Source organism: Nuphar pumila, chromosome 2 (genome assembly GCF_984573655.1).
Source record: "Nuphar pumila chromosome 2, dmNupPumi1.hap1.1, whole genome shotgun sequence".
NCBI lineage: Eukaryota > Viridiplantae > Streptophyta > Magnoliopsida > Nymphaeales > Nymphaeaceae > Nuphar > Nuphar pumila.
In genome coordinates this window covers 86763452-86835540 of record NC_143250.1, presented here as the reverse complement: position 1 = coordinate 86835540, position 72089 = coordinate 86763452, and the positions used below count along the sequence as shown (strand labels likewise).

Genomic DNA, 72089 nt, shown 5'->3' with positions numbered 1-72089 from the left:
TAGAGTTCATTTTGAATCATAAGTATGAATATGCAAAATTTTATTTTTGAAAACTAAGCAAATGAACAATATTGCATTTATGAGCTCAAAAAGTAAAAAGAGCATACATTTAGTTATTTGATATCTTTGTATTCCCTAGTAGTTGATCTCAGACACAAGTTAAAGTGTTTGAATTCCATGTCTAAAAAGATAACAAAGGAAATCACTCCTTCGTCTAAGTTAATATCTGTGGCCTATTTTGTTCGAGCAAGTAGAGCCTAAGGGGTGTTTACACCCGGTGCCCTAAAGTCATCTGGTTTGGGAGCCACCGGCCCAAAAGCTCGTTACATGAACTTTATAGAGAGCCTAATAGATGTTGACATTGCACATGACAGAAAAATAGACTATACGTATAACTATAAAAATTGAAGGTCTAGTGACTTGAGCAATTAAGTCTGAGGGATACTTTGTATCTGGTACCCTAAGGTCGTCTAGCCTAGAAGTCACTGACCCAAAGCTCGTTACATGGGTCACGAAAACTGAAAATTTTATATAGTGCTCAACAAAAGAAAGAAAATGTGTGAAAAATTAAAAATCAAGAAAAAGAAAAAGAAAATAACGTAAAAGAGAAAAGTTCACTGCTTAGAAGTGAATATTGAAAAAACTTGTGCAGAAAGCATATGAGTGAGAATTAGTGAATAATAACATGTACTTATTTGATTTTCTGAGAATAAAGCATAAATGATTATGATTTTAGAAAAGTAAAAGAAAAGGTTTTATTCTGTGGTGTCCTATAAAAGGCTCTAATTATGTTTTGATAATGTAATGACACAAAATATTTGTGAAAACAAACTCCTTAACTGCCTAATGATTTTTGAAGTTGAATGTTTATGCATACATGACAGACATGTTTGTGGGTAGCATCACTGCAAACCCTCACGAGACCTTACTCGTCCACTGGGGTAACCTAGGGGTTGAAAGAGCTTGTTGCATATGCTAAATGCAACTGTGATTCATACGAAAGTGAGTTAGGTTTTTGCTATATATGATTAGTTTAATAATTTTGCTTTTTGCTTTTTGCTTTTTGCTTTTTGCTTTTTGCTTTTTGCTTTTTGCTTTTTGCTTTTTGCTTCAGTTTGCTCGAGGACTAGCAAACGATAAGCATGAGGGTATTTGATCATGCATACATATTTGCATTTTATTTATCTTTATTTGTGCATGATCTATGATAAAATCATTTTAAAAACTCATTTTTATCATTAGTTTTGAGAAACCGCATTGGAATTGAAATTATCAAAAAATCATGAATTTCAAGCCTTGCCCTACGTTTTTATTGTTTTTTTTAGTTTAGGAATTTTCTTAATTATATTTTAATTAAATTAGGTTTTAATTAGTTAATTTTAATTAGTTTAGAAATTCTGAATTTTGAGAAACACCTTTTTCTAAACAAGGCCTTTGTTGAAAATTATTGAAAATTCTTGGACTTGTTTTGAAAAAGTGTGTTAACCTAATTAGAGTAATATAAATAGGAGTTTTTCATTAGGAGAACATGTTTTTTCTGATTTCGAGTTCACTCCGCCTTTGCTCTCTCTCTCCTCTCTCTCTCTCTTGCTCCCTCTCTCTCAAAGTCGATTTTCTCTTCTTCTTTTTCTTCTTTTTCTTCTTTTTCTTCTTTTTCTTCCTCTTCATTTTCTTCTTGATTCTAGCCTCTTTCATCGTCGGCAATCCCATCTTCTTTGTCGGAGAGGTGCATCTGCAGCCCGAGATTAACCACTTCTTCTCTCAACCCATCCGTCGGGAACGGATCATCTGATTTGTTTCTTCTTCCTCTTTTTCACCATAGTTTAGGTTTTCATCTCATAAAGCATAGCATCGCATGTAGTTTTAGTTGATCTTCACATCATCTATAGATTTAGTTTAGTTTATTCTAGTTTTATTGCATATGAAAAATAAAAAGAACAAAAATATGTTTTATTTTGATAGTTTAGCCATTTTCTGGATTTAATCATTGAAAAGTCTCGATTTAGGTAGATTGTAGTTTTAATATAGGTTTTATATTTTGTTTTCTTATTTCTTGATTAGCTGTAGATTCGTTTATGTTAGATCTAGGTTAGTTTTAATCCAGATTGACTTCTTTTTATTCGGTAGTCAAAAGGTTGATTAATTAGAGTTTTCTTTATTAGCTGAGTAGTTTTCTTTTAATCCTTTCAATTTTGTTTTAGTTGTCATACTTAGATTCATGTCTTTCTTGATTATTTCCAACATTAGGTCAGTTTATTTAGTGTTCAATCCATGTTATTGATTGTTTCCAATTGCTTTAGTTGATTATTAGATTCAATTAGTTTTATTAACTATTGTTTGTATATAGAAATAGTTTTAGCCGATTTAGGAATACTTAGTATTTTGTTTATTTGTTAAATTCAGTCATGATAATGCTGAGATCAGTCTGATAGTTAGTTTGAGGTCATTAAGTTAATTAGATTGTTTAAAAATTAGTTTAGATGAAAACAAATTGACCGATTAAGTCATAGTGTAATTATCGTGTTCTTGAATAGTTTATGTCTTTATTTTATTTCGATGTTTTAGATTAATCATAATTTTTATAGTTCAACGTTAGTTTAATTCTATTATTCAATTTAGTTTTAATTGGATTCACGTTATTTGGATTTTGTTAAGAACTTTTTAATGCTTGTGTTGCATAGTCATAAGTAATACATAGGTGTCGGTTTCTAGTTATTTTAATTCATTACTAGTTAGATAGAGTAGATAGGTTAGTAGGTTAGCTTATGTTTTATTTTCTGATTTTGTTAGTTTATATTCATCTTTTGTACAACATCGAACTCAGGCTAAGGTAGTTTATGTTGTCATCATTAGTTAGTAGTTTTAATTTTGCATGTATTTATTATGAGTTTTAATTAATTTGGATTAGCCGATTAGTATAGATTAGTATTAGCCGATTGCCGTGCTTAGTTCTTGTTAATATTTTTTGTTTAATTAGATGTCATGTGCAGCTGAGTGTGTTCTTGATCTTTAGGTTTAGTTAATTTCTTGCTTTCTTGAATTAGTGCTGTTAGTTTGTTATGTTTGCTTTCTTGATTGTTTAGTTAGCTAGGTTGTTTTTCTATTCTGTCTTCTAGTGTTAGTCTGTTATTAGTTGTTCATAGTTAATTCTTGTTTTTAGTTTAGTTTTGTTAAAGTCAAATCTTGTTTTTACTGAATTTTTTAGTCATTAGTTAATAAATTCTTGTTTAGATCGATTGGTACTGTTTTGTTTCTTGTTTTTCTTTTTTGCGCGGGAAGTGTTTGGATGTGCGGTGAGCCCCTTTTCGTGCTTTTGAAGTACCCTCTGAGGTCCCTTCAGGCCCTCAGAAAGGTCTTTCAAGCCTCTCACGGCAGAACTCTCCCTCTGATTTATCAAACCATACAAAAGTTTACAAAGAGGTAAGGACACAAGGGAACAAAAGACTCAAGCACTGAAGACCTTTTTCTTTCATTTTTAGATTAGGATTTTATTTATTCATTTAGGTTTATAATAAGGCACTTTAATTATTTGTTTAAGCTTTCTGTAGGGGCAGCACTCTCTTATTTATTTAGTTAATTAATCTTTTATTTTTCAAGGCAATAAAACGTAGTTTAGATTGTGTGTTTGAATACAAAAAGTATTTTCCGTTCCCTGAGATTGACCCAGACTCCACCACTCGTGCGAGCCGGTTTTTATATTTTTTGTGTCTGGCTTTCACTTGATTTTCATTAAAAATATTGTTTTAAAAATCATTTTTCAAAACTCACACCAAGTACTTCACCGATTGAGGCAAAAAATTTGACATCGTAACTAGGGATGGCAGTGGAACGGGGGAGGCGCGGGGGACAAGGTCTCCACCCCCGCCCCGTTTTAAAATTCAAACCTCCATCCTCGCCTCCATCCCCGCGCGGGGATGGATTTTAACCTCCACCCCCGGTTCAAACGGGGCGGTGCGGGGCCCCATTTTCCCTTAGTTTATAGTCATTCGTTAAAGGATTGGGGGCGGGGCTAGGCGGGGATTGGGACTGGGCGGGGCGGGGAAAAGCGTAAGTCCATCCCCACCTCCATCCCTACACGGGGATAGATTTTAACCTTCATCCCCATTTCATGCCCTTCATCCCCGGTCCAAACGGGGCGAGGCGGGGTGGAGCCCTGTTGTCCCCCGGTCCACTGCCATCCCTAATCGTAACACATTAATGAAACAAGATTCCTTTTTGAGATAAAATAAAAAATGGCTATAATTATTAATAAAAATCTATTTCATGTGGAGGAATCAAACTATTTGATGCAGTCAGGGTTGGGCTACAAAAATGGATAAAAATCTATTTCATATGGAATCAGGGCTGGGTTAGGACTGGGCTTTTAAAAAAAAAATTTGTTTCGGGAGGCAGGACTGGGCTGTACGGGAACACAAATGACAAGAAAAAAAATCACCTGAAGGCCCGTCAATGTGTAGGCGGTTTGAGGGTGACGCCTTTGCATGTACATGTTAGTGTCCACGTATAACTTCATGTCCCCGTGACATAGCTTGACAAGATTGGACCCACAGAAGAAGTTGCTCGCTACGTGATCGAGACTGGGTGTGCTTTAGCAACTGAAGGCCCGTCAATGTGTAGGCGGTTTGAGGGTGATTTTTGTTTCTTTGGCTTGGCAAACAATAAAAAAAAGACGTACGGGAACACAAATGACAAGAAAAAAGTACCTAAGAAACAAACGGTGTTTTGGTAAAAACGCTGCTCCCAAACGCAGTGCATAGCTCCCAAACACAGCCTTACGGGCTTGCAACACTGATACAACTATCCTAAAGCCCCTGCTTACGTCCAGAACAGCCAACTTGGGACGGTCCAACTAACCAATTGAAAATTAGTTATTCTGGAAATAAATAACCTATTTAATCATCAGCATTCATCAAGTTGGTGACCTTCTACTGACCAGATCATTAACCCCCAACATAAAACTATAAAAAAAAAAATTTATTCACCGGTTTAATAAAAGAAAAGCTTGATTACAAGGTCTACTGACAAAAGGTGTTTAAGTTCTGCTAGTTTTTATGGCAGGCCGAACCGAGCTCAAGCTCATGATGAGCTTGACCTAAACGAGCCAAGTTAGAGCTGGCTAATTTACAAAAAAAAAAATATTGTTTTCAAAACTTTGTTAGCATTTTGAACTATAGACCTATGAGCCAAACTCGAGATGCACACTATTGTGCTTACATTACATCTTCTGTGGTTTATCGAAAACCTTGACCTTAATTAGGCCTCAAGCTGGTGCCTTAGTGATTTTGTGAAAAACCTGAAGTATGTTAGTGTTTTTCGCAAATCTGAAACCCTTCACTTAAGGGTTTCTTCGTTAAACATCATTTTGGGTGAAATGGATTATTTGAAATGCTTCAGTAATAAGAATTAGTCTTCGTATGTATATCCTATACATATACGCTATTATTGCGCAGTTATATTTATAATCAGAGCAGGTATGCTAAACACGTATAGTAATATATACTATTTTTATGCATATAGTATGCAAGTATTATATAAAAGTATGGTAATACCCAAAAATGTTTACACACCCAAATAGATGCGTACATAATCTTAAAATAAGCATGACAGTGCACGAAAAATGCTTATATACTCACATAAATGCATGTCCGAAACTCGGAACAACATGCCAGGCTAAATAAATTGCCTAAGCATGTGGCCTAGACGTGAAACAATGCGTCAGACTAAATAAATTATAGAAAAGAACATATATAGTATACATATTATATATGTGGAAACGTAGTCGCAAGGATACACAAGTGGACACCTGGCGCAAGCACACATGGTGTCTTAGATGGCGTAAACCGAAGACTAAGACCTTATATCATACACGTGAGAACGTAGTTACAAGGATACATGACTAGACACCTGGCGCAAGGACACATGGTGGCCTAGATGACATAAACCAAGGACTAAGACCCTATAACATGAATTTTAACATATTAATACCGATGTCATCGGTGTATAAACCTACCTTTTATTTGTAGATGATGCTAAGCGTAAGGTCGCTCTTGGGTCATGGTTGACACATACTTTAGTTTGGTATGGTTACGACAAGGTCGATTTGCATGATTATAAGGATAGAGAAAGAAAATAGAGTGATAGAGGTGGCGCTGACTCGCGACGTGCACCTTTACGCACTTGTCTCACGCAAAAAAAGTGCGAGAAAGGAGGGATATTGGCTAAGAATGGGTCAGACCTAGCTTAGGTCAAAGTAGGTTTGACCCACTCGGTTGAGAGGGAGACTCTAACATTAGTTCTGTCCGGTCCAACTAGGTTAGAAAAAGAGAGAAAACTAACCTGCCAAGGTCAAGTGGAGACTTGAGATCAACGGCAATACCGTGAGAGCACTGTCTGACCGGATCCCATCTAAAGAAAAATCAGGGGCGTTTTAGAGAAGGTTGATGACATACCTCGTCATAGAAGTTTCGCGGCTACCCACATTTTGCAAAGCAGGTTATATGCCCCCCCCCCCAAAACGGGCCAACGCGTCTCCAATAAACGCGCTAGTACGAACTTTCTCACGAGTATCTTCTCAAGTCCGTTGAATTCAATCCCACGTGAAATTAATTTCCCAATATGCACCTTCAAAGCCGGCGACAGCATTCCTTCCCTGAAAAGATCGAAACCGTCATCGATTTCGATTTCCTTCCAACTGCCAGCAAGTTTCCCCTTCCTTTCGCAAGGCCCCTGTCTCCTTCTATAAGAAGATCCCCGCTCTCTCCTACGAGAAGAGGAAGACGACGACAAAAGGAATGAAAAGCTTGTAGTGATATAGCGACGCTCCTCCTTCTGAAAACGCAACCCACCCCCATGAACCACGCAGGGAGTCTTGAAGTGAACGTGATCTCGGCCGAAAGCCTCAGTTTTCCCATCGGGACCATCGGAAAGAACGCGTTCGTCGTCGTCGGCACCGACTCCAGCAACCGCCAATGCACTGCGACCGATCACCATGGCGGGGCGTACCCATCTTGGAACCAGAAGCTAACTCTGCCGTTCGCACCCGGAACCCGTTCCCTCCACGTCGGCGTTCGGTGCAAAACAGCCTTAGGGGAGAAGACCGTCGGTAGGTCGACGATTCTGGTAAAGGATTTCGTAGGAGTCTACAACGTTCCGTGCGGTTACGTGCATTTTCTCAGCTACCGTTTGCTCGACAAGGATGGGAAAAGGAACGGGATCATCAATCTGTCGGTAAAGGTGATGACATGGTTGCCGGAGATATTCTCAAGATCGCTGGCGCCACCGTTGTCGATGCCGATGGTGGCTGTGCAGGAATCCGGCGGGGCTGTCGCCGGTACGCCGCTTTGGCATGCACACCATCCGTTCTACCATGTTTAGGTTGTAAGGAGATTTAAAGTTCCTCCTCAAATACTTGTCAGATTTGTTAAGATTTGCAAACAAATAAAGTTGTGCGTCGAACTTTTTTCTTTACATCTCTAGGAATTGCATGTTTTGTCACGTTTTCTTGATATTTTTGCATACCAAGACGTAGGAGCCATTTGTGAATGTCACCAAGCTGATGGGACGTCACAAGTTCGAAACACACAGGTGGCGTCCGTTGCCACTAGGCCAAAGCTGGGTGTGTACTCTCCTGTGGGTGGGGAGACCTCAAGGGTTTTAAAATCAAGAAGCCAGCCATTGAGAGGTATCCAGAAAAAGGCCTTACATACATGATTGACATAGTTTTTTTAAAGTAAAAACATGTTTTAGTAGATGTCACCCTGAAAGCACACATGAAACGGGATAAAAAAAACAAAAAAAAACAATAAATCAGATTTCATCCATTACATTCTTCATACTAAAAGCATATGCCTGCATCTTTGCCTAACATCGCCATTCAAACCCGTCTACGACCTTTTGTTTTGAAGTTTCCTAGTCAATAGCATGTCTCTATGGGATTGGTGATTGTCGAACAACCGACCAAACTCCCTCACACCACTTGCCTAAGTTCCTTCATGAACATACAATCTTTGAAAATATGCAATGTTGATTGCTAGTGCCATACATTCTATATTGACTTCCTAAATGAAACCCATGAAATTTGAACACCAAATATGTCCTGACTTTGTCTTGCAAAATAATCCATGCGAATATAGACCCTCTAGGTGCGAGACCCACACCCCCAAAGAGTCCCTTTAGGAAGATAGTAGACTGCATTGGGACATAATGCCCAGTGACATGATTTCACCGTGAGGGGATAATTTCCAAGCAATCCGGTCTCCACTCTCACCAAATCTGATATGAGAAAGAAGATTCAACAGGGATTGTTTCTCACCAAGTGTTGTTGTAGATGAATTCCTTCTAAACTCAATACTCCAACCCTCTTGGTCTGACCATATTGTGGCAATCGAACGATTAGCTCCAATCACCACGTGTAATAGATTCGAAAACCTCACTCTCAAGGCTTGATCCTCCTCCCATACATCCCACCAAAAGCTCATAGAACAACCATCTCTAAAGCCACTCTTGAGTATTCCAAGAAGATCAGTAGAACAAAAAAGTGTCCCTTCCAAAACCGAGACCCATTTTTCCATCTTGAATCTTGAATCCATTGCCAAGGACACCCTTTTATACTGTACTTTGAGGCACTTTGCTGCCATGCTCTCTTCATTACACATCACCCACCACCATTTCGTGAGCAAAGCTCGATTAGCTTTAGCAAGATCTCTAATGACAAGCCCCCTACCTCAATATGAAGTGATACTGCTAGCCAACTCACCAGGTGGTGTGAGTTTTATGAAAATGAGTTTTTAAAACAATATTTTATGTAAAAAACAAGTGAAAGCCCGACACCAAATAAATAAAAACGGGCTCGCATGAGTGGTGGAGTCAGGGTCGATCTTAGGGAACGAAAAATACTTTGTATTCAAGCACATAATTAAACTACGTTTTATTGCCAACAAGAAAAATCAATTAATTGAGTAAATAAGGAGAGAGTGCAGCCCTCCGCGGAGGACTTTAAACAATAATTAAGCGACCTTATTACAAACCCAAATTAATTGAAATAAAAGAAAACCTAAGCTAGCAATAAAAAAAGGGTCTTCAATGCTTCTAGTCTTTGGTCCCCTTGATCCTTGTGCTTCCCTCTGAATTCAAGCTACTAGTATTTTATTCCTATTTAAATGTTGTATTCCTGAGGGATCTCAGAGGGGTTTGAAAGGTCTTTTAAAGGGCCTTTTCAGGACCTCAGAGGGTACTATGATGGCTCAAAATGGGGCTCACTGCACGTTCGATCGCTTCCCTGCAATAATCAAAACACGAAACACAACAGAAAAGAAGCAAAACTAAACAAAATCTAATATTTAATTTACTAAAAATTCAGCAAATAAGAATTGAAACAAGCTAAACAAACTAACTACACTAGGGGATGAAATAGCAAAACAAACTACTAACAAACAAGAAGCTAATTCAACTACTAACAAATTAATAACAATCTAACTAAGAGATTAAGGAAATACGCTAACCGAATATCAAACATCAATTAAAACTAACATATTACTAAACTAACTTACCAGCTACATGACAAAATAAATAACAAACTGCACTAACAATCACACACATGGTGTACGGATATAACTAATCAAAGCTTAAACTTAATAAAATAAACTACCCAGCTATCTAATCTAATGAACTAAGTAAATAATTTAAATAAAAGCAAGAATTGGCTATGCTACTTTTCTATTCTATGCAAGATAAAAAAAATCAAAAAATGAACTAAACAACTAAATAAATTGGCGTGAATTATTTTAAGACTAACTACAGAATTAAACCAAAATCTACAGCAAAATATGACTAATTAAAATTAATATAAACTATTCTAAGAAACCAATACGTGAACTATTGAGTCAGCTATTGAATTAACTAACTAATCTATACAATTTACACTATTAAAAGTAATTCTAAACTAGCTAAATTATGTGAATCACATATTCTGATCTAACTGAATTAAAAATTACCTTAATCTGAAACTATTCATGATTGACTAAAATTAATATTAATTACTAATTAAACAGAAAACAAGAATTGAATAAAGGCACAAATCAGCAAATATTATTTTGAATCTAACTAATTTAAGCAAGTAATAAAAAGAAAGAACATGACTTAAACCTTGCATAAACTAACCTAATACTGAAAATAAATAAGAAAGGTTCAGATCTACTTGACACCCAAAATAAAATTTCAGAGAAACGATGTAAAAGGTTAATCGGCTAATGAAGAAAAGAAACTATTTATGTGATCTAAAAAAAACAAATATAAAAATGTGATACAGACTACTCTACCCTACATCAAACCTAAAACTAATCAAGAATCAAGAAAAGATATGAAACCCAATGTTAAAACTATTGATCTCCCTAGATTAATATTATTCTATGCATAAATCAAGAAAATGACTAAACGACTGGATTAAACAAAATAATAATTTTTTTTTCTTTCTTTTCTTTTTTTCTTTCTTTTCTTTTTTTCTTTTTTTCTTTTTTTCTTTTTTTCTTTTTTTCTTTTTTTTTTCTTTTTTTTCTTTTTTTCTTTTTTTCTTTTTTTCTTTTTTTCTTTTTTTCTTTTTATTATTTTTCAGATGCTAAATCTAAAACCAATCTAACTAAATATGCAAATGATGAAATGATATGATTTATGAGATGCAAAAGCTAAAACTACGATGAAATGAGGAAGAAGAAGAAAACCATATGATCTGCTTCTGATGGATGGGTTTAGAAGAAGAAGCGGTTGTTCTCGGGCTGCATACACACCTCTTCGACGAAGAAGATGTTGCCGACGGCGAGCAGAGCTAGTAGCAAGAAGAAGAAGAGGAAAAGGAAAAATCGGCAAGAAGAGAGAGAGAAAGGGAGATAGGGAGGAGAGAGAGAGAGAGCAAGGGGGGAATGAAATCCAATAAGGAAAAAATTTCCTTCCTTGTTGAAAAAGCCATATTTATACTTCTATTAGGTTAAAACACTAATTTTCAAAAAGAGTCTGATGATTTTTCAATCATTTCTAAAAAGGGTCTCTTCTTAAAAATGTGTTTTTCTAAAATCAAAATTCCTAAACTAACTAAAATAAATTAATAGCAGCCTAATCTATCTAAACTATAATTAAGAAAATTCTAAAACAAATAAAAACACTAAAAATGCAGGACTGGATCAAAAAATGTGATGTTTTCCCAAAAAAATTAATTTAAAACAAAACCTCAAAAACAACGACAAAGATGGGTTTTTAATGCAATTTTATCATGGATCGTGCATAAATAAAGATGAATAAAATACGAATATTATGCATGATCAAATTCTCTCATGCTTATTATTTGCTAGTCCTTGAGCAAACTGAAGCAAAAATAAAAATACTAAACTAATCAAAACAAAAACCTAACTCACTTACGTCAGAATCATGGTTGCATTTAGCGTATGCAACAAGCCCTTTCGACACCTGGGTTATCCCAGTGGACGAGTAAGGTCGTGTGAGGGTCTGCAGTGATGCTACTCACAAACATCTCTGTCATGTATGCATACAAATTTTAAAAACCATTAGCCGGTTAAGGAGTTTGTTTTGGTAAGTATTTTGTGTCAATATTACATTATCAAAACATAATTGGTCCTTTATAGGTCACCACAGAATAAAATATTTTTTTTCACTTTTCTAAATATCATAATTATTTATGCTTTATTCTCAGAAAATCAAATATGTACATGTTATTATTTACTAATCCTCACTCATATGTTTTCTGCACAGGTTTTCTCAATATTTGCTTCTAAGCAGTAAACCTTTTCTTTTACGCTCTTTTCTGTTTCTTTAATTTTTAATTTTCAATTTTTTCACTCTTTTTTCTTTATTTCTTCTTTTGTTGAGCACTATATCAAATTTTCAGTTTTCGTGACCTGTGCAAAGAGATTTGGGTTAGTGACTCACAGGCCAAACGACCTTAGGGCACCAGATATAAAGTATCCCTCAGACTTAATTACTCAAGTCACTAGACCTTCAATTTTCATAGTTTTACGTATAGTCTACTTCTCTGTCATGTGCAATGTCAACATCTATTAAGCTTTCTATAAAGTTCATGTAAGGGGCTTTCAGGTCGATGACTCCCGAGCTAGACGGCTTTAGGGCACCAGGTGTAAACACCCTTCAGGCTTTACTTGCTCGAACAAAATAGACCATAAATATTAACTTAGACAAAGAAGTGATTTTCTTTGTTATCCTTTTCAACATGGGAATCAAACACTTTAACTTGTGTCTGATCCTAGCTAGTGGGGAATACGAAGATATCAAACAACTAAACATATGCACTCTTTACTTTTTGAGCTCATAAATGCAATGTTATTCATTTGCTTAGTTTTTAAAAAATAAAACTGTGCATATTCATACTTATGATTCAAAATAAACTCTAACATACATCTATCATAATTTCTTTGAAATCCACATAAATAACTACGTTTTTCTAGAATAGTGTCAGAAAAAAAAATTGTGGGGCTTAAAAATTCTCTAAAAACATTAGATTTTGCAAAGCATTCATATAAGATCAAACTCATTCCTTAAAAGCCCATTTTTTATGAGTTTTCATCAATGTGCAAGTACAAAGACAAAAAAAGATTTGGGTATGCAAACTACGCCCTCCCCTATGCTTGAATGACATTGTCCTCAATGGCACTCCCCCATGCTTGCATGAAACTATATGAATGCACATGAAAACAGAAGAAATAGGAGGAAAGTAGTAGAAGTCACATGATCCATACAGCGGAATCTTACCTGATGTGGCATTGTTCTGGCTCTGTAGAGATTCCACCTCTCTCAATGAATATAACTTAAACAAAATTCTGAAAATATAATGCATACATGATCTAACAAGCACGCTCATGAACAAAGAAATAAACAAATGCATCATAAGAAAACTATGAAAGAACAAGAAATCTAATTCCTAAAAATACAACATACAAGCCCTGTGTACTACCTCACTCATCAACGAGGTCAATGATCTCGATGTCCTGACTAACCATGATATAAAAAATATAGGGCTTCAGTCGTTGCCCATTGACCTTGAAAATGCTCCTCGTTCGAGGGTCCGAAATATCAATAGTTTCATGTGGAAAAACTTTGTGGACTATAAACGGGCCATCCCATCTGGACTTCAACTTCCCTAGAAAAAGATGGAGCCACGAATTATAAAGCCAAACCCTCTGACCAGTCTCGAATTGTTTTCTTAAAATATGCTAATCATGAAAATGCTTCGTTCGAGCCTTGTAGATCTTGGCACTTTCGTAAGCCTCATTTTGCAACTCCTCAAGCTCACTCATTTGCAGTTTGTGCTCTGCGCCAGCTTGAGTCATATCAAAATTGAACTTTTTGATAGCCCAATATGCCCTATGCTCCAACTCAACAGGGAAATGACATGGTTTTCCAAAAAACAATCGGTAAGGGGACATGTCAATCGGGGTCTTGAAAGCAGTCTGATATGCCCATAATGCATCATCAAGGCACTGAGACTAGTCCTTGCGGTCTGACCAGACTGTCTTTTCAAGAATCTGCTTGATCTCCCTGTTAGAGACCTCAACCTGACCACTCGTCTGTGGATGGTATGGTGTAGCAATCCGATGATGCACATAATACTTTCTGAGTAAGGAAGCAACCTGCACATTCCAGAAGTGTGTACCTCCATCATGAATCATCGTTCTCGGGACACCGAACAGACTAAATATATTGTGCTTGATAAATCGAAGCACCTCTTTATGATCATTGATTCGAGTGGCCATGGCCTCGACCCACTTCGACACATAATCGACTGCCACTAAAATATAAACACAACCGAACGATGGTGGAAAAGGACCCATAAAATTGATGCCCTAAACGTCAAAAAAATTCTACGATAAGAATGGAAAGAAGGGGCATCATATCACGCTTGGAAATGCTCCCTATCTACTGACAGTGTAAGCATCTCTATCAAGTGTTGGCCACCAAAATCCAGACTGGAGGACCTTTACGGCGGTCTTTCGACTAGAAAGGTGGCCTCCATAAGCCAGGGAATGACAAAAAGAAAGGATGGAATCATACTCTTCCTCGGGGATGCACCTCTGAACCATCTGGTCAGAACATAATCGAAACAACTCTGGATCCTCTCAGAAATAATGTCTCACCTATGAGAAGAAGTGATCTCTCTCATTCTGGTTCCAATACGCAGGAAACTCTCTAGTCACCAAGAAGCTGATGATATGTGTGAACCAAGGCAGACGTAGTTTAACATCATTTTTACTTATCAAATATCGCAAAGTTGCATGATCAGAGTAAATGATGACTTTGGAGCCCAACAAATATGAACGAAACCTCTCAAGCACAAATACTACAACTAACAGTTCCTTCTCCGTGGTCGTATAATTTATCTACGCATCGGAGAGGGTCCTGCTGGCGTAATAAATGACATGAGATCGTCGATCGATCTTCTAGCCAAGAATGGCTCCAACCACATAATCAAAAGCACCGCACATGATCTCGAAAGGCACTGACCAATCGGGAGAACAAAGGATGGGAGTTGTGGTCAGGGCCTTCTTTAGAGACACAAATGCCTTCAGAGAGGCATTATCGAAAACAAACGGTAGGTCTTTCGATAGTAGGTTATATAACGGTCGATAAATCCTACTAAAATCCTTGATGAACCATCGATAGAAACCTGCAAGCCCTAAGAATGAATGAACTTGCCACATAGAGTTCGGTGAAGATAATCTAGCAATCGACTCCACTTTGGCCTTATCGACCTCAATCCCTTTCTTGGACATAATATGTTCAAGAACAATCTTCTGCTGAACCATAAAATGGCTTTTCTCGCAGCTAAGCACAAGATTTATCTCCATACAACACTTCATCACTCTCGATAACTTCTAAAGACAATCATCGAATGAAGAGCCATAGATCAAAAAATCATCCATGAAGATCTCAAGGACGCCATCAACCATATGGGAAAAGATTGCCATCATACACAACTGAAATGTTGTCGGGGCATTGTAGAGCCCAAACAACATTCTCCTAAATGCAAATGTGCCATATAGACGGGTGAACGTCGCTTTTTTTTTTGTCCTTAGGGTGAACGACCACCTGATTGTATCCTGAATAACCATTCAAGAAATAGAAATAATGTTGGCCTGCGAGTCTCTCCAAAATCTGGTCGATGAGCGGCAATGAGAAATGATCTTTCTGCGTTATACTGTTCAACTTCCTATAATCAATGCATACTTGTCACCCTGTAGTAGTCCTCATGGGTACACTCTCTCCCTTCACATTCAACCCAATGGTGAGCCAAGACTTTTTTAGAACAACCAGAGTGGGGCTCACCCACTAACTATCGAAGATGGGATAAATGATCCTTGCATCCAACTATTTGACTACCTCCTTCACCGCCTCCTTCATGTGGGGATTCAACCTCCTTTGCATCTCTCTTGAGGGCTTGGCACCCTCATCCATGATAATATGATGCATTCAAAATGATGGATCTATCCCCTTCAGATCTGTCACTGACCATCCAATCGCCTTTGTATGCTTATGCAGGACCTGCAGAAGCTACCACTTTTGAGTGTCAGTCCGGTCTGCAAAAATAATGGCAGAGAGAGTTCGATTCTTGCCTAAAAAGGTATACTTAAGCGAGGCCGGTAAGGGCTTTAACTCAAGTTCAGACGGATTCTCAATGGAAGGTCGGACATGTTTATCTACCAACTCAGGGAGCGGTTCAAAGTGCCAAGTCCAATTCAGCTAGCCTGACCGTCTATCAATCAATCTCAAGCTCTCCCTCAAGTGATGCATTAACCTCCTTCTGAGGTGGATCACTCAACGTCCAAACATGCTTTGCCTCTACAAGGTCTTGAATGAGATCAACCTCGAAAGAAGCTTCATCACTCGCAGGCCCTATCGCAACATAAAAAATGTTTAGCATCATCTTCCTGTTATTGAATGAAACAATCATTGTGCCTATGCGGTAATTGATGCAAGCATTGGTGGTGGCCAGGAATGGGTGACTTAAAATGATGGGGGTCTACCACTTATCATCTACTTCGTTCATATCTAAGATGATGAAGTCAACAAGGAAGTAGAAATCTTCCACCTTGACCAGAACATCTTCGAGAATCCTTCATGGGACCTTGACCGATCTGTCTGTCAACTGCAGAGTCATAGGTGTCGGCTTCATCTCCTTAAGTTCGAACTTATCATAAAAGAAACCCGACAAGATAATCACACTTGCCTTAAGGTCGAGCAAGGTACGCTCAACAGTAATGTCTCCTATGACACACGAAATAATAGAAGCCCTTGGGTCCTTGAGCTTCGGTGGGGTTTGATGCCATAGCACCGCACTCACCTACTCAGTAAGATAGATCTTCTTCAACACATGGGACCTCAACTTTCTTTTCTACATACAAATCTCTTACAAAAACTTTTCGTATGCAGGGACTTGCTGGATGGCATCAAGCAAGGGAAGGTTTGTCTTAACGTGCTTGAATATCTCAAGCATCTTCTGCATATTCACTCTCTGCTTGCCGAACGACTTCGGTCTCTCTAACGCCTCAGGGAAGGGAGCTTTGAGGATATAGGACTTGGAAGGCTCAGATGAGGAGCCTTCTCACTTTCTTGAGGTATGATAGTAGGGACTGACTACTTTTCACTAGGTCTCTCACTTTCTTTTGCACCCTCCCTCGATTAGTATTGTTTCCCACTCTTAAGAGTTATACTGCTTGCGCCTGCTCTTGATGGGCATCTGTCATGTGCAGGCCATGTATCGGCTCCTTACCTGTAGGGTTAACCAACAACTGGCTAGGTAACGTCCCCTCACTTCGCCTGTTAAGCGCCTCGATGAGCTGTCCCATCTGTGTCTCAAGTTTCGCAATGGAGTGCGTGTGGGAACTCAAGTTCGTCTTGAGGTCTGAGAAGGCCTGCAGCATCTTGTCCTCGAAGGACCGGCTAGAAGCAGACTTCTGGGACGGAGGCTGACTATAGGAGGGCTAGGCTGGGGGTAGCTCGATCTCTGAAAACCAAACGCATAATCACCTTGCCTGGGTTGGTTCTGGAAAGGGATGTGGGGCGGGGGGGGTGGACCTGTGGATTTCTCCATGAGAAATTGGGATGGTTACGCCAACCTGGATTATATGTATTAGAAAATGGGTTGGATGCAGGCTTGGCGAAACCTTGCGCCATCTGAGCTTGCTTCTGGACAAACTCAGGGTACTGTGGAAACATGGGACAGTCAAAGACAGTGTGTTGGGCTAGCACACAATGCGCACACCTACATGGCTAGGGAGGGATTCGACAACAACTGATCCAATTTTTGGGTCCTTGTTATGCAACTCAAGGTTCGTCTCTAACTCGAAGATACCAGCCTTCTTGGCTCCAAGAGGGGCAGGTGTAGCCCTCTCAGCTCGTGGTGCTAAAGCGTGATGCATCGAATTCTCACTCAGGGTCTCAAATAGAGTCCACGCCTCATTCTCACTCTTCAGCATGAAAGTGCCCCCATAGGGAGTATCAACCATTTGACAGTTCTTCTCGGTCAGCTCATCATTAAAATATTGCACCAGTTGCCAACTAGGCACCTGATGGTGGGGATACTTCCGGAGAAGATCTTTCATCATCTCCCACGTCTCATGAAACATTTCTCTCTCAATTTGCGAAAAGCTGGTGATGGCTTTTTTATATTGGTTTATCTTACCAATCGAGAAATATTTCTTGAGGAACTCTCTTTGCATATGTTTTCAAGTGTTAATCTGAACTGTATCTAAAGCCTTCAGCCAGTGCTTGGCTTTGTCCTTGAGAGAGAAAGAAAACAATGTCAACCTCAATGCATCAGCCTCGAAATTTTTGATCTGCACCATAGAGCAGATCTTTTGGAACTCATCGAGATGACAGTAGGGGTCTTCATTGCTACGGCCATAAAAGGATGGTAACATTTGGATGACACTGGCCTTGATCTCAAAATGGTTTGCTCCCACATCAGGTCTCGTGATGCAAGAGGTGGGAGTGTAAATGTTGGGAATGAAGTACTCTCTGAGAGGACGGGTCAATTGTTGATCCTCAGCCATGGGGCCGGGTCTGCGGGCTCTCCTAACAAGGGACTCGGGGTCCTCTAAAGTCTCCACAAGATCAGGGTCAAGTGAGCGTCGCCCTTGCATGCACGTGAGGGTTGACTGGTGTCACAACTGTCCTAAGAAACTGGTTTTCTAACTACCTAACGTGCAAAGCGGTCAAACCACAACAAACTACAAAGCAAGTAAAATAAAAATAACTAGAAAGTAGTAAACAATCACCACATACTTACACCCAAATAGATATTATGTGAAAAATAAACTATGAGCACGATACCACTTGTGTGCAGTCACCTCCTAAGGGTAGCCTAATAGGTGAAACGTGCAAGAATAGTAAGCTGGTCTCTAGGGCTCTCAAGCAACATGGTTCTAACTCCAAAGTACTGAAAGAAACTGACAATCCTAAATCAGTAAAAGAAACTAGCAATTTTAATCAAAGAATAGAAAGGAAACTAGCAACCTAAGTAAATGCGAACAAACAATGGCTATAAAGTGAATACTCGTATTAATCGTCGTTCCCCGACAACAACACTAAAAATTTGGTGAGTTTTATTAAAATGATTTTTTAAACAATATTTTATGTAAAAAAAGTGAAAGCCAGACACCAAATAAATAAAAACTGGCTCACACGAGTAGTGGAGTCTAGGTCAATGTTAGGGAACGAGAAATACTTTGTATTCAAGCACACAATTAAACTACGCTTTATTGCAAACAAGAAAAATCAATCAATTGAGTAAATAAGGAGAGAGTGCAGCCCTTTGCGGATAACTTTAAACAATAATTAAGTGGCCTTATTGCAAACCCAAATTAATTGAAATAAAAGAAAACCTAAGCTAGCAAGAAAAAAAGGGTCTTCAATGCTTTGAGTCTTTGGTCCCCTTGATCCTTGTGCTTCCCTCTGAATTCAAGTTACTAGTATTTTATTCTTATTTAAATGTCTTGTATTCCTGAGGGCTCTCTGAGGGGTTTGAAGGGCCTTTTCAGGACCTTAGAGGGTACTTCGAGGGCACAAAATGGGGCTCAACGCACGTTCGATCACCTCCCTGCAAAAATCAAAACACGAAACGCAGCAGAAAAGAAGCAAAACTAAACAAAAGCTAAGATTTAATTCACTAAAAATTCAGCAAATAAGAATTGAAACAAGCTAAACAAACTAACTACACTAGAGAACGAAATAGCAAAACAAACTACTAACAAACAAGAAGCTAATTCAACTACTAGCAAATTAATGACAATCTAACTAAGAGATTAAGGAAATACAGTAACTGAATATCAAACATCAATTAAAACTAACATATTACTAAACTAACATACCAGATACATGACAAAATAAATAACAAACTGCACTAACAATCACACACATGGTATACAGATATAACTAATCAAAGCTGAAACTTAATAAAATAAACTACCTAGCTATCTAATCTAATGAACTAAGTAAATGAATTAAATAAAAGCAAGAATCGGCTATGCTACTTTTCTATTCTATGCAAGTTAAAAAAATCAAAACATAAACTAAACAACTGAATAAATTGACTTGAATTATTTTAAGACTAACTACATAATTAAACCAAAATCTACAACAAAATATGACTAATTAAAATTAATATAAACTATTCTAAGAAACCAATATGTGAACTATTGAGTAGGTTATTAAAGTAACTAACTAATCTATACAATTTACACTATTAAAAGTAATTCTAAACTAGCTAAATTACATGAATCAAATATTCTGATCTAACTAAATTAAAAATTACCTTAATCTGGAACTATTCACGATTGACTAAAATTAATAATAATTACTAATTAAACAGAAAACAAGAATTGAATAAAGACACAAATCGACTAATATTATTTTAAATCTAACTAATTTAAGCAACTAATAAAAAGAAAGAACATGACTTAAACCTTGAATAAACTAACCTAATACTGAAAATAAACAAGAAAGGTTCATATCTACTTGACGCCCAAAATAAAATTCCAGAGAAACGATGTAAAAGGTTAATCGGCTAATAAAGAAAAGAAACTATTTATGTGATCTAAAAAAACAAATATAAAAATGTGAGACTACTCTACCCTACATCTAACCTAAAATTAATCAAGAATCAAGAAAAGATACGAAACCCTATGTTAAAACTATCGATCTCCCTAGATTAATCTTATTCTATGCATAAATCAAGAAAATAATTTTTTTCTTTTAATTTTAAATTTTTAATTTTAAATTTTTAATTTTTAATTTTTAATTTTTAATTTTTAATTTTTAATTTTTAATTTTAAATTTTAAATTTTTAATTTTTAATTTTTTATTTTTTATTTTTTATTTTTAATTTTTAGTTTTAAATTTTTAATTTTTAATTTTTAATTTTTAATTTTTAATTTTTAATTTTTAATTTTTAATTTTTAATTTTTAATTTTTAATTTTTAATTTTTAATTTTTAATTTTTAAATTTTAAATTTTAAATTTTAAATTTTAAATTTTAAATTAATCTTATTCTATGCATAAATCAAGAAAATAATTTTTTTCTTTTAATTTTAAATTTTTTATTTTAATTTTTTATTTTAATTTTAAATTTTAATTTTTAATTTTAATTTTTAATTTTAATTTTAATTTTTTTTTCTTTTTATTATTTTTCAGATGGTAAATCTAAAATTAGTCTAACTAAATATGCAAATGATATGATTTATGAGATGCAAAAACTAAAACTACGATGAAACGAGGAAGAAGAAGAAGCAAATTGTACGATCCGCTTTCAACGAATGAGTTGAGAAGAAGAAGCGGTTGTTGACAGGCTGCATACACACCTCCCCGACGATGAAGATGATGTTGCCGATGACAAGCAAGGCTAGAAGCAAGAAGAAGAAGAGGAAAAGAAAAAATCGGCAAGAAGAGAGAGAGCAAGGGAGATAGGGAGGAGAGAGAGAGCATGGGGGCGTGAAATCCAATAAGGGAAAAACGTACTTTTTTGTTGAAAAAGCCATATTTATACTTCTATTTAGGTTAAAACAATAATTTTCAAAAAGAGTCCAATGATTTTTTAATAATTTCTAAAAAGGGTCGCTTCTTAAAAACGTGTTTTTCTAAAATAAAAAATCTTAAACTAACTAAAAAATTAATTGCAGCCTAATCTATCTAAACTATAATTAAGAAAATTCTAAAACTAATAAAAACACTAAAAATGTAGGACTGGATCAAAAAATACGATGTTTTCTCAAAAAAATCAATTTAAAAGAAAACCTCAAAAACAACGATAAAGATGAGTTTTTAATGCAATTTTATCATGAATCATTCTTAAATAAAGATGAATAAAATATGAATATTATGCATAATCATCAGGTTTCATGAATTCCCTTCATTACTATCGGCCCAAATAAAATTTTTTAATGATTTATTCAGTCTTATTTGGCACTAAGAAGATAATCATAAGTCAAGGGTGACCAAACATGTTTTGCCAAAGTGATCCTTTCCAAAAGAGCGAAGAGATTGGCTGACCACATATCTAGTCTTTTATTTACCCTAACCTCCACCCACACCCAATGATTGTCCCTAGATACACCCCAATGCAATGGGATCCCTGGTATTTAAGAGGGAAGCTTCCTCTTTCACACCCGAAAATACATGAAGCCAAGTTTCCCATTTCCCCACCATCATTATTAAAGGTTACTACCTGACTCTTGTCCCCATTAATTTGTAGTCCCGCCATCTCCTAAAAACATCTCAAAACCAGCCATAGAGCTTGAAAATTATTCTCAAACGCTTCTCGCAAGGTTATGATATCATCCGTAAATAACAAATGTGAGAAGTTTGGGGAGCCAGGTAATTTGAGGCCTTTAAACAAGCCTTGCTCACATGCGTCATTCATCATACATGCAAATCCTTGCATTTTCATGATAAAAAGTAACAAGGACAATGGGTCTCCTTGTCTGAGGCTTCTGGATGGTTTAAAAAATCACCTCTTTCACCGTTTATGTTCACTGCAATTAAAACCGAAGAGAGTATAGCTATAATTCATACACACCACACACTACAGAAAAATTCAGTTTTACTGACACAATGTTTGCGCTAGTAAAACCCTTTACTGACGCAACAATTGCACCTAAAAGCCTTACTGGTAAAACTTTTACTGGTGCAAATTATATTTGTCAATGAAAAAGCAATTTCTCTGGTGCAGTATTACCCCAAAGACAGAAAATACTTTTACTGACACTAATTTAGCGCCAATAAACGTTGTTACCGGCGCACTTATTTAATGCCCTAGTAAACGTGTATAAAGAAAAATAAAAATAGCGTGCACCTTAGCTTAAGGTACACCTCGCTCTGAGGCGCACGCGGCGTAAGCCTGAGGGCAAATGCCTTTACTGGTGTAGCTTCCTGATTCTGTCCGAAAGCCATTTGGACAACACTTTGAAGTTCATCGTCCCAAAACTCTGTCAGCTGAAAATAATACAGAATTCTGTTATTGTTCAGGATTCCTGAATCTATTTTTTGTGGAGTTGAAAACTGAATAAAAGGAATTTATAGAATTACCCGTGAGGAAGCATTGCCATATCCATAAGTCAAAGGCAATTGCGTGCCAAGACTTCTACACAGAAGTCTCTAATGGATTTACAGAACATTGTGTCTCTGACGCCGAAGTGATGGAACTCTGGAGCATAGTGACAAATATGGCCAGATTTATGAAAAATCTCGTGATAATATGCGAGAAATTGCCTGAAAGTTTAAAACAAAAATTTCTCGCAAGATTTTCAAAATATCATGACATTTATGAAAAAACATAAATGCCGCAATTTAAATGTGATATTTATGTTTTAAACGGTTATTTATTGTGAAAAAAACCATGTGTTTTTTATTTTTTAATATTTTTTATTAATATTTTTTATAAATTTATTTTTTATATTTTTTTATTTATTTTTTATTTTCAAAATTTTCTGAAAAAACATGAGATTTATGAAACATTTTAAATTCTCGCAAGTTTTTGAAAAATGATATTTTTGCCGTTTTTAACTTTTGTCACTATGCTATGGAGTGGTCTTTATTAGGGATGGTTACCATAGGGGAAATGCTGAAGCAGATGACTCTAATGGGTACATCATACGTGAATAAAGCATCTGATATCAGAGATTCAAGAGATCAAGCAAATTTAGTAAGATTACTGTACATGCTAAAGTTGAAAACCATTATACAAAGGTTAAAATACAAGGACTTACATCCTTTGTAAGGAGGCCATCCATGTTGAAGTCTAGCCTTGGTTTCACAGTGGCCAACTTTATGGAAAGAAACTGAAATATGGAGAGAATATACAGAATTAAGCAGTACTGTAGTTTTAAGTTATCATGAGCTTCTATTCAATTATGGAGATCAACTACGCACCTCAACTTGTGATCTCGTCGAGCACAACTGCTTTGCCAATTACTTACAAGAACCGTTCACAGATTCAAGACAAAACATTTAATTTATGATCTCGTCGAGCATAACTTCTTAGCTACAAGAACAATACATCTACCCACTTGCTAATTCTAAGTTTAAATGCATATGGCTGACCAACAGAAGGCAGGATTACCTCATTGCAACCCGACACAAGATCATTCTGCACACTCACAAACTGATATAGAAATACTTAGCTGAGTAGGCATAAAGAATGAAAGAAATGTAACCCAAGAACTCCAAAAAGAAAAAAAAAAACAGAGAATGGAAAGAAATCAGATTGATTTTGCATAATGACATTCAAAACCCGGATTTCTTGTAGAGAACTTTCTCCACAACCCGAATGCTCTAAGCATCTTAATACATAAGTCCAGTTTAATGAGTCAAATGTCTTTCTTAGATCTATTTTGATGTATGATTAAGATGTAATGCTTTGTGAGCATTTACTCCACAATCATGCAATCTCTGTCTTGGTAGGAATGCACATTGAACCGGTGAGATGATGGAGGGGGAGAACTTTTTTGAGTCTGTTGCTAAGGGCCTTTGTGAACATCTTCAAGGTAGTATTTATTTAGTAGGGAAATAGGTCTAAAGTTTGAGATCTTGCAACTACTCGATTCTTTCAATATAAGAATGAGTAGTGATTGACCCCATTTTTTTGGTAATCTTCCATGCTTGAAAAAATTCTCAAATGCCTGACAGGAGTAGGGGTGGCAAAACCTGACAGGACCCGCCAACCTCCCTCTTAGGCGGGTTCGGGTTGGGCTTAAGCCAACCCGTTTAATAAACGGGTCAACCCGCCTAACCCATTTATTAAACGGGTCGGGTTCGGGTTGGGGTATGCCAACCCGCCAACCCGGCTGACACGTTTAATAAACTGGTTAGGCAGGCGGGTCAACCCGCTAACCCGACCCGCCAACTCGTCCCCCAACCCGTCAACCCGCCCACCAACCCGACCCGCCAACCTGCCCGCTACCCGCCCACCAACCTGACCCGCCAACCTGCCCGCTACCCGCCAACCCGTTTTCCCGACCCAACCCATTTATTAAATGGGTTGGCGGGTCATGTCGGGTTACCTGTTTATTAAATGGGTTGGGTTAGTGTTTGCCACAGCCGACCCGTTTAATAAACGGGTCGGGTTCGGGTTGAGGTATGCTGACACGCCAACCCGACCAGATTGCCACCCCTAGACAGGAGCAGTTAGTTGGGATGTTGCAAGTTCGAACCCCCAAATGGTATGGTTGTATAACTGGTAGGGGTCTGCCTAACCCCAGGTTTCTCGGTCAAAAAAAAATCTCAAATGCCTCTAATAGATTCACTTTACATGCATCCCAAATACTCTTAAAATATTCAATTGAAAAGCCCTCCGATCCTGACGATTTTCCAAAAGGCAACTCACAAGGTACACAAGAAATTCACAATTGAAAATTTCATGTTTCTACATCCAAAATGTGGTTTCTACCAAATGATCTGTGCCGAATAGGGATGCACAAGAGCCGAGCTTGGGCTGTTCGAACTTGGCTCGGTTCCAACCGAGCCGAGCCTAAACAAGATTTATTAAAAAAACAATTTCCGAGGAGGGATTCGATCCCACAACCTCCTTAACGTTAACCAATGAACCTACCATTAAGCAAAAAAATATGTTTTTTTTATTATTATTATTAAAAAAAATCTATACATACTAAAAATTCTCAGTAAAAAAGGCGCAAAAGGTGGGATTTGAATCCAACACATTCTTAACACCCTACCCATTACATTAACAATGAAGTTGTAATTTTTTTTGCAAAGATATTATATATATAGGGGCCTTATCGGGCTCGATAGCTCATCCGAGCTTGATACACTGGTTCAAGCTTGGCTCATTTACAAAGCAGACGAGCCCATGCTGAGCTTTAATTGAGCCGAGCCCGAGCCAGCTTGGTTCGGTGTGCATGCCTAGTACCGAACACTTATAGGGTCATGAGAACATGCGAACCAGAAATGGGCAAAGAATTGTAAGAACTTGGGCATTTTGGCACTTTTTTAGGCAAATCTAACCCTGCCAATGTTTTCGTGAATGCTCCATTTTGCTAGAATTAGAAATTTTTGAGGCTTGAATATTTTTGAAAAATTCATAGCCTTTTAAAACTCTATATTTGCTACAACCGTTTGTACGTACAAACGAATTAGCAAATTTTATTTTTTATTTTGGTGAATTTGACCATGTAAATGGATCATCAATTTTATGAGGATTGGCACTTGGCCATTGCCAGACTTCAAGGTGTGAATGGGTTTCTCCAGCGATACATAAACAAAGGACATAAATGCTTCAAAATTTCTTGACTCATAACACATAATTTTGATAAAGAAAATGATCCAAGGATCAATTCTAAACAATCGACCATGCTGAATATGTGTACAATGACAGGTTGAGAAAACCATTAGCATCATGAGATACCTCAAGTAGAGTTTACACACAAACGATTATAACTTTATATATATATATATATATATATATATATATATATATATATATATATAGAGAGAGAGAGAGAGAGAGAGAGAGAGAGAGAATGCGTCAGTAGAACATGAAAACTAGAAATATGGGCATTTACAACACCTTTTTTTGCAAATCCAACCATGTGGATGTGCTTGGCATGGTGAATTTGCTAGGAATCAACCATTTGAACATGTATTTTTGATGAAAATTTTGATTTTTGAATGCTTGAATATTTATGCAGATTATGAGTCATTGATTTTAAAGTCTTATTTTTTTTTGTTTATGCATCAAAATTGAATGATTCAAGAGCAGGTTCTTATAAAACAAAGCATGTAGAAAAAAGAACAAAGATCCATGAAAATGGTGGTTCACACGTTAATTCTCATATTTTTGGTTCCCATATTCTAGTGATTTGATATATATATATATATATATATATATATATATATATATATATATATATATATATATTATAGAGAGAGATTAGAATATGAGAACTGGGCATTTGAAACACTTTTTTTGCAAATCCAACGATGTAGATGTGTTCAACATGGTGAATTTGCTAGGAATCTACTATTGGATCATGTATCTTCGACAAAAAAATACAAATTTTGGATGCTTCATGAATACTTATGAAGATTATGAGCTATTAATTTTAAAGCCTTAAAAATTTTTATTTAGGCATCATAATCAAATGGTTCAAGAGCTGGTCTTATAAAACCAAATATGTAGATCACATTCATATGGTTAGATTTAAGGAAAAAACATCAAAAAATCCTTAAAAATCATAGTTCACACCATAGATCTTATATTCTAGTCTCTCTCTCTCTCTCTCTCTCTCTCTATATATATATATATATATATATATATATATATATATAAGGGTGTAACATCGGACGTGCATGCACATTTGTTAAAAAAGAACTTTTAGCGGTGGTCTTGACCGTCGCTAAATGCCTTTTCTGCCCAAACATTTTGCCCCATCACTAAATGCCTTTATATCCAACTCTTGAGATAATGGGGCTTTGTCTTGTCACATGAGACATGAGACTCACTTAGAGTTTCTCTCCTATCTTACCAAGAAAACTCTAACTTACTAGGGTTTTCTTCTTTGTTTTTGGAGACTAAGTATTAGAAAACTATATAAGTGGTTCTAAGGCATCATTTTTCAAAAAAGGTGTTTGAGAGTTTTTTTCACAAGGGTGAAGGGCAGCTTATTTAGTTTGGAGTAAGGGAAGAGAAAGAAAGTGGTGCAGATTTTGGTTGAGATAATCCACATTAGCTGCATATTAGTATTTTTTTTTTTGTTCTTGAGAGCTCTGTAACATTGTGTACTTAAGCTGTTTACTTTGAAAACCTTAAATGTTCATCCAAGGCATCAACGGCTCTGGCTCTGAAAATTAAAAAATGTGAGACCCATCTAGAAGGTGTAGCATGGTATTTGGGAGAGCGACCTGACAAGATACCAATGCCACACCTTTTATTATCCTCATAAGTTTTAACATGTCTGACCGTAAGTAGGGATGGCAGTGGACCAGGGTGGGGTGGGGGACAAGGTCTTCACCCCCACCCCGTTTCAAAATCTGAACCTTCATCGCCGCCTCCATCCCCATTTCATGTCCTCCATCCCCAATCTAAATGGGGTGGAGGCGTGGCGGGGCTCGGTTTCCCCTTGGTCTATAGTCATTCCTTAAAGGATTGGGGACAGGGCGGGGCAGGGAAAGGCGGGGATTGAGATGGGGACGGGGCGGGGGAAAGCGTAAGTCTATCCCCGCATGGGGATAGATTTTAACCTTCATCCCCGCCTCCATCCCCGTTTCATGCCCTTCATCTCCGGTCCAAACGGGGGGGGGGGGGGGGGGTTGCCTAACCGTAAGCATCAATTTATCGTTATCAAAGTCAAACGATTTGCACGATTGACCATCCAATTTATACACTCACAAGTGACAAACCTGCACCGGATTAACAAGCCTGTACAGGATTAAGTCGTAGCTGGTCAAAATTGGATGTAGCAGCAGTCCACTAGGGTAACGGACCCAATCACGATGGAGTGCAATGGTTCGGATTAAGAATATCGGACCCACAGATTCAAGAAACCCCCAAACAGATACAATTTAACATAGCTAGTTCCCTGCCCCTAAACCAACTAGCCGACACCACCACACCAACTCAAACCGAAGGTGGCTGACCTTCCCTAGCACACTCCTCCCCGAACGCCTCTCTCTCTCTCTTTTATGATGAAGAACACTTGCCTAAGCAAGAAAAACACTGGGTGGAGCCCTAAGACTGTCCTGCCTTACATGGCCCACATCTAAAAGCTACGGACACACTCATGCGTCAGTGAGATTTGATCCAGTTCCCTCATCTGAGCACCTTCACAACCACCCCCACTGACCACACGGACCCCTACCACCTTTTTCAAACATTCTTTCACTAGTGTCCACCTCTTTCTCATCCCGAACACAAGAGGATATGGGCATACCCTACCCTTAGCACAAAGGGTGAAAGCCACAAGTGAACGTTCAACAAATTCTAAGTGAGCATGTAGGACTTATCACACGGAGGAGACTAGGAGCTTCAACCGGTGGGGTTTATCTGGATCCGTACCAAACTCTATAGGGTCCGGGTATGGTGATAAATAAAAAAAACCCAATTAAAATCCAATCTGATTAATACATGCACCCGGATATAGTTTGTTAAATTTTATACCCACTACAAGAAAATAGGTTGTTAGCGACGGACGTTAGCGACGGAATCTTTCCGTCGCTAGTTAGCGACGGATTGGCGAGCGACAAATATTCGTCGCTATTATCACTGAATCTTATGAAAGTAGCGACGGAAGATAGTTCGTCGCCTAGTCCGTCGCTAATTAGCGACGGATGTTGCGACAGATTGTTTTGTCGGTACGATCGCACCATTTACCGACGACGTTAGCGACGGAAACTAGTCCGTCGCTAACTAGCGACGGATGTGGCGACAGAATATAATCCGTCGCTATTTTCGCGAATTTGATTTTACGTTGGCTTAGCGACGGAATTAATCCGTCGCTAAGCCGTCGCTAACTTTCGAATAACCCTAATCCCAACCAGGTTTTCCTTTTCTTCTTTCGCTGCTCCTGCGCCGGTCCCGCTCCCGCCGTTCGCCGGTCCCGCCGTTCGCCGGTCCCGCCGTTCGTCGGTCCCACCGTCCGCCGGTCCCACCGTCCGCTGGTCCCACCGTTCGCCGCCCGGAGAAAGGTAACGCCCTCCCCCTCCCGTTTCCGGCAAGGGGTTAACCCCCTGCCGGAAAACGCAGGGGGTTAACCCCCTGCCGGAAACGGCAGGGGGTTAACCCCCTCCCGGTTCACATAGGGGGTTAACCCCCTGCCGTTTCCGGCAGGGGGTTAACCCCCATTTTCACGCAGGGGGTTAACCCCCTCCCGGTTCACACAGGGGGTTAACCCCCTGTCGTTTCCGGCAGGGGGTTAACCCCCGTTTTGACGTAAGGGGTTAACCCCCTGCCGTTTTCGGCAGGGGGTTAACCCCCTTCCGGTTCACGCAGGGGGTTAACCCCCATTTTCACGCAGGGGGTTAACCCCCTGCCATTTCCGGCAGGGGGTTAACCCCCTCCCGGTTCACAGGGGGTTAACCCCCTCCCGTTTCCGGCAGGGGGTTAACCCCCTTCCGGAAAACGGAGGGGGTTAACCCCCGCGTTTTCCGGAAGGGGGTTAACCCCCTGCATTTTTCGGCAGAGGACCCTTGCCCCTTGCCTTTCCGGTAGGGGGTCGACCCGGGCAGGGGGTCGACCCCCTGTCGGAACAGCAGGGGAGTCGACCCCTTGTCAGAACAGTTTTTTTTCCATGGTGACTTCATTTTAAAAAATTGTTTTTTTGTGCAGATTTCTCAACGGAACTCGCTTGTGCCCCGCCACCCGTGGTAAGTAAGTGACAAAAACAATGCAAATCGGGTAAATACCCGTGGTGAGTAAGTGAGGCAAGCGCATCACATGTTATTTAATTTATTGAATGTAACACTTTATTGTTCACACACTCACTTAGTTGTTGATATCTAGGACTGCTTTGTTGGAGTTCGGAGATCATGCTGAGCATGATTTTAATGTATGAATATGGAAGTGTTCTTATTTTTGGAGTACGGAGTCCATGCTATGCGTGGTAGTAGTTAGTGGGATATTGAAGTGTGTTTGCTGCAGGTACATGTTTGACATTTGTTTGATATGAATTATTTCGATGTATTGCAATGTTTGATGTGATTGTATCCATGCTTACATGTAGTTACTTTCAATTTGATTATGTCTTCCATGTGAAATTGTATACTGAAAGCATGCTTCAAATGAATGTATCGTGTCATGAATAGTTTGCACATGAAAATATTAAGTTATCAATACATGCATCATAATTCTTGTGATTGTATGACATCATATATTGCATGATAAATTTGATATTTTCTTCATCATAGCATTTTGATGGTTCTCTTTTAACTGGTTAGGATACTATTCGTAACATCATACGACAGAATGACTGCAAACCGTGAATGGATGTACCGTAGGATAGTGGACAATGAGTTATCGCATGAATATATGGATGGTGTCGACAGTTTTATTGAATTTGCAACGGCAAGTGTCAGTACGGTAGATCCCACAGGTCGGATTAGGTGTCCCTGCAAGATTTGTAAGAATAATCGATTTGTAGAACCTCATGGCGTTAGACATCACCTATACAGGAAGGGTTTTGTGAGTGATTATCAGAACTGGACGTTTCATGGAGAAGAATTTAGAAACGATTTTGATGCACGGGTGAATGTGGTGCACGATAATCCATATACGGATTTGATATTTGATGCTGCAGGAACAGAACTGGGTTCTGCTATGAGTTCTAGTGATGTAAGAACTGCCGTAGATGAAGAATCACCAAACGATGCAGCTAGTAGATTTTATGATTTACTTAAAGATGCTGATGAGCCACTTTGGAACGGTTGTGAGAGTCACACTATCTTGTCTGCAGTTCTTCAACTAATGAATTTGAAGTCCGAGTATAATTTGAGTCAATCATGTTTTGACCGTTTGTGCATGATTGTGAAGAGTATGTTGCCTAAAGATGAGAAATTGCCACAAAATTTCTATCGTGCGAAAGTTATGGTCAACGCTCTAGGTATGGGTTACAAAAAGATTGATGCTTGTCCAAATCACTGCATGTTGTATTTCAAGGAGCAGGAAAACGACATATCATGCCCGTCATGTGGGCATCCTCGGTTCAAGCCAAAGACAAGAGGCAATGGTAGCACGAGATCAAAGGAAGTTTCATACAAGTCGCTCCGCTACTTTCCTATCACTCCTAGATTGCAGCGATTGTATATGTCTTCAAAGACAGCTAAACACATGAGATGGCATGCAAATAAAGTTCAACACGATGAAAACAAGATCACGCATCCTGTTGACGCTGAAGCTTGGAAGCACTTTGATCGTACTCATCAGAACTTCGCAATGGAAGTGCGAAATGTTAGACTCCGTCTATGTACAGATGGATTTAATCCATTTGGGGGTAGATCAACTCCATACTCATGCTGGCCAGTATTTGTAACTCCATACAACCTTCCACCAAGCTTGTGTATGAAACGTCCAAATCTTTTCTTGTCTCTGTTGATCCCTGGTCCGACCTCACCTGGCCAAAATCTTTATGTATATCTAAGGCCATTGATTGATGAATTAAAAGTACTGTGGGATGACGGTGTTACCACGTATGATGCCCACAAAAAACAAAATTTCAACATGAAGGCCGCTGTTCTATGGACAATCAGTGACTTCCCTGCATATGGTATGTTATCTGGTTGGAGCACACATGGGAGGTTGGCTTGTCCGTACTGCATGGAGGATTCCAAAGCTTTTAGATTGAGGCATGGAAGGAAGCCTTGCTGGTTTGATTGCCATCGTCGATTTCTACCCAGCGATCATCCGTTCCGACGTCAAAAGAATGCATTTACAGCAGGCACAACTGAAATGGAAGGTCCATCCTCAAGATTGTCTGGCATAGAGATTTTAAGAAGATTGCGATACTTTCCAGATGTATTAACAGATGCCCGCAGTCCTACACCCTTCCGTGGATTTGGGAAGGAACACAATTGGACGAAAAAATCTATTTTTTGGGAACTACCGTATTGGCCGACCCTATTGATACGACATAATTTGGATGTGATGCATGTAGAGAAAAATGTGTTTGATAATGTGTTCAATACAGTAATGAATATTAAAGGAAAAACGAATGATAATCCGAAGGCCCGTATGGATTTAAAATTAATATGTAAAAGACCAGAATTGGAACTCAAAGAGTATAATGGCAAAGTACTGAAACCAAAGGCGAAGTACGTGCTCGGACCTGATCAAATAAAACATGTATGTCAATGGTTGAGACAACTGAGATTTCCAGATGGATATGTCTCTAACATTGCTCGGGCTGTGAAGATTGACGATGGACAGTTATATGGGTTGAAGAGCCATGATTGTCATATCTTTATGCAACGATTGATACCCCTAGCATTCCATGATATGTTAGACAAACCTATATGGGGGGTATTGTCTGAGTTGAGCGGATTTTTCAGAACATTGTGCGCATCGGAGGTCATTGTATCAGATGTAAAGAATCTCGAGGACTCTGTCATCACCACTGTTTGTCTGTTAGAAAAGATATTTACGTCAGCATTTTTCGATGTTATGGAACATTTGATCATACATTTGCCATATGAACTAAGGGTTGGTGGCCCTGTGCAATATCGATGGATGTACCCATTTGAAAGGTATATGTTTTTTTATATTTGTCTCTTTAATGACAGATATTTAAAATTTGAAATGTATATTCTTGTCAGATGCATGTTCGACCTAAAAAAAAAGGTTCGTAATAAAGCAAGAGTAGAAGGCTCTATTTGTGAGGCGTACACTTTAGAAGAGATTTCAAATTTCTCATCTATGTACTTCGAACCTCATATTTCAACACGTTACACATGCCCGCCCCGTAACGATGATGGAGAACAAGTAACTGTAGCTGACAAGCTGTCGATATTTCAACGACTTGGGCATGCATTTGGTAGTTGCCGATCAAGGCTATTGACAGATCGAGAGCAAGATGCAGCACACATCTATATTCTTTTTAATTGTTCAGCGATCGACCCATACATCGAGTAAGTATATGTATATGCAACTCAATTATAAATCCTTTTATGTTCTATATGTGGATACATGGCTCGGTAATATAAGTATTTGTGGTTTGCAGACGATTTGATCTGGAGTTGCAAAGCAAAGTTTCACATCTCACTAATGCAGAAGTACAAAAAGAACGTGAAACTAAGTTTGTGGAGTGGTTGAAACAGTTGGTAAAGAAGCTAACATAAATTTTGTACTTATAAACAACACTAAGTTACTTAATTGATCGTGATCACAATAATTGTTTATGTCTGTGCGTAGGTTCGCCATGGTGATGTTAAAGATCAAGGAATATGTGATTTAGAAAATGGTCCGACCAAAGTTGTGCAATGCTACAACGGGTATATCGTAAATGGTTATCGATTCCATACAAAAGACTACGGTATAAACAAATCAACGATAAATAGTGGCGTGTGTGTCAAGGGTAGCAGCTACGGTGAAAATGAACATGATTACTACGGTGTTATAGAGGAAATAATGGAGTTGACTTACTTAGGCATGAATAACAGGGTTACGGTATTCAAGTGTCATTGGTTTGATCCAACTGCAACAAGACTCGACAAAGCTTCAGGCATTGTGGAGGTGAATCATAAATCCAGGTTTGGAACATATGAACCATTCATATTAGCCTCGCAAGCTCAACAAGTTTATTATACTTCATATCCGAGTATAAAAAAGTCAGATAGAAATGAATGGTGGGCAGTTTGCAAGGTGAAATCCAAACTATACCCCGAGTATGATCAGTTACAAGAAGATGAGTTAGCTGAAGACAGTGATTACTATCAATCAGATGATGTCTGTGACTTCGCTTATGGTCACGATGTTGCGCATGATATGCATGTCATATCTCCATTAGCTGATGAAACATTCATAGAGGAATGTGATCCAAATGATGTACCAAGTGGATGGGCAAACAATGAAGAAGAAGAAGAAGAAGAAGAAGAAGAAGAAGAAGAAGAAGAAAGTCAAACTAGTGACGAGGAAGAATTCTCAAGCTAGTGAAAAAAATCTTATACTACAAACCTCTATTTAAATGCATTGTAATACTTGATGTGAGTTGTATTGCAATACTTGGTGTGAATGATTAAAAATTTTATTACAATGTATTGTAATACTTGATACGAATGATTCGAATGCATTGTAATTTATCTGAATGTATTATAATTTATGCAATTAACGAATGATTTGAATTAGTGCAATACTTGATGTCAATGATTTGAATTATTTGAATGCATTGCAATGCTTGATGTGAATGACTTGAATGCATTGTAATACTTGATGTGAATTATTTGAATGTATTGTATGACATATGTTATTTGTTAGAATATGGTTCGTGGAGGTTATAGTGGTCGCTCATCCAGTAGTAGCCAGGCTCAACCTTCATCTTCACGGGCTCCTGTGATAGGTATATCATATAACTAATTAGATGCTTGATTAGTTCAAATGCACATTCTGAGAACTTGGTGTGTATTTTTTTACAGATGATGTTGCGCCTGTATACGACCCACCTACACCAGTTGATCGCACAAGTCAACAGCCAACACAGGAAACAGGGTCTTCACAGGCTGGCACAAGAAGACTCATTCGAATAGTGTATATCGATAATCGACCGTAAGTATTTTGTTTTCAATTATTGCATATCTTTTAAATATTTTATATTGATATTTACTGTGTAACAATTCATGTGCAGCACGAGGTTTGAGCCACAAGAAGTAGTACGGGAGATTATGAATTTACTTCTTCAACATCTACCAGGACCAGTTGCTCAATGGAAAGAGTACCCAAAGGAGGTATTAGACAGATTGTGGTCCTCATTCATGGTATACAGTTGTTCCTCATAGTTAATGTGTTTCATATTTAATTTATTTAAGCAATGTCTACTAACTTTCTGAAAATATTTGTAGGCTTCGAATCGCTTTGCAACTACGGTGGAAGAAAATGATGCAAGGAAGGTGTGGCAGAAGGTGGCTGCCAATCGATTTGCAGACATGCTGCACACTATGAAGACTGCAGCAAAAAAAGCATCTGGCGTAGTAGATGATCCATTACTGTGGAAGGGCCATGGTCCTATTACTATCAGGAGAGATTACTGGGATGAAATGTGCGATATGTGGGCGGGAGATGCATTTAAAAATCGCTCTGCGAAGGCTTCACAAAATCGATCGAAGATGCCCGAAGCCCATCTACACACAGGTGGATCTAAGACATTTGGGAGCCACCTAAAGAAAATGGTAACTCATCAATATATAATATTAATTTTATAAGTATAGTTGCAAATTTGTGTACTAAATCTTTTGTCATTTAACTTCGCAGGAAGCAGAAAAAGGAGGCAGTGTACCATATAAGGATGTGTTTGTAGAAACACATAAACGGAAGACCACGGGAGTCTTCGTATCAGAGAAGGCGAGAACGACAATGGTATGTATTAATTCTATTAATAATCATTGCAATATATATGCAAGTCATCATAATGTTATCATTAATTATTAATGAATACTTTAAACATTATTTTGTAGGAGGCATATGAGCAACAAATGGTAGAGCGATATGGTGAAGACGCTACTCAGCATCCATCATTTGATCCTACAGCATGGGTGACTGCAGCAGGTGAACCCAAAAAAGGTCGCGTGTTCGGGTTTGGGAGTAATATGAATACTTCACCAGTTATTGGTTCTTCCAGTTACGGCTCACCAACTTCTTGCGCCGACATAAGCTCCAAGCAGCCGACTATTTTTTCCGGTGATGATGTACGCGAGATCATTAATGAATCACTGAATAACTACTTCCAATACATCGTCGCCCCCTTTCTCCGAAATGAGATCAAGGCCGCTGTTCAGGATAGGGGATCTTCGATTCCAGGTCCCTCTCAGGTATAATCACATATATAGTTTTTTTGACTATCTTAAAGCACATCTGAGCATGGTAGAATCACATATAGAGTTTTTCTAGATGCCTTAGAACACATATGAACATGCTATAATCACATATTCAATTTTTTTACTGCCTTAGCACACATATGAGCATGATAGAATCACATATATATATATTTAACTTTTTGTCTGTCTTAGAGCACATATGAGCATGATAGAATCACATATAAAGTTTTTTTGATTGCATTAGAACACATAAGCATGCTATAATCACATATTCAGTTTTTTTACTGCCTAAGAACACATATGAGCATATTATAATCACATATTCTGTTTTTTGACTGCCTTAGCACACATATGAACATGCTATAATAACATATAGAGTTTTTTAACTGCCTTAGAACACATATGAACATGTTATATATCATTTATGATAGAATCACATATAAAATTTTTGGCTTTGCCTGCCTTAGAGCACATATGAGCATGCTATATTCACATATTCAATTTTTTTACTGCCTTAGCACACATACGAGCATGATCGAATCACATATATAGTTTTTTGCTTGCCTTAAAGCACATCTGAGCATGGTAGAATCACATATAGAGTTTTTTTATATGCCTTAGAACACATATGAACATGCTATAATCACATATTCAATTTTTTGACTGCCTTAGCACACATATGAGCATGATAGAATCACATATAGAGTTTTTTTATTGCCTTAGATCACACATGAGCACATGATAGAATCACATATAGTGTGTAATTTATTTCATTATATTTTGTTTATCAATACTGACTGTTCTTTTCTTGTGTAGGCTGCTAGCGATAATCAGGGTAGTGGAGCTGAAGGGACAGATAAAGACAATGAACAAGAAGACGCACAAAATCTTGGCGATGATTAGAGGACTGTGTTGAAGAAGTTCTATTTTTTTTATTTTTCCTAATTGTAATTGTTGAATTGTAAATAATTAAACTTCTTAGTTTTAAGGTGGAACGATTAATTATTATAGATACTTGTTATATGAATTTTTTTGTGTGGTTTGTTTTTTATTTACAGGAAATATAAATTGTACAGGAAATATAAATTGTACAGTTCTCCGTAATTAATTTTTAAATAAATTTTTTTTGATTTTTTTTCGTTTTTGCGACGGATTAGCGACGGATGATTCTGTCGCTATTCATATTAATCTAGCGACGGCTTAGCGACGGAATTAAATCCGTCGCCACGCCGTGGTCGCCGTTTAGTACCGGCGGATTGGCGACGGAATATAGCGCTCGTTATTCCGTCGCAATTAGCGACGGACTTGGCGACGAAATTATTCTGTCGCCAGTTAGCGTCGAAATATTCGTGACGTAAGCATATTGTCGCCGCGTTGTCGCTAATCCGTCGCTAACATGGTTAGCGACGGATTAGCGACGGATTAGCGACGGAAGGTGATCGTCGCTAATCTACTGCTCTGTTGTAGTGACCAGACTCTGGCCCAACCTGAGTTCGGATTAAGACCCACAATTTTTCAATGTAAAAATGATAAAAAAAACTGTTTTACCCGGTTTAGCCAAGGTCTGGTTCATGTAATTATTATCGGGTTCAAGTATGGTTTCTTTTATGATAGGTTTGATTAGACCCGGAAGCCGATACCATACTCGAAAATTGGGGTCAAGTTTGGTTTCACCTGAGCCTGAACCAAACCCGATCCGTGGACCCCCTAGAGGAGACGATTCTGTAAAAATTTTGACCTATTAAAGAGTAGTCAAACCTTGAGCCCACCAGGACATGTTCCCCCCGAGTGGTTTCTCCTGACGGTAATCGCAAAGATCGACGGCCGAAATTTTTCATGGTAAAAGGAAAATACTTTTGATTTCATCGCTGTGCGGTCTTTTATACAAATTTCAGTTTCGAGGGAATATACGCCGAAACTGAAAGGATGGCACGTGCGAGTCACCCTCATTTTCCGGCGGGTTCCCAAAATTCAAACCTATGGTTGACTGGACACCCATACTGGAGCCACGAAGATTGCGGCTCCGGACCCAACTGCTCAAATTTGGCCTCCGCCACCGCCTCGCTTCGGTCCGGTTCCTCTCTGTCCCGCTTCCTCGTTCGTATCGGAACGCCGAAGAGTCTCCGGCTCGATGCCCCTCTTCTCGTCGCTTCCTCTTTCTCCTCTGCACCGTTCCCCGGCGTCTCCTCCTCCACCACCACCTCCTTCTCCTCCTCATCCTCATCCTCCACCTCCTCCACCACCACTTCATCCTCCCTCTTCGGTTGCCGCTGGACGGGCGTCTCCTCCGGCTTTCCAGCTGTGGTTGACGTGAACCCGTTCTCCCACCGGTTGGCGCACCTCGTCACGAGGGCGAAGATGTTGCTGCAGAGGCCCTTCATATGATTGAGCTCCTGCCTCAGGCGGAAGTTCTCTTTCCTCAGCCTCTCATTCTCCTCCAGGAGCTCCGCCGCGGTGGCGCCATTCCCGGGGTACGCGATCGCCACCGTTACGGCCGCCGTCTCCCTCGCCGGGAAGATCGACGAGGCTGCCGGCTTCTCGCCAGAGTTCGTCGGGGATCCCTGCAGGTTCGCCGGTGAATTCTCCAACTGGGGGTTCTTCCGGCGGTGGATCTCGCACAGCATCCTCTTCTCGCCCTTCCTGAAGCAATCGTTAGAGAATTCCCACCGGTCGGGAACGATCTTCCGAAAACCCTAGGGAAAAATTAAGAGGGGGGAAAACCCGAAAAAAATATTAGGAGGCGACGTGCGTAGCATATGGATCCGTATACGATACTTACGTACGTATTCAGCTGCCGCACGAAGCTGGAGAAGTTGTTGTGCTTGAAATATTTGGGGAGGAGGTCGCGGGCGAACTCCGCCGGGCGCCACACTATGAACGCCGACCCGTCGTCGTTCCACGAGATCACGTCGTCCACCGACGGATCGTCGACGAGCTGGTACGTCTTCGCCAGGAAGGGCGTCGGCAAGGACCTGTGAGCGTCTCCGCCGGACGTCGCCTCGCCGTTCTGCTCCGCCGAAGAAACCATCTCCTCCACCTTGCAAAAAGAGATCTCCGGCTGGATCCCGGCGGAATATCTTAAAAACAACGTTGAATTACCAAAACGCAAACTGGAATGAGATCGGGGTCGCTTATCTGATCAAGACAAAAAAAGACCGCTTTCTTCAGAAATTTCCGTCGGAAAACTGTCGAGAATCTCGCCGGACTTAGAGGGCGTTCTCGTTCTAGAAGGCGGACGTCGGACGTCGGACGAAGATATAAGAAGGGTGGCAGAGAAATAAAAGGCCTAAAAGAGGAGCAAAAGGGTGGCATCTCCCGCCGCATTTCCAGAAACTTCATCCGAGACGACCACGTGATCCTCTTTTAGATAAGGTTCTAGATCTTCCCATTCATACGTATCGGAGGCACCTTCTCGCATCCGAGACGACTCGTCCGCCCTCATCACATGTGATAAGACAGGGACAAGACCAAACCTAGTGGGTCTGCTTCGGTCAGCGCTAGCTGGGGAAGTGGGAACCCGTTTTAGCCAGCACCTTTAGTTAAATTAGGGTACGTTTGACTATTTGTCCAGGGTTAGACGAAATGTACAAAAACAACATAACAGAATATTGGTTATGTTCGTTCTGTAACAACTATTTCAAATTCAACGTTTGTTTGAACTGTACTCAAATATTATGTTTCAGATGTCCCTTGTAGGATGATGATGTGCGGGACAACTTGGACAGTCATGGATAATGAGTGGAATTACTTTATTTTGGATTGTATTACCCGATCCATCCACCATTTTATATGTTTTAACAAATTTATTATGGGTTTTTTTTCATATATGGATCTAATTATGAAATTATATCTAAAAATCAAGATTTTTTGCCATGAATATGGAATTGGAATTGGATTTTTGCCCTGAATATAGACCTTAAATGGTATTTTTGCCCTAAATATAGATTTTGCTCAAAAAATAAGGATCTTAAATTGGATATTTGCCCTGAATATGAATCTCAAATTGGATTTTTGGCCCAAATCTGAATTTTTACCTCGAATATAGATCTTGAATTGGATAATGTCAAAAGAGTGAAAAGGAAAAAGTTGTGGCTTAACGTCACTGTACGCCACTGCCTGGGTTCATCGCATGGCCAGCTATGTGGTTATGATTTGTGAAGGTATTGAGTTGAAGACACCTTATCAAACTTTGATATGCACGAGTTTGTCCATAGCTTTAAGAGGTGGGTCAGAAATAAATTGTTTTGTGCATGTCTTGAAGCTGTCTTGAAGCTGAATCTAGCATCTAATTGAATTTAACAATCTTAACTAATCCAAAGAAGGTTGAAAGATTCATGATTAGATGGTTGGAAAACAATAAGATCATAGATGGGATAAAAAAACACCGGTATGAAACTTGAAATGTTGATACCTTCACAAGAAAGTGCTAACAAGGACTCAATATACATTTTACATAGAAAATTGTAAATACTCTTCCCACAAACTGGCCATTCAAGCTGGAATTGATCTCATTAGTAGGTGTAGATAATAAAAGAAAAGGATCAACCAAGACAAATAAAGGAATTCAATGTTTCATGCTAAAAAACAATATCATATGCAAATATGATGACCCGATCAATGAAACACTTAGTGTGTACTGTTTCATTTGGTGAAAAGAAGAGGTTTTTAGGTTATGAAGGTGCAACTTAATGTAGTTATAACTTGTTGCAATCATTGTATAGGTTGATCGAAAAAATAACATGGTTTAGCATTGGTCATCAAAAAATAACTTGTGACTCCACCTTAAGTTTGTGTCCTCATTACATATTCTTTATATGATAAGCTTAGCATTGGTCATCTTACAATTTCATCATTTGACTACAATAATGCATTTTGTATGTTTGCTCATCACCAATTCATGGTGTTTCCTAGTTCAACGGCATTGAATTATCTAATAAAATATACAATTTTTGTTTTGCTTGGTTATCGTCTCATATTGCACCAAATAAAAGGAGCAGCATTAGAAAAAGAAACAAGCTCTAATAAACAAAAAACTATTTAGACAGAAGTTTTGGAAATTCGCCACTAATGTCAGAACCTCAGATCCTTTTTTTTCTGCTACTTCGATCATATAATGCAAGATAGATGATCCATTCAAAATTTCACAGTTTTTTATTCTCTCATCTAATAAACAAAAAAAATCATTGATCCTCTTCTATTCCCCTGCTTCAGAGTGATCAATTGCTTCTTATTTTGCACCAACCAATTTTTTTTGAACCCTCAATCTAATTCTTGCTAACTCAGTAACGGCAGAAGCAATCTCATTCTATATGTTGCAAAATCTCTCCCCTTGAGACAGAGAATGAACCTTGCTCCTCTCTCATCATTAATATCAACATTCTCTGAGGACTCTATGATCTTCAACCTAATCAAATTTTTGAGAACTAACATTCACCAAATCAATCAATTAACACTAATTAACATCCCAATCTCTATTTTTCCTTCAAAAACATTTGTTTCTCCACTACCCATCTGGTAAAACCATCAACCAACCACCACCATCGTCAAATTAACCATTACCCAACATCATAAATCCAGAAAAAATTGAACACCATCGATTCCCAACTACAAACAATCTCAATCGCATCAATCTTTTCTATGGGCATTGCAATCCTTGGAATAGAAATCATTGCTCTCTATCAATCTCTTGACGAACCCGTAGGTGTGCTCCTTGTACGGGTCCTTGGGCGGTGATCTTGAAGGCGAGCTCGAGGAGAAATAATGGAGGAAAGAGAGGGGGAGAATCTTATCGTGGTTTTCCTCTTGTGAGTGTCTCTTATACAATGGAGGAAAGAAAGGGAGCAGGCCCTTACCGGTTAGGGTATAAGGCGAGAGAGAGGAGAAAGGATGCACCTGGTGCAGTGGGAAAGGAACACAGCGATGGTGGGGAAGGAGCTTGGCGATGGTGAGTTTGAAGCAGAGAAGGAGAGCAAGAGTGAGAAAGAGAGAGAGAGAGAGAGAGAGAGAGACCCATCGACGGGCAGTGCACCCGTTGATGCATTTTTTTTGTCCCCTCCATTCCTGTTCATTCTATAATAAGGGAGAGGTGGATTGAAAATCACATATTATTATGAACACGGGCGATCGCATCCAACGTTTGATGGAAACTACTGTTCCCCGAGAGATTTTCGTCTGAATCCCGCTGGGAATGACACATCGAACATGCTCTTAATGGTATGTTTGATGGCTTGTCCAGGGTTGGACAAAATATACAAAAAGGACAGAACAGAACATTGGTTTTGTTCGTTTTGTAACAATTGTTCCAAGTCCAATGTTTGTTGACTGTACTCAAATGCTATGTTTCAAATGTTTGTTGTTTGATGATGATGTGCGGACAACTTGGACATTCATTGATAATAGATCAAATTACTTAGTTTCGGATGGTATGACCTGATTTATCCATCATTTTACATATTTTAACAAGTTTATTATGGTTTTTTGTCTGATATGGATCTAATTACAAAATTACATCTAAAATCATGAATTTTTGCCCTAAATATGAATTTGAAATTTGATTTTTGCCCCGAATATAAATCTTGAATTGAATTTTCATATTCTTAAATTCTCTTAAAACAAACAAAATTCACGCCAAACTGCCAAGATTTTAATTTTTACCGTTATCATATTTTGTAGCATCAAGTTGATGACATTTTGATGAACAATGAAATAAACAAATGAGCTCCCGCGTGATCGACTCGTCGGAGGCCATTGAGCGGCTCCACAATAGGATCTCCATGCTACAGCCGGTCTCCGAGCTCCGAATCCTGCAGGAGAGCGGGACATTCGGCATCCCCAATCAGATCGTCATCTATGACGCTGACGCTCTCTTTGTGATTGCCGAACGTCTCCGCTGATCAGCTCATCAACACCGTCGGATCCCTCTCATTCTGGCAGGTTTCCAACATGACGGAGAACCACGGCGGAGAGGCATACTACAAGTCGATGGGCCTCCGAGAGAACGCGATGCCCCTGAGCTTCGCGGAGGAGATAGTGAAGGGGTTGCGGAGGGCATGGGGTTCAAAGAGGCACGCTCATCGATGTCCTTCTGCGGTAATGAAAGCGGATCACGCCCCCACCCCCCCTTTCCATAGGAATGGTTTCCGTGGAAACGAGGGTGGCCATTGATTTTGGGATCGCTTTTTCAGCTAGGAAAAGCTTGGCACCGTTTGCATAATTACGAATGGTTTCCGTGGAAATGAGGGTGGCCGTTGATTTTGAGATTGCTTTTTCTGCTAGGAAAAGCTTGGCACCGTTTGCATAATTACGGTGGGGCCCTACGAAAACGCTTTGTGCTTTGTGCAAAAACCTCCTTCTTCTGTGACATGCAAACCGGCCCTAAACGTCGTACACGTAGTTTCTATAGTTTTCGGGGTTGTTATAACATTTGTTGCTTTGTAGCATAAAGCAATACTGATTTGGAGCCTTCCCATCATAGCCACCTCCAATGAGATCAGTCCTCACTTTTTTATGTCATTTAAACTGAACCTTTAAATTTGAAGTTAAATTGGTTGGATCGGATCCAGTTCGGATGCAGATATTTAATGTAATTGTATCTGTTATAATCATATTTGGGCCTGGATAAGAGAATATCCTTTATAAGATCAGATGCAAAATCCAAGTAGTACCGTGACATTGTCATATCTATGAATTTGCTCATGGATTCTGAATGATTGGATATTTCTGGATCTTTGTTGAAACTGGACTCCAAATTCCAATAATAAGCTTGATCATTTAGCTAATCGGACCCGAAGCAAGTTGGCTGGTAGAATTGGTTGGATTTGGATCATGTTAGATCCCATAGTTAAACCTATCACCATTGTATCCCTTACAGCTTTTAAATTAGGAATAAATGATGTCGGATTCAGCTCCTAATCGGATATTAGGAGAGGGGTTGAGATTCAGATGGAAAAGGCTAATCAGATATATATTTTGCATGCAATCCAATTCAGGTATCCGTTAGGTTTGGATGTATAACTCGATCTGGAATCCAAATTCAATCACTAATAGGATGTTGGTATACTCTACCGAATCCCACTACAAGGACTCGGACTCGGTCAGATTATCCGATCCAAATCTGCACCTCTGACAACGCCAACACTAAATATAAACAGGACAGTGTTTCTTGCTTCTGATTGTTTCCAGAAGGTGGCTGCTGGAATGACACACAGGCAGCGGGCCTTGGAAGCAATAGGCGGTGGGGTCCACAAAAGGGCCCCACAAACACCTTGTGGATCATGGATTGGACCTCTAAAGAATGCCTTTTTCTAGCTGTCTGTGTGCCTCTCCGCTGCTTGTTTTCATCGGTTTGTAATTACCAAAATGTACGAGATTTCTTGATTTTCTGCTCAAATTTGACCCTGTTTGTTCATGAATGGGTCGCACTATTGTGGGTCTAGAACTTGGCACTGAATTGGATTCAATCACAAGGTTGTAAGCAGTCTTGTTCATGGGATCCGGATCAACACGGGTCTAGTCTCTTTTGAAAGGGAGACCCACACAGTCGTCGCAAATGGGTATGAGTAAGAGGTACTGCTACAGATTTTTTTTTTCTTTTTACGACTACTTACCCTCGGTGGCCTGGCCCCCTGCAAGGTAAACCCCGGATGGGATCACCGATAGCCAAGTCCTTATGGAACTCATCAGTTAAAAGTACTAGCACACCCGGTGAAAGTCGAACCTGAGACGAAGGGGTTCAGCACCTTCTCCCCATACCTGCTGCCATTTGGGTGTGATATTTGGTATAGGTATATACTTGATATGTGACACATAAAAAGCAAATAGACTGAATCTCACTGAACTTTCTTCAAGATTAAAGATTCAAGACAAAAGACACAAGGATGAGAATTCTTAGCTTTCGTGGGCCCTAGGATTACGAGCACGTTTGGAAGAAAGAAAAACTCTCATAAGGAAAGAAAGTTTTGCCCACGAGAATTTTTGATACTAGAAGTTTTTCAAAAGAAAGTTTTTGGCTTATTTGTGTAGCATGAGAAAAAAGGGCTGAAAACGAAAAAGAAAATTTTTTGCTTGTTTGTTTGTGCATAAAAAAAAATTGGCTAGCTAACAAATGGTAGTTCTTTTTGGGTTGGTCGGTTAGATCACACTATCATAAATGAGCTTCTCGGGTTCGAATCCTATGGGGGGCAATCCTGTAGCAAGTCTATCAAGAAAACCATAAAAAAATGCATGTTTCATGTTGCACCACTAGGAAGCTTGCATTTGCATGGATCCTTTGGAGAGTACTAGTCCTCGATGTCACTTCTGGCCGGCTGCATTCATTGTTTTGAACCTAAACAAAATCTCATTAAAGGATTAGACTTTTGACAGTCTGGTAAGTTTACATCAATTTTAGATAATTCAGAATATTAAGACATATTCAAGAATCAAAATGTAACTCAGAGATCACAGTTCATCCATAGCGAGGACTAAAGTCATTCTACAAAAAAGGTATGAACAAAAACATAAAAATGAATATACTTAGTTATTATGCATTATCATGATATATTTTCACATCAAACTGTGTTATTCAAAAGTCTTTATTTCGATATTTAACCATCCATCTTATACATGAAAAATAATCATTGCAGACAACTGAAACATCTCAGAGGTGTATTATTCTAAGGTATTTTAACCTGGGTGATTGACTAAAGAATACCCAAAGCGGGTTGTATGTGACCGAGATAAGTCATCGCTAAGGCAAAACAGAAATGTGATGCATCCTGGTCTAACTACAGTAGTTGAGAATTTATCACTTAGGATACGTCGATAGCCCCGGCCTCTAAAACCTACGAGTAAATGAAGACCATTGAGACACTTTGCTCCCAAAAATATATCAAAATTACTTGAGGTTGTACCATCTACCTTATTCAGGGTAGATATTATTCTTGAATGGGTATAAGGGTTATCTTTATCATAGAGATCATTATCTTATGTGTTTCACTCTCGTAAGCCAAAATGTGGTTCAGTAACCCAAGTACACGTCCAGTGTTATAACCATAGTCTTGTGTACCCAACTCATTCAATGATTGCTCTCTATATGAATGCAATCATGTGTTCAAAACTCATAAAATAGACTTTTAAAATTATGATTTTGCCCTTGGTGTTGTCGGGCATGCTATGTAGTCATACGAACTCTGATTTTAATAAAATCACTTTTGTTCTCTTCAAAAAATTTATGTGAACGCAATCGTATACTCGAACAACATAAAATTAGTTATCAAAGATATTTAAACATAAATATTATAATTGATCAAAAATATTGAAAAAATATTAATTATTATACCTTATGAGTGTAGAAAACTTTTTTTGTCATATATGCATATATGGGGATATCCAACTGAAACTAAATTGTATAACCCATATATAAAAGCCTTTAATCCTATGACAATTAGAGGTTTTTTCATTAGTTATCCAGAAAGATCAAAGAGATTTAGGTTTTATTGTTTATCTCATACAACACAAATAGTAGAAATAGATAAAGCAAGATTTTTTTAATATAATTCTATTGGGATAAATGTATATCAAAGTCTTGCATTTAAGGAATTACAAGATTCAGTTTTTATACCTACAAAGAAAAAATACCTAATGTTTTTTATAATTGTCCATTTGGTAGATGTTAAGAAAAAATAGGTTAACGAACCTCAATTCCTAGTAGAACAAGTTGTTAATGAGGATATACAATAACAATAAGATTCATAGTTTCAATTTGAACCACCAGTAGTACATGTATGGAGGTTCACGAGGACCAAGCAATCTACTATCAAACTTGATTATGTTGTGTGTTTACAACAGCCCAATGATTTCATAGGTATTAATGATGATTTCTTAACCTTTGCAAAAACCATTGATAGTGATAAATCATCATATTGGATCGATCTTATGAAAGAAAATATTATCTCTATAGCAAAGAATCAAGAGAGAGATTTAGTACCTCGACCTGCAGACCTGTTGATTATAAATCTTTAAGACTAAATCAGACTCTAAAGAGCAAATAGAGAGGTACAAGGCTAGACTTGTTGTAAAAGAATTTGCTTAGATAGAGAGCATTGATTATAATGAAACATTTTCTTTTGTATCAACTAAGAAATAATTATGGCTCTTGTAACTCATTTTGATTTAGAGCTACATCAAATGGATGTGAAAATGACTTTTCTGAATGAGGATGTAGAAGAGGATATATATATACAACAACCTATTGGTTTCAGTATAGATGACTCAAACAATTTAGTCTGCAATTTGAAGAAATCAATTTATAGACTTAAACAAGCCTCCAATCAGTAGTATAAAAAGTTCAATCATGTAATTTTGAATTATAGATTCACTGAAAATATTATTGATTAGTGTATATACCTTAAGGCTAATGGGAGTAAGTTCATAATTTTGGTTTTGTATGTTGATGATATTCTTTTTGCAACTAATGATTTGGGTCTGCTACATGAAACAAAAGAATTTTTTCCCTCTTATTTTGATATGAAGGATATAGGTGAGCTTGCTTATGTCCTTTGAATTGAGATCCATAGTGATAGAATTAAGGGTGTACTCGGCATCTCTCAGAAATCCTATATCCTTAAAATTCTTAAAAGGTATGGGATGGAGAATCGCTTTCTTGGTTCTACACCCATAGTAAGAGAGAATAAATTGAGCTTAAAGAACTGTCATTGGGATGATAACGAAAAGGCTCAGATGGCAAGCATCATGTTTACTTTGGCGGTTGGGAGTTTGCAATATGTGCAAACCTGCACATGACCAGCCATCATATTTGCTATTGGGATGCTTGATAGATATCAGTCTAATCCAAACATTGCACACTAGAAGGTTGCAAAGAAAAGCTATTTGCAAGAAACAAAAAACTATATGTTAACCTACAGAAAAATTGACCACCTAAAGGTTGTTGGATACACTGATGCAGACTTAAGAACATGTCTCGACAGTATAAAATCTACTATGAGATACACCTTCTTATTGGTAGGTAGTGACATCTTATGAAGAAGTGGAAAACAGTTTACAACTACAGCTCACACCATAGAAACAAAATTTATTGTTTTATACGAGACTTCATCTCAGGCCATATGAATCAAAAACTTTATTACAGGTCTTGGTCTTGTAGACTCTATTGAGAGGTCGCTAAAGATCTTATGTGATAATGAAGTTGTGTCTTTTTCTAATAACAATAATAGTTTTATCTCATGTAGACATATGAAGTTAAAATACTTTGTTGTTAAAGAAATGATTGAGAATCATTCAGTGTGTATTGATACAATCAGTATGAAAAAATGATTGTGGATCCTCTTATTAAAGGGTTAACACTAGGCTTATATTCTCAATATGTAATGAGGATGAGTCTATTTGATTCCTTCAGATGTATGACAATACATTATGGTTGCATGTGATCATATTTATGAAACTAAATTGATTATCTATGGTATGTGTATTATTGATTCTGTGTAAAGTGTCTCTAGTTTTAGAGAGAGAATAAGAGAATAATAATATTAAACGACTAATAGAATGGGTTAGAAATCAATCTATTCATAAATGTATTCTTAACATGCTAAATACTTAAAATGAATTATTGTGATACAAGATAGCATGTGAACCCACATGAAAATTGAATCGAAATAATAGTAAAACAATGTTGATAATGTGTTTTTTCATGCCAATGAGTCAAGTGGGAAAATGTTGGATTTTTTGATCGGATCATATCTAACCTAGATGTGACCCATATTGACATGGACACATCAATGGACAACATGAGAGAGGCCTTTCATCAGTTTTCTTGGTTACTTTATCTCATAAATGTCCATGCATGCTTATTATGGACCTCCTTCCAGATTTCACTATAAATAGGATACCCATGGTAGTGTGATGAGTACTGAAACTGATTCTCTCACTATGTTTGGGGTTCTAGGGTCCAGCTCATCTTTCTACATTGTGGCTTGGCCTCATTGATGGCATCGATTAGCTGAGGAGAATGCCACCCACCCACCTCCACTGAAGCATCATTCAAATCCACTTTCGATAAATGGCTCTTTCATGATCCAATTCAACTAACATCTGATTATCATAAGCAAGCTCCTTCTAGTGAATCAGTTGGTCACCACACTGATTGTCGTTTGGAGTCAACTCCAAAGGGTACCTTTTCTGCCACCCAAAATCCATGAAACTTATTTCATGGAATGTCTTTTGCATTTTTCTTTTTCACGATGCAGCAACCAACATAATACTTTGGCTCGTTTACTGCATGAGGGAGCTGTTTTAGAGCAGTTCACAAGCATTCATATATCTTAGTAGTTGTAGATCCCAACAGAAAATGGTGGGTGCTTAAGTGGAGCAGCATATTTAGCACATTTAAAATGTGCAATGTGATTGTACTTGATCTTTTTTGTAATGAATCTTGATGTTTGTGCTGCTAAAAGTGGGCCAGTAAAAACACATTAGTTTCATGCATTTCTAAAGAAACCCCTATGTTTCTCTATAGCATGTAGACATTCTCTTCTAATGTTTTTGTGTGGTGCAAACAAGGCTTTACCCATGCCAAGGAATCATTGTTTGAGAAAATGAAACTAAAACCACCACCTACCTCTTTCTTTGCATTAAGACATTCCTCTATTTGGGGCTCACAGAAATGCATGGAGCCCCATGTGTTTTTGTGGAAGCCCTTGATTTTTTACAGCACACAAATGTATCCTTAGGGGGTGCTTGCTTGTCACAGAAAGCTTGGGCTTTCTCTAAAAGTGCACTTGTCGATGCATTTTTTGGGGCCCACAGTGGCAAAACAAACATCATCTTTCTGCGAGGAAAGGGAGCCCAAAATAAACATTGGACTTCTCTTTTTAGTGAAAATGGTTCCCGTTGGGAGGGGGTATGATTACTTTTTAGTGGAAGGAGAGTCCGTGGAACCCTCTTCCAAGACAAGAAAACGCCCCCTTAGTGCCCGTTTTCATAGCACAGAAAGCTAGAAGTTTTCACATAAATGCGCTATAACACCCTAAATTTGTATTAAAAAATTTCAAAGCAATTTTTTTAAAACCAGCAAGAGTGCTATACAAGCCATACAAAAACCCGAATAAACTTGGGTAGGTTACAATCAAACTACAACACACACACGATTGAAATAGAGGTTTAAACAAAATCATTCATTTAAAATTTAAAACATTAAAGCAATAATTAAATCAGAGTCTTAACAAAACATTAACATTTAAAATGTTTTGATTGCCCAAGAAACAAAACCAAGAGCCATGTATTCGAGAATAGAGCTATGACGACTGTCTTGGCACCACCCCAAGCATGTGCATCACTAGCTTACTCATTGCCTAAAAAGTAATGAAAGTAGGGGGTCCATTGTGCCCTAGTAGATAACACTACCATATAAACAAAAAAATAAATTTTGAGAACACGAAACATGCACTTGATATATCATAGATCTCAATTACATTCAAACATAAATGAGCATACAGGTAAATACACAACATTAACTTACTTTTTAGCATTGTACATGTATTCAAACTTGTTAGTAATCAAGATCATGCACTATTCCATAAATTCATTTCATGCACTTAAATATGAAATATGTGAACCTCATCTTCAATGCATTGTTTCTCTTTTCTCTCCCTATAAGAATACACTCTCAAAGACTTCAACTTCAATTCAACTAATCCAATGAGGTGTTTATTATGTCATGTATTTTATTATCCTAAAGGACTTAAAAGAGTCTGCAAACACCCACTAGGTTGGTCCACAACCAAGAGACACATCAGTGGTCTAGGGAATTGATTCCTACTATGCATTATCGTAGAGCTACCTACATAGGCCTCATCAGGTAGTCTTGGTTCCTTACGCTAAGAATGGGGAACCAATGAGATGCCTCGCTCTTCAAAATATACATCCTTTTTTTTATCGTGTGCATTGTCTACCCTCTCTAAGGTAGATAAATGGTTTGAATATGTTACTTAATGTTGATTAATTAGACTCATAAGTCAACTCAAGTGCCTCAACATCATGGCTCTCCAGCTCAAGCTTTCCTCAGAATACTCTCATAAACAATACAAGATAAACCTCAACACATTCAAAACCAAGCTCTCGATAACATATCTCCGCTTTGAAATACCCTTGAGCCTTAACTTGTGGTAACATATTCTCTTCGAAAGTACCTATGAGTCATACCTCCCTTGAGGTTAAAGTGTATATGAGCATATGTTACAATCATTCATTATATGATGTATACAAACACCACAGTAGTTCCACGAAACTCAGGCTCACTCCTAAATCATGTGCATGTAGGTTCTTTCATAATCTACAACCCATTCTGAAAGTGCAGTAGGATCGAGGCAACGAGCACTAGAGGGGGGTGAATAGTGCTTTTAAAAATTGTCTGCAGAATATTGACGGATTTTGCAATTTGAAAAGCAAACACACAAAGAACACAGAATTTATCCTGGTTCGGTCTTTCCCGACCTACATTCAGTCCCCAAGCAAAAACCCGCTTGAGATTTTCACTATCAACCTTATGTAACTACAAGATCATACAGACCAAATCTGGTCCCACTTTCAGTAACACACCTACTGAAAGCAAACAACTCCTTTAAACCAAGGAGTCCTTTCTTTTACAGAAAATAAGTAACAACTTACAATACAACATATGAGCCCTTCTTTTGAATGCAAATGAGATGCAATTGGCTTTTGAGGTTGTTGAAATACTCTAATCATGAATTCACTATCTCTCAAAGGAATTTGAGTAAAAAACTGAAATGAAAAGTATCACGTGAGTGAGAAAATGAATATGAGTGAAAAGCAAAGAGTAATTGATTCAAATTGATTGAATTAAAATGCTTTTGAGTGTAAAATGCACTCATATTTATAGTTGAAAGTTTTCATACATTGAGGGTATGAAAGGGTGTCAAAACGATCTATTTTGAATGATCAAAATGTTTGAAAAATGAAAAGACACACCTTTTTTGAAGTTTTAGGAAAAACGGCAAAATTAGTCGACTGAAACAGTAGTTAGTCGACTAATAGTTAGTTATTAGTAAACTGACAGTTATCGTCGGTCGACTGATCTGTTTATCGAGCCGTTTGAAAATCTGAACTTTTGAAACTTAGTTGACTAGAGATAAAATTAGTCAACTGATAATATCATCAGTAGACTGAAAAACCTTTCAGTCGACTGCTGCTAAAATCTTCTGAAAAACATACATTCTGTCTGATCGACTGATAAAAGCATTAGTCGATTGCTGCTAAATTTTCAGAAAACACATGTTCTGTCCAGTCGATTGATAAAGTCATTAGTCGACTGCTGCTAAATTTTCCAGAAAACAGACATTCTGTACAGTCGACTGATAAAAACCTTCGGTCGATTAATTTGACAAAAATGACTTTTTAGAAAATATGGAGCGAAAGGATTAGTCGACCGGTGAGTCTATTGGTCGACTAATAAACACAAAAATTTAAGAAAAAAAATTCTAAAAAGATTATCATGAAGGGTTCTTTTAGAAAAGTTTTTCTAAAGACTTTTTAGGTAAAATGCAACCTAAATATGCACTCTAAGTAAGGCTCTTACAAGAATCTAAGACTTTAAATAAATTTAACATTTGCACATTAGTCTTCAAAGATTCTTCAATGTCTTCATTGCCTTAGCTAAAATGCAGTTGATTTAACTTGTTCATCATCAAAACCTTGTACTTGAAGTATCATATACGGCTTCATTGTCGTAACACATTCAACATGTTACACATACACCATTTGACACGATGCATGATGCCCATGCCTATAACATAAACCACTAATGCATCACTCATGCAAATTTGCCCTCACATATGGTTCATTTCACTATGTTATATCACATCAAGTAAGCATGACATTGATCATAATCATCATTCATAAACATTTATCATGCTAGCATATAACAATTGCATATAATTTTTATGCTTTACACTGATTTGCAAATTCATAACATTCATGTAAGAATGATATGTATCACATAGTATAGGTTCACAAACAATGCATTAAAACAACATATAGCATAAAATATATTGTTGTTTCAGGTTGTGTCATGTTGCACACAGATCTCCATTGAACTACCAAAAATTTTATGCGACACATACATATGTTTCCTAACATTTTCAAGTGATGGATCTAAAAAATCTATTATATTTTTATCACAGTAAATTATGGAAAAAGAAACTAGTTTTTCTATCACCCAACACATGTGCAAAATTATAATTATAAAAGAAACAATGATTCAACAACCTTACCGAAGGATTATAAATTTCTTTATTCTTTTGGAGATAGTTTTAAATGTCAGCTTTCAAAATAATTTACTCTTATTGTAAAACTCCATGCCATAATTTTAAAAATATTCTGGACCGTACCCCTATTAGGGGACTGCACTAGTTCTGTTTTTCTGCAATCAACAAAATTTCACCAAATTTGATAAATTTTTTAAAATCATGGGCAAAAGTTCTGATTTTTCAAATATTTTTTTTGGATTCTATCAAATGTTTAGCACAACATATCAAAAATTTGGCTGAAAAATCCATACGATCAAATTATTAGATTTTTTGTGGCAAAGTCTACCGGATCTTGCTCTGCACACATACCAGAATACCTAGAGCCTTTTGCAGCAGTCATATGCTTCTGATCTGTGCCACCCTAGGTCCATATTTATTTTTTTAGGATCATCCTAGGTGTCTAAAATCCTTAAAAAAAAAGATCTAGTGAGACTCTTCAGGGTTTAGGCGTTATAATGTTTCTATCGATCGTAGTTGGGTAGGAAAATCGCAAACATGTAGACAAATTTTCAGATTTCATACTCTACATGAAAACACATGTACAAACACATATGTCATGGATTTCTAAGCATAATACACATGTAATCAATCAAGCATGATGACACAACTTAGAACAGAAATTAGTGTATGCATTTAGATCATAATTCAATACACGTTTTTGCCAAGATCTCAAAACTACATTTTTAAAAAAACTTGTTTTTCATTTACAAACATGAGATTTAATAAAACCAAATTTCTAGAACTATTAAACCCTCACACACATTATTTTCAGCACCATTCATACATCCAAACTTGCAAATAAATCATTATAAACACACATCAAAATCGTTTTGCATTAAATTAATTGAGGCCACGATTTTCTAAAATCATTTTCGGTTAAAACCTGAAACGAACATGGTTTTTAAAGAAATTGTATTTTTGAAAACACCTATGCATGAGGTATGTCAAATCTAGACATTTAAAACCTCCCTCATACTGGTTTTATGGTTGATTCAATTAAGGATAACCATAATACCCACTAATACATACTTTATGCACCTGAAACCTCTTTTCGAGTTTATACGATAGAGGTACCTACCTCGTAATGGTTCTCGATTACACGCACGCTTCCTCCTCCCATTATAACACCTCTAAGGATCTCTAATGGCTGATGAAAGCTTTGATCTAGATGTAAAAGAGGAGGGAGAAGGGAATTTGGAAAAGAATTGAGAGAAAAAGAGAGATTAGGGTGGGACGTCCCCTTGGGCTCCCCCCACTTTTATGGGTATTGGGTCCAACTAAGACAAGACTTTGTGCTTGCCTTAGCAGCCCAATTACCAAAGGAAAGAGGGTGGGTTGACCCTCCCTTCCTGGCCCTTTCTTTTTTTTTAAATCTCACTCAAAATCATTTTTTCAAGTTTCCTTTGTCTTTCTTTTTTCTTTTTCTTTTTATTTTATTTTATTTTTTCTTTCTTTAACTTCCAAGTTGGTAGGGACATTCAATGTGGGTCTCCCTCTTTGCCTTAGTTACCAAATGAATCTAAATTTGACTCCATGCTTCCTTACCAAAGCCTTGAATCAAATTTGGTAAGTTTTGACTTTATAACCTTTTATTTTCTACTTATATTTCAAGTGAATTTAGTTTTAAGAAACCAAATTCCAGCCAAGAGGTGTGGGCCCACCAAGGGGGATGTCCCGTGCTCTTGGGTTGACTTACCACATTAAATAAGTTATTTGATTTACTATTTTTTTTATTTTTATAATTCTTAATTTAGATCTTAAATCCATTCTAGGTTTTAGATTTCATACCTAATCCAAACCTAATTATTTTCAAACCTAATTTGGATCCAAACCCACATATCAAATCTAACTTTAATTAAATTAAATATAAACCCAAATTCATGTAAATTCTATTTAAATTCTAATTTGCATAAAATTAACTAAATTAAATTCAAATTTTAATTTAACTTTAGTTAAAATTCCAATTCACTTGGGATTCAATTTTGAATTAATATACACAATTAATTCTAACTCACATGTGTATTTAAATAAATAAAAATGTATATTTAAGACATAAAATTTATCTTTATTTATTTAAATAATTTCTAAAAAAAATCAAATATTACATGTGCAGTATTCCACGTGTTTTCGCATAGCCCACCATGGCTATGAAAATGAGGAAACCTCTTTTCGTGCGAAAGGAGGCCCCCAAGTTTAACGCCCCCTCTCTTTCTGTAGTAGCGCTTTATGGGGGGTTATACTCGATTTTCACATAAGAGAGCTCCACGGTAATGCTTCCCATAGAGCTCTCTTTCATGACACAAATGCACCCATACTAGCCCTTATTATTAAATCCTTGGATGGTTTTTTCATGGAATTTCTACATATGCATTGGAGACATTACTCAATTTTGGTCCACCATATCAAGTGCTATAAAAATTGTCTATTTCAATTGTCATTTTTGCCTCAACAAGCTCAAACAACTTTGAGTTCTTAATTTGTAGAATTCTTGATTCAATGTATATATAGATATTATTTTTCAAAAGTTGAGGATTTAAGGGAGTATATGGCATCCAAATAGGTCAAATAAAGAGGTGAGGCTTGGACCATAGCTATCAAAAGCTTCTTGTTACGTGGGAAAACTTACTTTCTTGGAAGCTCACTTTGGAAGTGGAAAACTCCTCGCTTTTTGGAAAGGAGAAGAAGCTTTGGGAAACCCGCTTCCAAAATATGAGAAATTTGATTTCCCTAAAATGGGAAGTCCACTTTCTTTTCATTTTTCAAAAGATTCTCTTTTATTTTTTTAAAGTTTTTCGCTTGCTTCTTGTCACTTTCCCTTCACTCTCTATATTTTTAGTATTAAAAATTATAATATTTTTAATAACAAGCTTGCATGTTTGGTTTTATATGGTATTATACTTGTATTCACGCAGTCTCTTATTTGCTTCCTCAAGCCTTTCATATTACTTTTTATGTGATTAGTTTTCATTTTTTTATGCCTTTGCATAATCACTTCATAACCATATCTTGCTTTTTGCTTCCTATTACATTTTAACCCTTACTTTTCCCGCTTTTACTTCATTCCTCCTTCTCGTATTCATTTTGTTTTCTAGTAACTATGGCTTGGACCTATCATTTTTCAGATTTATGGGTCAAACTAGGTCAGGCCTAATATCTTATAATCCTCTGTAATGAACGATTAAAAATCATAGAAACACACGGTGTGAGTTCACATATTTAGTGACACGACACGACATATCTTAACAATGCAACCACGTCGATAGAAGTTATAAATAGTAAAAATGAAAAAGTAGCCAATGTCTCCTCAGAAACTAAAAAAAAAAAAAATGAGCCCGAGCTGGCTTTTTAACATACAAATACATTGTTTTTTTTTGTATATTAAATATTTAAAAGCTTGTTTTCATGTCCTCTCCTATTTTTCATTAAAAAAACACAAATTTGTGTCTTAGCGCACAATGGCGCATCCATTAGATGGATTCGGAATTGGGGATCCAGACTAACCCAAGAACCTTAATATCCAAACCGGATCCAGATCCAAACCAGCTTTTTTTAACTGTGTTATGGATGAGACCACTTATCCAGATGAGCGGGAGAAGGTAGGATCTTCTATTATAGAAGATAATGCGATTTCCCAGCTCATACCGTTTATCTGGATAAATGGGTGCATCCAAACACCCGCTAAGAACGAGACATTAGAAAATCAAAGGCTGCCGAGCGCGCGTTGTTGCAGAGAGAGAGAGAGGACGACGACGACGATGGCGTGCATTCCACCGGCGGTGTCCTCACTGAGCTCCCCTAAAACCCTAGACCGGAAGCCACTTCGGTATCCAGCCCCCCGTCCCCCTCTCCGGCGGTTCGCTAGCCCTCCGCCCCGGCGACTTGAATGCTTCCGGTGCTCCGCCTCCACAGGGGCGGGGTTCTTCACGAAGCTCGGCCGCCTGATCAAGGAGAAGGCGAAGAGCGACGTCGAGAAGATCTTCTCCGGCTTCTCCAAGACCAGAGACAACCTCGCGGTCATCGACGAGCTCCTCCTGTACTGGAACCTCGCCGACACCGATCGCGTGCTCGATGAGCTCGAGGAGGTACTCCTTCTTCTTGGATTATGAGCTAGGGTTTGGATCCGGCGTTTCCTTCTCCGATTCTTCTCTTCTTTTTCCTTCCTTCATTCCCTCCTCTCTTCTTTTGAGTTCTATCAATCCGCCTGTTGTCGAACTGCTGCGTTTTAGGCATTGCTGGTTTCGGATTTCGGACCGAAAATCTCCATCAAAATCGTCGAGGATCTGCGGAAGGACATATTAGCCGGGAAGCTTAAGTCGGGAACTGAGATTAAGGTATAGCGATTACGTTCTAAAATCTCTGAGTCAGTAGAGAAGTAATTGAGGTTGAATTTATTTCTATTGTTTAGATTAAGCTATAACAAATATGGTTTAAAATTTTCATGTGAGTTGAGAAATTATCGACGTTAGAGTTGTAATCGTTGTTATTTTTTGGTTGTTAGATTGCTCTGAAGAAGTGCGTGCTTGATTTGTTGACAAGAAAAGGGAAAAAGACGGATCTCCAATTAGGATTCAGGTTTGTATACTTATTGATTACTTGGATTTTTATTTTTTTTCAATGCTGGTTTAAGTTGTAAAGACGGATCTCCAATTAGGATTCGGGTGCGTGTTTGATTGAGTTTTGTTGTTTGTTGAATTTCCAGGCGACAGTTTGTATTTATCAATTTGATTGCATTTTGACTGTTTTATAGTTCTGGTTTAAGTTGTGAGGATTGAATTTTGTTGTTTGTTGAATTGGCAGGCGGCCGGCAGTGATCATGGTTGTTGGTGTCAATGGAGGAGGGAAGACAACGTCCCTGGGTACGATTTCCAAGGATGCTTCCTTTTTTTTAACTTTGAAGTGTGAACACTTTGTATCAATTTCATGAATCTATTCTTCATGACTTATTTAGACGTTTGATCTTGCAGGAAAGCTTGCTCACAGATTAAAGAAGGAAGGTGTAAAGGTGAAAGGGTGTCAATTTCAGTTTTCTTCTCTCGAACTTTTGCTTCCATGCTTATGCACGTGCACTCATTTGAATTGTTAGGATCATTGTCAAAAAAATTTAGTGTCAATGTGAAAAATGGAGACTTTACAATAGAAAACATGTAACAATAATACAATTCTCATCATGGGGGGATTAGGTGTTAGGAGCTTAGGAGACTCTAGCGATTGTAACCAGCTATAATTGATATAGAACCCTCTCTTATGTGTGTTAAGGTTACCAGGGGTATTTTGGTGCACAAAATGTGCCAAGTTCACTCTAATGAATCATCCTGGAGAACTTTGACTAAACACAATATTGAGTTTCTTCACTCAAAAGGATAGGGTTCCTTCATAATCAGCATATGTATGTTGCAGGAGATACAACTGATTTTGTTGTGGCGTGTCTATATGGCTGTCAAAACAACCCTTAGAAATTAGAATGAAATGATATGTGTTAAAATGAGTTTCTAATTAGTTAGGTAATAAATGTTTTTATTACTAATACTGACTCTCGTTTATTTTAGGTACTAATGGCAGCGGGTGATACATTTCGAGCCGCTGCAAGTGAGCAACTGGAAGTTTGGGCTGAGAGGACTGGATCAGAGATAGTCATGGGTGAAGGAGAAAAGGTTAAAGCATCCTCAGGTGTGCAGATGAAGATTGTGAAATGTCATCAGTGGTTTTTGTTTACTGAATTGAATTTATAGATTTTCTATGCGCAACATACATTACTAATGGACTGGTTCCTGTACAGTTCTCTCTCAGGCTGTCAAAAAAGGGAAAGAACAAGGTTTTGATGTCGTGCTATGTGACACATCAGGACGTATGTACTGCTAATTTAGTGCTCTTCTACTGTCTTTCTTGATCATTTTCAGTCATATTGTTGTAATTGATTTTTCAGGTCTTCACACTAACTATAGCTTAATGGAAGAGTTGAGTGCTTGCAAGAAAGCCATCTCCAAAGTTCTCTCTGGTGCGCCGAATGTATGTTGTTAAGCTAGAATTTCTTTATAAATTTTCTACTCTGCTTTCAATACATGGAGACAACTGTCTAGTGCCTACAAAAATCACATGTAAAACTTCAGATGTTACACATTAATATCTTCTGCAGTAGCTTCTAATTATTTTGGTTGCTACTGTAGAACAGAAAAAAGTGATCTGGCAACAAACCTGCAGGGGCTGGAGAGAGACCTAGTATGGAAGTGATCATGGGATCTACCAGCCACTGCAAGGTCAGAACCAGTAGTTGGGAGCTTGATGCTGGTACCTTGATCACTTTCCACAACCTATTGATTGGTGGGTTGGTTCATGGATTTCCTTAAGTGGCCAAAAAATCACCTTAATGTCACTCATCTAAAATTTTATCATATTATCTATGTACTTCCCTTATGAATGGCCTTTGAAGTCTTGGCTCTCAGTTTTTGATACAGGATTAGGTAACAACTAAGACAAAAATTGATAACTTCTTGCATTAAGAAGCCTATTCAAAATCATTGCAGGAGATTTTGCTCGTATTGGATGGGACAACTGGCCTGAATATGCTTTCACAAGCGAGGGAGTTCAATGAGGTAATGGCATTGCCTAGTCTTCAAATTACCAAGAAGTGTAACTGTAATGCATATCTTTATTTGATATTGCTTTTGAATAAAAACCTTTGGAAAACATGATACCATTGGGGAAAAAAACAACATTTATAGCTCCACACACGCATGTGTACACAAGGTTACCCTTATAATTTAAGTCTTATCTTTTTTTTCATGACACAAACTCTTCATAAACAGAATATTTTCCCCATATTTAGCATCTAGTTCTCTTTCTTTCCTCCTTCCTTTTAAGTCAGAATTTTCAATTACTTGTGTATTATTTAGTTATATCAGGTGAAATAGTTTTTTCATGAGCTTTCCTCAAGCAGATCAGTAATGTGGTAAAATTAACATCTCAAGTTAACATTTCAAGGTTGTACCAAGCCTTTTTCATTTGTGGAACGTGCACCATTAGATGAATTGTTATGCCTTCATATGTATAAATTTATATGAATAGTTTTAGGCATACCATAGCTAAAACTCGCCAAAACAATCAGAATCTAGACAAATTAAAGAAAATGATTGCCAATGAAATGCATATATTTAATACTTATTTAAAACACATGTCACTTAGATATTCAAAGCAAGAGTGCGGAAGGAATACATACTATTCTAGGAAAAGTCAATAAGTAGTATATTTCCTTTGTAAATCAAAGGACTTAATGCAAAATGGCTTAAGGAACAGTGGTAGGAGACGAATAAATAAATAATCGCTGTGATTGTTGAGTTGTAATCTGATAATTTGCTTGAGCAAGAAAGGGAGCAAGATATGTTAACTGACATCATTTAGTGATTTCTTCTTCCCATGTTCACCGTGAGGTCAGTAAGGTAAGGTGGAAGTAAGCCTACATAGTAGCTCTAATTAATTCCTTGTAATTGAACTAATCCTAGAGTAGGACACCTTGAACTTATTGCAACATCTGTAGGAAAATGCTGATTTTGTTATAAAAGAGAAGAAAATTTTGCCTGCAAAGGTAAACAATTCAGCTGACAATTCATGTCAACTGTAGCTAATTATCTAATTGCTGCAGTTCCAAATGCTCACTCAATGGTTTTGAGGCTTTCTAATATTAATAGAAAAACCAAAACAAAACTTTTAGTTTATTTTATCAGTCATGTATAAGTGTTTCTTCTCATTGGATTCTGTATATCGTTCGATGAAATTTACATATGGATAAGAACTGGACGTGCATTGCATGACCAGATTAGTGGAATATTTAGATGTGCATTGCCATATCTATGTATGACACTCAACCTAGATACGGTAACCACTGGGAAAGATTGGGCTGTTGTAAACAAGTTAATATAAACTCCTTAGGTACCTTGGAGTTCGTTAAACAAGGATTTGCAGTTCTTCCAGGATTCCTCTTATCAGATCGAGATGAGTTGGATTTGTTGAAGCTTTTTATCAGGTTCATCATTCTGTCAAGGTGTGGATGATAGTATGATTTGATGAAACTTCATCCTAAAATATGCATCGCTTAATACTGTAGCTTGCCCATGAATGAACTTTTTCTACATTGGTAAAGTCAGATTGTCGAAGTTCTGCCTAGTTATGCCAAGCAGTTCTACTGGCCAATGTTTCTGTTTGCTTTGTTTGAACAAAGCATGCATTATCTGGGACTTTTATGCTTAGAAATCCAATTATGATGTTGCATTAAAAAGGAGGCTACCTGTTTTACGCCATGAATAAAAACTATATGCAATTTTTTTCATTTTTCCTGTACAATTTATATTTTTTTTCCGTTTGTAAGTTGGAAAGACCAGATGATAGCTATTGGTCTGCCCTATGGTGAAGTTCAGATGAAAGGTGACATCCATTCTTCTCTGCAGTGAAAAAACTTTACCACTGGTTCAGGATATAAATGAGCATTTGATTTATCATTATTTACGTGTGCAATATTGTTCATTTTGCTGCTTTATAATAATATAATTGCATGTGCTTGTTGTGGAAATTTAATCTGGACACTCCATTTCAGGTGGTTGGTATCACTGGTCTGATTCTGACTAAGCTTGATGGTTCTGCTCGAGGTGGTTGTGTGGTATACTTTCATCTTGTTAACTGTTTTTTGTTTTTTCCATGAGGAACAAGGAAACCATCCCCGGGATCAGAGACCTAGCCGGACTGGCTAAGCCTGTGGTACTTATGGTCGCTTTCCCGTTGGTGTAAAACCCATGGCGCACCTCTTACCTCCAATGAGTCACCTTGCTTGGGCACGAGCAAGGTGCATAATACCCTTGCCCATTCTTATATTCAAGGGGCTGACACACGTGAGAAAGGAATCCTGACCACTCCTCTAGGAGCCAAGACACCCCCCCCCCCCCTCCTTGGGGCTTCTTGTTAACTGTTCATTCCTACAATATAACAAGCAGGTTTAAGGGGTATTTTTCAGGTCAGTGTGGTCGAGGAACTCGGGATACCTGTAAAGTTTGTTGGCGTAGGAGAGGGACTGGATGACCTCCAGCCATTTGATGCAGTGGAATTTGTTAATGCCATTTTCTCATAACGATCAAGAGATATCATCCTTGCAGCCATAGCAGACCCTCGGTCGATTCTTGTACAGTTGATAAATCTTGTAATTCTTGTCAATCTATTCATTGTTTTCTTTGCCTCCCACCTTTAACAGTTGGGCTGTATTCCTACCCGGTATCAGTTTTGTATTGTAATGGTTTTCCACATCTGATCACACTAGCTAACTAATATTTGACAACAGAAATGATGACCAACGCTGACGGTGGGAAATGCCCGTGCAATGAGAGAGAGAGAAGCAAGGTTTTCTCAGTTACCCTGTTTCGCCTGAGCTTAGCGAGATCAAACCAAGTTCCATCCACAGCTTTCATTTATCAACTCTAACTAGAATTACAAGGGCAACTCTACTAGTGTGGAAACTTATCTATATATAAGAACAAAAACGAGAAGGAAAGAGGACCGAAAAGGATCAACTCTATTATTCTAGATTGGTATGACCAGACCCAATGACATCAGAGGTCTGCCCAAGTTCAGAGGCCAACCGGAAGACCATCATCTCGAACAGCACGAACATTGCCCCCTCGTACAGACTACCCATAGGCAGCAGCCCACCACCACCATCCTTCTGGTCATCGGCCATGGTCTGAGCAGGTAAGAACGCCACCCTGTTGGCGAGTTTGTGATTAAAGAATGACGTGATCTATGTGAATGTCTATGATGTGCATATCATTATTCTTTGGTGGTCTTTCTGTATGATACATGATCAATCTAACTTGGGATAGCTCATCTTAAATATTGGAATTGCCCTGAAGTATAAGCCCATCTTAAATATCATGAAATGAATACGAACCCGCTAACCCAGCTTCGCCTTCCTAAGGTGGGTGTTTGTTTGATGCTCTTAGGTTCACCCGCTGAGTGGCGATCTCGCAAGGTGCAAAGCTCAGTTGGTGCTTACAAGTTTTAAGAATGACTAGGATGGTGTCGTTGACCATAAAGGACATTGCATATTTTGGTTCCCTTTGGTCGATTTTGTGGCCTGCGAGTAGGGATTCACAATGAGCCGAGTGAGCTAGCTCGAGCTTGGCTCGCTCTCGATCCGTTTAAGCTCGGGTTGAACTCATTCAAAAAAGTAAATGAGTGGACCTTGAACAAGGGTTCAGGCTCGATACACATAAATGAGCTAAGCTTAAATAGGCAGTTCAGCTCGGATAACCTCGGTAAACTTGATTAAGCTCAGTTCGTATAGTTATATAAAGAAATTAGATTTTATATATGTATGTATTTTGTTCATAATATCCTTAATGAGTAAGTCTTTAGTTTTCTTTCGAAGTGGTTTGGGTTCAAATGCCGCCATTTTCCTCCCTTTTAAAAACTTTAAAACCTTTTAAAAACTTTAAAACCTTTTAAAAATAAAGATGTTCAGCTCGAGCCGAGACAAGCTTTACAAGAGTCGATCATGAGCCATGGTTTTTAGTCGAGAGTCAGCTCAAGCTCGGCTCGAACCCAGATCGTGTGCATCCCTACCTGCGGCACCTGAATTGGACCAAGGAGCATCCAACTTAGACCATCATAAGATTTGACCTTACAAAACTAAAACAAATCTAGATAAACACGTTACACAAAGCATCAGAGATAAAAAAAATTACTTGTTCAATAAGACCGTGATAGAGAGACACAAAGAGTGTTAAAGATGAGCAACATCAAGCTTGAGTTGAGATTTCAATACTACTGTCAACTAGAAAGATGAGAATGTTGGATATTTTATATGGCCTGCATAACTTTTGATGAAATTCATGAACAATCTAATATGGTCATGATTATGTTCATGAATTGTTGTTTTGGTATTGTATACAACTATGACTTTTGTAAGATCTTATTACAGTTTTACTAGTTTTGGTAGCAGAATGGGCTCATCTAGAAATTCATATAAGTTATCAATTTGAATACAGAAAAAAAAATCCAGCCTGAGAACTTTTGATACATTGTCTTTGATATCTCACAAATCAGGATAGGAGTATAACCTTGAGTGAGTTGGGGTGATGCATCATATCTTTTCTTTTTGCAGTAGGTTCTCTTAAAGATGAGGCTTTCAAAAGATAGACCTACTGTAACGTCCCAGAATTTTTAATTCAAAATAAGTGAACATTTTTAACATTTTTTTTTGAAATATAATCCAACTCAAAGGGGATGATCGATATACAGTGAAAATAGTTTTAATCTTTTAATTGGACAACCCTAGGCGAGTTAAAGAAACTAAAAACTCTAAACCAGACTGGATCTGGTTCTTATTTGCACTTGGATCCAGATCCGTACACTAAATGATTCCATCGAGAACCCGACTCAACATAAATTGAAATAAATGCAATATCATTCCAACATAAATTATAATACATCAATAATTATTTGAACCCAAAACATGTTCATACATGAGTCCAAAAAATATCTCAGTTTAACTGAGATATAAAAAGATAAAAATATCCTAGCATAGACAGAAAGATGGAAACATGGTTTGTTGGCCTCGTACCTGCATCGTGCCACCATACTGTAGTTCATTCATCACATGTATCCCCATGAAACGGAGCTAAACTCTTTCAAGCAGGTAAGATAATACCACAAATATAAAGATTACACAATGATAAGACATTCATCACAATCATGATATTATAATTGAATAATTTAACATAATCATGATATAATTGAAGCAAAATAAAGAGCAAGCATGTATCTTCACATTAACAAACATGTGTCAATATTAATGTAATTAGCAAACATGTATCTCAACATTAGAGAATAAATAACATTTTGTGTTAATGCATATCTTGTTTTTCTTGATTGACATCCACGGGTATTTAGTTATAATCCTCGTATCTGATGAGGTCACGATGGGTTTTTATTATGACACATAAATTTTTTTTCTGAAATGCCTAACAGACTAGATATCTAAAGTGGGCAACCCGTGGCCAAGAGAATTTTCATCAAAGCTAAAATGTTCAGTAAGGATTGCAATCCAAGACTACCTGCAATAGTTAGAGTATATCACGTAGGACACATGAAGAACCCCGACCTCCCTAACTTTGAGTGACTGTAGACCAAAAGAGACGTCAATGCTCACATAAACGTTTAGTAAGACATGCTGGTAAATCTACATATACCGGTGTCACTCAAGGTTGTACCATATACCCTCTCCAAGGTAAACCATCAGTGTGAATGGGTTATAAAGTTTTTTTTTAATTAAATGATTTATCATTTCATGTACCTCGATCCATGAGAAAAATCAAAGTTCAATAGCCCAAGTACCCTCTTAGGGTAACAGTCATGTCATGATGCAATTATAAGTACCTAAACCCATTATACATTGCTTTGGCGAATTTAATTCATATGAGCACTTTGTCGATGAAGGTGAGCATAACAAGTCAATGTCTGGATGCATGCATGTATTATTTGAAGTATGGTGCTTTCTTGCGCACCCCATGGGTTCTTATCAAACTCGAGGTCATACATGAGTTCTCAAACAGTTCAACATGACTCACATGCATTACAATATTAAATTGACAATAATATTATCCACATGATCGTGCCCAATGACACTGCGAAGGTTCCTGGAATTATACACTCAATCACAAGTAATAACAGTGCAAGCATGCATCTTATACACAAAATGTCATGCATGGCATGCTTCGCATTTATGGCATGCATTAGCATTATACATTGAATTCAGACAATCATACACATACTCTCATAGGTAAGTTTCATATTATTGAAATATTCATAGCATGTAACTAGATTTAGACTTTGAAATAGTAACTCAAACCTATCACATGATTCAGTGAAGATTGGTCCATATATAAAAGTATAACGAAGAAGTCTCCAAGAAATAGGGAGAGTCGACCCTATGATTATAGGACCAACCCTAGCATGAACAACACTCATACAACTAAAAAGAGAAACTATGGAGAAACCAATTTTCAAAATACTTATATCTTAGCTTAATTGCATTAACCCGTACTCAAAACACTATGGAGAAACCATTTTCTAAGCAAAAGAGTCAACCTAGACTCTTAGGGGTCGACTCACCTAACACAAAGGAAGTTATGTCCAAGTGTCGCACCTGCTTGAGTGCGGGTGTGACGCGGGTGCAGTGTCCTATTAGAAGAATCTGTGTGACATAGGTTATAGACCTTTTGAAGATGTGTCTATTTCATGTTAATAGGTAAGGGTTCAAGCTCTACACAACAGAGGAATTTGGTGAGAGTCCTTGACACGTCCAACTTATAAGTTCATTGAGCAGAATCGTCCAGTTCTTACTCCGCAACTTGAAAAAGATTGATGTAAGACCCTCATATGGGTTTTAGTCTAGTTCTATATGAGTCTCTAAACATAGGTTGAAGGAAATTTTGACTTTTATTTATTTCAGTACATTTGACCTGTATTATCATGGTAAATATTGGTTATACATTTTTATAATAATTATTTATTATGTAATTGTCTTCATTTGTGCTGTTTCTTTCTACCAATTTTTTGCAGGATTTCTCTTGAACAAAAAAAGGTAAAGGAAAATGAACAATATAGAGCAATTGATTATGATACACCCATTGAACCAGGGAAAGGTTCAATTGGACTTGGCACCAAGGTAACTTTAAAAGGGACTTTGAATACTTTGACAGTTGTTTGTTACACATTATGGTTCCATCCCTATAGATTGCTAATCTTTGGTTGTGAACCTAATCCAAGGTAGGTTGGAGTTGGTGTTGCTGTTGTTGCACTGGGTCTGTTGGTGTTTACTTTGGGTGATTTTCTTCCTCATGCACTTTCTGCTCTTCTCATGCTTATGGAAGTATGTTACATAAAAGGCTTCCACAAACTGCTCACATGTAATGGGTCCACTTAGGAACTTGACCTCAACGGTCATCGCCTACCAACGCTTTGTGTTCTCCTTCAGTCAGTAGGTACCAAAGTTGGCCTTGCTATCAGTAGGAACCCACAACACTTAGAAAATTTGCTATATTTCTCGAACCTAGTTATCAACTGCTTTGGGGTCTGTCTTTCTAGTAAAGTCAAGAGGGTTCATATTCATGAATCTCTTATAGGTGATCTCATTACCAACATTCGATCTATTCTAGGCAACCAGTTGCAAGCTATCCCCCATGGTTTGTATCATGATTGTTTGTTGTTGCATGATCCCTGTTAGGTGTTGAATTTGGATGCTCATGTCATCTAAATAGACAAAAATAATCATACTAAGTGATAATGCATATCATATTATCATAAATGCATGCATTTATATGTGATTTTATACACGTGTTTATGTTGTTTTAGGTGTGAAGAAGCTTCGATTCAAATTTTATCAGAATCTGAGTTGAAACAAGAAAATTATAGCATTTTTTGAGAAATCAGATTTGTACTGATGCAACTCGATCAAGACATGATCCAAAATTATGCAAATAGCATTCAGATTTGGCCCACGCATCCTTCAAACCCAAAGTCTATGATCCACATTGAAAATTTTCCAAAAAGTCCATCTAGAATTGGCGTAGATGATTTTAGGCAATTCTAGATAGTTATAAGTATTGTTTTATAAATAGTTAAAATAGGGACCTATTTTATAATTTTCATAAAATACTATTATTTAAAGAGGATGTCCAGCCATTGTCCAGCATCTTCCCCTAGGGTTTCATGCCACCCTCTCTCCATCCTCTTACTTCCCTTTTACTTTCTGATTTCATCTTCTTCCCCCTTATTCTTCCTCGCCAGTGATCTTTATTTCTCTTCCCTTTCATTGTTTTGCATGTTTCTTTTTTTTGTGGTTTAATTTTTGTTGCAGGTACCAACGGCTGGAGGCTTTCAACTCAGATTTGGTGTGAACCACCATCTACCTTCACGATCGATCGATCGAGAACCCTCCCTTTGCAACTAATCGATCTCTTTTCTTCCTCTACTAATCTCCCTTTTCGTTAACTCGGTCTCCAATGTGCTGCAGCCAAAAACATATTTCAGCAATAAAAAGGATGTTTGTGGCATAATATTGAAGGTGTAAGTCCACTCCTTTCTACCCCTACATTCGTCGGGCAGCCCTTAAGGTGTGCCTTCCTCCCCCTCTCTACTTTTCGGTCTTTAACCCCTTATTTTTTTTAAAAGAACCCGATTCTTGGCCCCTTTTCTTTTTTTGTTTTGTTTTGGGTTTCAGATAATTTATCATATTTTGCATCTAGAATCAGATTCTAGGGTCTAATCATTTTCTTGATGGTGTTTTCATTGAATCTTGAGTCATTTTTTGTCAAAACCCTAGCCGAAAAGGCTAGCCGGCTAGAGGTCTTTTGCAGAAATCTTGTCTATGTCGTTGTCGGTCTTTTTTTTTTTTATTGGTTATCTTAGGTTAGTGTGTCTCAGGTCTGATTAGTTTTTAGACTTTGGTATTTTTAGATTTATGTTTTTAAGAAAATAAAATAGATCAAATTAGTTTTAGCCGATTTTCTTGATTTCCATGTAGAATAATCTTATTTCAAGTAAATTGTTAGATCTAAAACAAAGTATTTTTAGTATTTTAGTGATTTTTCACTCAATTTAGGTTAGATGTAGGGTAGATCTAATTTAAAATCAGTTTTTAATATTTGGTATTTTTTTAATTAAGTAATTAGTTTTTTTTAATTAGCCGGTTAGAATGTTTTGCAATCTTTTTTAATCTTTTTTATTTTTGGTAGATAGATCTTGTTATTTATTGTTTATTTTCTGTTTTAGGTTAGTTCATGCTTAATCAAATCATGTTTCTTTCTATTTTATCATATTAGTTAATGTTTTTCTTAGTTTTAGTTAGTTTTTCTTGAAAATGATAGAATAAGATAGATCAATTAAGTAGATTCTTAATTAACCGAATAGAATAGTTTAATTTTTTGTTATTTATTAGTTAGCTAGATTGTTATTTAATTCCAGAAACCTTAAGCCCCACATTTAGATTAGATAATAGTTATTTAATTGGCAATTATCATTTTTTAATTAAATTTTTGTTTTAGCCTAACTAGCTAGTTATCATTTTTTTGAATTTTTAATTAGTCAGTTTTAAATTCTATCAATTCTGGTTTTCACGTCAATTAGATCAGAGTAAGTTAACTTAGATTCATTAGAAATTAATTTAGATCAGTTAGTTTAGAAATAATTAATTAATTTAGCCAAACTTCCATTTGTCTCAATTATCGTTTTTTAGCATAGTGTAAAATACTTTCATTAATTAGGAATTGTTGTAGCTTAAAAGGTAGTTTTCAATTCAGTAGTCAGTTGAGTTTTGTTTAATTTACATTAATTTTAGTTAGTTGTTACTTTGATTATTTAATTAAATTGGAATAAAATTAGCATAGTCGATTCTTTATTTGTTTTTTTGATTAATTCATTAGGTAGAATAAGTTAATTAGTTTTATTAAGTTTCAAATTTTATTAGTTATATTTGTCATCCATACAACAAGTAGTTAGTTTGTTATTCATTCATGTTAGTTATAGTGAAATCTTGAATTTGGTTAGCATGTTTCCTTATTTGCTAGTTAGTTAGATATTAATTAATTATTGATTCTTTGTTATTAATTAGTTATTTAGTTTTTAAGTTAGTTAATTCTTGATTCTTGATATTTATCCACGTTAGATCAGTTGTTTAGTTATTAATTATTGCACTTAGTTAATTTAGTTAATCGATTTTCTCTTTTTAGTATTAAGAACCCTCTTTATTTCATAATTTAGTTTAGTTGGTTAATCTTGATAGTTCCCTAAATTTTGCCCCTTTTAATTTAGTTCTCCTTTAATTGTATTATCATCCCTTATTTAGTTAGAATATATGATTAATGTTTAGAATAGGGTAGGTTCCCTTTTGTTTTTTTATATTACAGATCCCTATAATTGTGCCAGCATAAGGAGGAGGGTGGGTTGAGGTGGATGCAGAAGAAGAGGATTATACAACTCTCTAAATTTTATTAGAGGGATTCCAGAGTATAGTTAGAGATATTTCTTTTTATTATTTTTGTCTCTTTTGTTTTTCAGTTAGCTTGTAATTAAGAATAGTGTAAGTTTCTTTTTCAGTTATTAATAAAGTGAAGTTTAGTGAATTATTTTGCCTAAGTTTCATTCTCTAAGGAGACGATCTGACTTGCTACTCTGCAACGAGTGCAAGAATTGGTTTTAAAATTATTATTTGGTGCGCAATTCTTGGTTTAAAAATATTGTTTTCAAAATTGTCACCACTAAGTTCCATAGTCATGCATGCTAAGTGATGTCTCTAGCATTATTTCTAAGTTCTCATTCACGCAATGTACATGTTACACAGTACCGCCATAAATTTTTTATATGAGCGATAATAAAACACATATGTCATCTTATCTTTAGATAGATAGTCATAGTAAATGAGTTTACATAATGCATAAACAATTCAATCATGTTTGCATCTCATATGATGCATGAATCAATGCATGTATGAGGCAATCTTTTATCTTTCAGTTTAACATTTTATTTGCTATCTATCTAAAGTATTGTAACTGGAAAATTCCTTGAAGTCCAAAGCAAAACCTGGTGTATTTTAATCATATTTAATCGGTCTTGCTCATGTTCTTCAGTCGACCTTGGACATCACTGCCCTCGGCCACCATCGTCAGAGAATCATCACTCTAGATGTCTTCGTTTGGAGGATCACCACTCTCAATGACTTTTGTTAGGGAATCATCACTCTAATGGGGTTGTTCACATCCTTGGGCATTACCACCCTCGACTGGCACATTGGGCATCAGTACCCTGGACCACTACATTTAGTGAATCACCACTAAACGACTATCATTCAGAGAATCGCCACTCTAAATGGTGCAGCCTTAGGCATCACCACCCTTGGCTGGGACATCAAGCATCACCACCCTATGTCGCTACCGTTTGAGAATCACCACTCTGAATAACTATCATTATAGAATCACCACCATGCAACTTCAACATCACCACCCTCGGTTAAGACATCGAGTATCACCACCCTATGCCACCATCGTTAGAGGATCACCACTCTAGATAGCTACCATTTTAGAGAATCTCTACTCTTAAATGACATAGTCATGGGCATCACCACCCTTAGTTGGGACATCAGGCATCACCACCCATTGTTGCTACCGTCAAAGAATCACCACTTTGAATGGCTATCGTTAGAGAATCACCACTTTAAACTATATTGTTTGCATAATTGGGAATCACCACCCTAGCCAAACATCGCTCAGTATACCTAAATTCCCAAATTCAGTTATCTTAGGTGCAAATTATTTCATTGTTCAGGTATCTTTACATATTTATTACTTATATGCTCTCATCATTAAGAACAAGTTTGGATCCATAACATCCATAGCAAGCGTTCATGCTACATAAACCCTATATTCGGCTCAAACAAGCATGTCACCATCATTATAATACAATTCACCTATGTATGAATTGCTCTTGTGTGATGTACCTAGTGTCTTTGTTTCTAGGTTCTCGATTTCACACATAAGTTTATAAGACACAGAAAAAATTAACACTTTAATTTAATCAATTAAGTTTGTTATACTTGCAATGCGATGTCGAATGCTGAACGGGCCAAGAACCATTTTTTATCAATACTTTGATACCAAAGTTGTAATGCCTCAGTTTTTATTTGGACTTGGATCAAGATCCGCA

At 37.4% G+C, this 72089-nt stretch overlaps 2 protein-coding genes and 1 pseudogene across 3 annotated transcripts; 2 read left to right on the top strand and 1 right to left on the bottom strand.

Annotated features, from left to right (window-relative positions):
- Positions 1-6849: 6849 nt before the first annotated feature.
- Positions 6850-7374, top strand: LOC149845948 (BON1-associated protein 2-like). The gene has a single exon (XM_089989860.1). It carries the CDS (start codon positions 6850-6852, stop codon positions 7372-7374), a length of 525 nt encoding a protein of 174 aa, XP_089845986.1.
- Positions 7375-37982: 30608 nt separating this feature from the next.
- Positions 37983-39279, bottom strand: LOC149845947 (heat stress transcription factor B-2a pseudogene; annotated as a pseudogene). The gene is made up of 2 exons (XR_016428027.1): positions 38816-39279; positions 37983-38729 (listed from the first exon to the last, which is right to left on the bottom strand). The product of XR_016428027.1 is annotated as a heat stress transcription factor B-2a pseudogene (transcript).
- A 17660-nt stretch (positions 39280-56939) lies between these two features.
- Positions 56940-62573, top strand: LOC149845946 (cell division protein FtsY homolog, chloroplastic-like). Its single transcript, XM_089996095.1, has 11 exons — positions 56940-57436; positions 57581-57685; positions 57853-57926; positions 58152-58210; positions 58319-58356; positions 58901-59021; positions 59131-59199; positions 59278-59360; positions 59876-59944; positions 61939-62001; positions 62353-62573. The coding sequence occupies exons 1-11, from the start codon at positions 57110-57112 to the stop codon at positions 62464-62466; spliced, it is 1122 nt and encodes a 373-aa protein (XP_089852221.1). The 5' UTR covers positions 56940-57109; the 3' UTR covers positions 62467-62573.
- The last annotated feature ends 9516 nt before the right edge of the window (positions 62574-72089 follow it).

What these genes read in the sequence shown, in the direction of transcription:
- LOC149845948 (XM_089989860.1), top strand. Translation starts at nt 6,850, where the DNA reads ATGAACCACGCAGGGAGTCTTGAAGTGAACGTGATCTCGGCCGAAAGC.
- LOC149845946 (XM_089996095.1), top strand. Translation starts at nt 57,110, where the DNA reads ATGGCGTGCATTCCACCGGCGGTGTCCTCACTGAGCTCCCCTAAAACC. An exon ending in TTCTCTCTGGTGCGCCGAAT is followed by an intron (nt 59,361 to 59,875) that starts GTATGTTGTTAA and finishes AAATCATTGCAG; the next exon opens with GAGATTTTGCTCGTATTGGA. An exon ending in CTGCTCGAGGTGGTTGTGTG is followed by an intron (nt 62,002 to 62,352) that starts GTATACTTTCAT and finishes GGTATTTTTCAG; the next exon opens with GTCAGTGTGGTCGAGGAACT.